General features: G+C 35.3%; 2 long non-coding RNA genes across 2 annotated transcripts; both read right to left on the reverse strand.

Annotated features, from left to right (window-relative positions):
* Positions 1-9,054: 9,054 nt before the first annotated feature.
* Positions 9,055-11,391, reverse strand: LOC309662798. Its single transcript, XR_014264973.1, has 2 exons — positions 9,551-11,391; positions 9,055-9,211 (listed from the first exon to the last, which is right to left on the reverse strand). It is a non-coding gene; the product is annotated as an uncharacterized lncRNA (long non-coding RNA).
* A 12,018-nt stretch (positions 11,392-23,409) lies between these two features.
* Positions 23,410-34,219, reverse strand: LOC309662795. Its single transcript, XR_014264971.1, has 2 exons — positions 24,845-34,219; positions 23,410-24,538 (listed from the first exon to the last, which is right to left on the reverse strand). It is a non-coding gene; the product is annotated as an uncharacterized lncRNA (long non-coding RNA).
* Between the last annotated feature and the right edge of the window lie 37,870 nt (positions 34,220-72,089).

Raw genomic sequence — 72,089 nt, forward strand, 5'->3', positions numbered from 1 at the left:
TTGCCCCCGCGGCATGTGGGATCTTAGTTCCCCAACCAGGACCCAATCAGGGATCGAACCCGCGTCCCCTGCATTTGCAGGCAGATTCTTTACCACTGGACCACCAGAAAAGTCCCAGTTTTCAAGAATTTAATGATGATGTGTCCTGGCAGGGATGCTGTGTGGTTTGTTCTGTTTGTTCTGTTTGTTCTGTTTGGGGTTCATCTGAAATCTTGGATCTATAAATTTGTGTGTTGTCAAATTTGGGAAAATTTCAACTATTACTTCTTCAAATAACCTTTCTGCCCCATTTTCATTCTGTTCTAATTCTGACATCCTGATGATCTAAATATTGGCTTTTTCTTAGTGTATTTTCACTTGGTTTTTCTGATTGTATGAATTCTATTGTTCTTTCCCCAAGCTTACTGTTTACATCTTCTGTTCTACCCAATCTACTACTGAGCCCATCCAGTGATTTTTTTTTTTTTGAATTGACATTATTTTGTTAGTTCCGTAATTTCCATTTGCTTCTCTTTTTTTTTTATAACTTCTGGGGTTTTGTTTACAGATATTTTACATTTTTTTCATTTGCTTATACATACTTTGTAATTAATTTTGAAACTCTTTTACTATGACTGCTTTCAGTTCCTTATCAGATAATTCCAACATCTAATTAATTTTAGTCTTGGCCTCAGTTGATTTTTCCTCATTAAAGTTTTGATTCTCTTGGTTCTTGGTCTTGTGGGTGATTTCCAATAGTATTCTGTACATTTTGGCTATTATGACCTAACACTTTTTTGAAGAAACTAGTTTCTATCTTTTTAAGGAGATTTCATTTTCCTCTGATTTTTCAAAGAATGAGGTAATCCCACAATTTTCATTTAATTGTGCTCACTGAGATACAAAGAGAATGGATATAAGAGCCCCCTTTGGTTCAGCAACACTTACAATTTCTTTAGATTTTATTTGAAATTTCTATTATCACAATGTAGAAGTTCAAAATAATAATGCTTTGATGTGTTTCACAGCATGAAAAATATTTTCAAAGTGCTTTTGTAGGGTGATACTGTCTTTTCACAAATTCTCTTTATAAGAATATCCATTGTGTTACTGTTTATCCTTGAACACTGTTTATTCCTACAATGAATTAACTAAAATATTTTAAAGCATCATTCTTCTAAGCTGAGTCTAAGGAGATGACGCTTTGGGGGATTGTTCTGGGGTCTCCGCTGCAGGTCAAATAATGCTTAAAGTTTTATAAAAATACTTTGGAAGATCTGATACCACAGTGTACGCTGGAGTGCTCCTAAATCTGTCTGTAGAAGTTACCAGTGAGATAATCTAAGGCTTGCCCTTTTCTCTTTTCTCTTGGGTGGTCTACACCAAAACTGATACACTTCAATTTGAATGAGGCATTTTGCAATTTACCAAGATTATTAATTCTTTCCTCTCATAAGCTATATTATTATAATCTTCTCTGTTGGGTCATGCGAAGGCTTGAAAATAAACATGAACACATTTCCCAGTCCACAGTTTTTTTCTTCTTCTCAGAAAAAATATAGGTAGTACAAAACAAAACAAAAATAACATTTTAAAACATATTCTATAGCATATTGTTATTTGTCATGGGAAGTACCCTTTCTTACATAATATAACTTTATGGCCTTCAGTTTTATCTTAAGTGGCAAAGAAAAAACTTATCAGATTTCATATGAATGATCTCTTTGCCAATCCTCCTTTAAGTGGCCTAAATTTAAAAAAAAAATTTCCCTTTATACTTAGAAAGAAAACAAACCATAACCCATTCTATCTACTCTTTTAATATTGACTATTATTCAATTTTATATTCTTTTGATATATGGATATATGTATACGGGTATATGTATGCATATATGTATATATAGAGAGACAGACACAGAGAGACACAGAGATAGACCACATGTCCTCATTACTAAAACAGAACTGAGAAGAAAGATAAATCACTACTAAAATTAAATTAGAATACACGAAAGAAAAGAAAATATCTTAGTAACCAATGTGTCGGAAATGGGAAGAAGAATGAACAAAAACTCACTCTGATTTGGTACTCCAGCTTTGAATCTAACTATTTTTGCAGTAGTGGGAAACATCACATTATTTCCCCAGATTTTAATTTTATCTTCTGTAATATATTGGCTTAAACATCCACAATGCCATATGTCTAAAATTCAGGTTTACGTTATTTTATTGGTGTCAATAATTTGCCCCCCCCATAAAACCTGCCTAACTCACAACTGAGAGAATCACCCATTTCTGAAATTGTTTAAATAGTTCTGGAAGGAGACTATTTCTTCATGGAGTGGTCTGACAGGCTACCCAGTGGTGGCTGCCATTTTCTTCCTAGACGGCTCTAACAAGATATTGTGAGACTTCCTGCTGGTGATGACATTTGCAGCAGAGACCAAAAATTCCGAAGTTGTCCAGATGCTTTTGATGGCCCCTGGAACATGGTATCTACAAATCTAGCTCCCACTTCTTTTCAGATCACCTTACCTTCTCCATGGTTTCAATGACTTAAAAAGATGAATATATCATTCATTGTCATTTTTACTACATTTCAGCAAATAGCCTATGAAAGAGTTCTGACTTATGTTCTCTCTTTAATCTTATAGAGATATAAGAGAAATCACTATTCTGTCCCATGAGTCTTGGGTTCAAAAAATGTATGTAGAAAATCAGCCAGAATCAATCTGAGCTATGGACCTATACTGTCTTCACAATGGTCCAGCACTCTTCCTTCCTCATCTGCTCTACCACACCCTGTCCCTGAATTATGCTCTTCTAAGAAGTGTGTATTGCTGAACTCTTCCTTTGGTTAGGAAGGTGGTCCTACAGGTGGCTTTGAAACCCCCCCCACAGATAAACCTGGCTGGACAATCTTTGTATTCTCCAGTATAATGAGTTTGCAGGATGGTTTCCAAGTTGGGACTGTCTCCTTAAGGCTCCCTACCTAATGTCCATACAGTAAAAAAGACAATATTTTTTTTTTTACTATTTATCAAGGTAGGATGTGAAGTAGAGGAGAAGGTGACTATGAGTAAAATATTAATAATCATTAGTTACACTATGACTAGCATTCATTAAGGGTATTTCATGAGGTGTTCATGTGCCAGACGCTCACTCTCACATTTAGCTTCTCTCTCTCTCCCTCTCTTTCTCTCTCTCTCTCTCGATCTATATATCTATTTCTCACAAATATAGATACAAATACCTGCCTCACAAATGCAAGATTCAAAACTGCATATATATATAATTTGTGAGACAGGTGTTATACCTCTCCCATACAGAAAACAGGAGCACCAAAGAAGGTAAAGACATCTTATCTTCTTTTCTCGACCACAGGATGTCTTATGGACATGCATATTAATGTAATAATACAAATCAATGAATATCATGGAAAATGTTTATGCCTTTTGTGTTCTGAATTCTTGCAAGAACAATGCTCTTAATCATAAAGAAGATCCTAGTTGATTAATGAGGCCATGATCCTGTCCTACCAAAAATTATCACTGTTATCACTACTCTAATCACCATCATTAAGTCTAGTATATTTTTTGACTGAAGTGGTTTATTTAACGGTTGAAACAAATCAAAAGAATATTTCATGATATATAAAAATTATATGAAATTCAAAATTCAATATCCAGAAATAAAGTTTCATTGGGTCACAGCCACACTTATTGATCTACATACAAACTGTCTGCGGCAGCTAACATGCAATAATGACAGAATTGATTAGTTGTGACAAAGATGATCTGGCCAACAAGCCAAAAATATTTACTGTCTCCCCCTTGACACTTGCCAATCCCTTGAGCTAAAATGCTGACTTTCAAAAACACCACCTAGTAGACCACAGAACTTGGTGAGGAATGCTGTATTCAAACCAGGTCACATATGGGTCAGTAAATGTGGAGTTAACTATCTTTATTTTTTGGTACAGATTTTTTTTTTTAAGTAGATGCTATCGCAAGTTAGAGAATGCCTCAGCAATCTTTAATAATAGGCACAATGTTTCTGTTCACAGAGAATTAATTAATGCATGTGTTTAGAAATCACTAAGCAAACTGTAATTAATGAACAAAGTGATAAAATATTTATAAGAAACAGACAGAAAACAATAAACAAAGTACATTACAAAGTGAATATATTACACTAAATAATTTCTAAAATCGTATCAAGATACATAGTTAATTTTACAATTTGCATGCTGACTTGTGCATTTTATGTAATTGAATCATTTCCTATTTGCAGAGGAAGAGATTGTTTTCATTTGCTGAGTCAAACCTTTATGTAGGACTTCCCTGGTGGTGCAGTGGTTAAGAATCCGCCTACCAATGCAGGGGACATGGGTTCGAGCCCTGGTCTGGGAAGATCCCACATGCCGTGGAGCAACTAAGCCCGTGTGCCACAACTACTGAGCCTGTGTTCTAGAGCCAGCATGCCACAACCACTGAGCCCATGTGCTGCAACTACTGAAGCCCGCACAACTAGAAACTGTGCTCAGCAACAAGAGAAGCCACTGCAATGAGAAGCCCGCGCACCACAACTAAGAGTAGCCCCCACTCACCACAACCAGAGAAAGCCCGCGCAGCAACAAAGACCCAACGCAGCCAAAAATAAATAAATAGATAATAAATAAATAATATAAATTTTAAAAAAATCAAAGCACTTTATTAAAAAAAAAAAAAGCAAGACAGAATTGATGCATAATGCGAGTTCAATGAAAATACACACAGAGAAGAAAGCCTGTAAGGGTTTGGAACAAAAGGTTATATTTGGGATTGCTGTTAGCATGATTTTGTATTTGAATGCATATACCTATATTATTTTTTTTCTTTACTATTATATTTTCTGACAAAAATATTTTGTAATCAGAAGTGTATATATATATATATATATATATACATATATATTTCTGTTTGTTCTCTGTTTTCATGCTGTCATCATGTCTTTATGCCTTTATTTTGCACCATTCTCTGGAATTCCCTACTTTGCCACTCAAACATGCACCTTCTGGAATTTACCACTCACTGGCAGAGAAAGGTTCCTGGTGGTATAGTATTCTGAATAAAACTTCCTAATTTCACTCTATCCCATTGGAAAACTTACCACTGTACTGCTAAGATCATTTGACAAAGAAGAAGGAGGGGGAGGAAGGTGAGTGGGGAGTTAAAAGAAGAATTATTCTAAGGTCTTAACAGGAAAAAACCCCTTCATATATTGTCCTCCTCAGGTGACATCTGCAGCATAACAGAGCTCACAAATATCTTTACCAAAAAGATATTGACGGATACTGGGAGGAGGAGGATTTTCAAAATTACTTTATGACACCACATAGAAAGCAACTTATTTTTGCAGTGTTTGTTCTAGAGCAGGGTACCATGTTAGGTATATTAACATCCAGGAATGTATGTCAGCTAGCTAGTTCTCTGTCAGTATTACCAACAATATGGTCTTTTAAAAACTATTCTCAAACTTTTAAAGAAGCAGCGCTACACAAAGAGAAAATGGAATCTATTGCCACTGGCACCTCCCACTCCCTCTCACAGACTTGCTTCTAATTACTTAGAGCAAGTTTTCTGCGACTTGTTTGTTTTTTGTTTATTGAAGTATAGTTGATTTACAATGCTGTGTCAGTTTCAGGTGTGCAGCAAAGTGATTCAGTTATATATATATAAAACATATATATGTATTCTTTTTCAGAATCTTTTCCCTTATCGGTTATCACAAAATATTGAGTAGAGCTCCCTGTGCTATACAGTAGGTCCTTGTTGGTTGCCTACGTTATATATAATAGCGTGTATATGTTAATCTCAAACTCCTAATTTATCCCTCCCCCTGCTTCTCCTTTTGTAACCATAAGTTTGTTTTCTATGTCTGTGGGTCTGTTTCATAAATAAGCTCATTTGTATCATGCACACCAAAGTTCAGAGCAGCACTATTTACAATAGCCAAGACATGGAAGCAACCTAACTGTCCACTGACAGAATAATGGATAAAAAACATGTGGTACATATATACAATGGGATATTACTCAGCCATAAAGAAGAATGAAATAATGCCATTTGAGGCAACATGGAGGGACCTAGAGATGATCATACTAAGTGAAGTAAACCAGACAAAGAAAGACAAATATCATATGATTTGTTTGGTTTTGACTGATGACCATATGCCCATGTACATCTTCTGTTTAAGCCCTGCCCAGGCTCTAGCAAGCATCTCTCCAAAGATGCCATATGCCCTGCCCTCGGTCAGATGGACTTTCTGATACACTCTCCCTTTCTGTTTTTCATGCCAGTCTCTCTCTCAGGTGGTGTTTTTGAATCCTTTAGCATGGACTAGTATTTATAATAGATTGTTTAGGGCAATATTCTCAAACTTTGCAAAATGCTGGCTGAAAGGGCCCCATTTGTCGACAGGTGCGGAAGTCACATTGGATTGGCTGGTGGGCTAGCTTATGTTTTCCCAAACACAAGATATCATTTTACATCTACTGATCTTTCTCAAATTGTGATGGAGTTATTTCCTGATAAACCCATCATAAGTTGAAAATATCTTAAGTCAAAAATGCATTTAATCCATCTAACCTACTGAATATCACAGTTTAGCCTAGCCTACCTTAAAAATGTTCAGAACACTTGCATTAGCCTACAGTTGGGCAATATCATATAACATGAAGTCTATTATATAATTGTGTTGAATATCTCATGTAATTTATTGACTACTGAAAGTGAAAATCAGAATGGTTGTTTGGGTACAGAGTGGCTGTAAGTGTATTGATTATTTACCCCTGTGATCAAGTGGCTGACTGGTACCTACAGCTCACAGCCACTGCCCAGCATCACTAGAGAGTATCACACTGCATTTCTAGCTTGGGAAAAAATCAAAATTCAAAATCAAAATTCAAAGTATGGTTTCTACTGAATGAATATGATTTTCACAACATTGAAAAGTTGAAAAATCATAAGTTGAACCACTGTAAGTCAGAGACTGTCTGTACTCTTCTTTTTGCTGGGATTCTTTCCTGCTTCCTTTCTATGTCTCAGTTAATAATAAATTTTACTGGTGTGCTAAGATTTAGGTGAGATATAACTTTATTTAGGGAGCTTCCCTTAATTTCTACCTCCCTGAGCTGTTTCCTGTCTCCTGCTACTGACTGAATCCCATGCTTTCTGTCATCAGACTCTCATGGAAGCATAATGATCTATCGATGTGTTTGAGAGAGTTGCAGGCATGAAGTTTTTATCATTTTAATAAGCGATACCTTTAATCTCTAAACACCAGGACCAAATTGTGCAGTACACTTGGATGAATGACAAAAGAATAAAGGAAGAAATAATGTTGAAATGATGGAATGAAGAAATGAGAATAATTTTTGCCTGTTCTCTTCTGCTTGTTCTGTTAAACCAGGGACTTAACAAGATCAGTCTGAGAGAGTTTTTCCATTTTGAAGTGTAGCTGATAGTAATTATAGAGAAAAGGCTTTTGTAGGAGGAAAAAATATATATTTTTAAAAAACCAACAATGCATTACATTTGTGATCCACATTAAAAATAGATTAAACATTTACCTAAAACTCTATCCTGAAGTGCTCAGACATTATCTTTACTCTATGTATGAAAGTGATTTATTAAGAGCTTACTGCCTTCCAGAAACTAATATATTCTTCCTCGTACTAGAAATACTCCACCAGCAAACAGCTTCCAGGGACAACAGAGAGAGTACCTGATGCTTATGCAAAAACTCTTATCTTACTACTCATCCTATACTAAAATGATTGGGAATGGTTTCTTATTTATGTTTTTCCATTAATGGTTTTACAATTTGAGTAATGCTAGATCAGTATGATCCTAGACATCAGATATTTGAAACACATGAATATCAGTCTAAATGTATAAATTTTCATCATAAAATTAGGTAGCATACAACCAAAACACAGCTCCTTGAAGTTGGTGTGTGAATTTTTTGATTACTCCCCCTTGAGTCTACGGTACCAAAGTTTCACTCTGAACCTCCAAAAGACATTAGTATTAGCATTATTCATTCAACTATTATATGCTAAAAAGCTATTTTCAAAATGCTGTTGGGAATGGAAAATAATACTCGTATATATTTTTATCATTAAGCATTTATTTATTATGTACAGTGAGCTTTAGAAATTATTGCTGACAATGCAAAAAGTCCTAGGAGCTGTAACAACAAAACATGTAAATTAGTGTTTTCTTGCCATCTGGGAGGATTTTCTCCTAAGTATAGATTCACTTTATTTAACTCTTGAAGCAACAGGGTTTAATGGAAATACATCCTTGCTGCATGCTAAGAGTCCTTGTTATTCTACGTCCTTGGTGATCCTAAGCAAGGCATTTATTCAATCTATGTCTTACTTTCTCAGCAGTCAAATGAGGACTGATAGATTTCTAAGGTGAATTATAGATTGTGGCTAAGGTTTTCTACAGCATTAGTACTGAATACATATATTTTATTGTGACAGACATTTTTGCTGGCTACTCAGTCGTTACACACACACACACAGACACACACATACTCACACAGACTTCTTCTTGTCTCTTTACAGAGTTCACTTTCTACTAAATGAGTTGAAAATATCAGACATTTATCAAAGCTACCTCCTCTCCATCTAGAAAATATTTGGGCTGGCCAAAAATTTCGTTCGGGATTTTCCCCCGCAAAAACCCAAACAAACTTTTTGGGCAAACCTAACAGTTGGGATCTAAAAAGTCTGCAGCTAGAAGTCTGAGAAGGCTTTCCCTTGCTAATAAAATGGAAGGCATGGAAAAAATGTCTTTCATCTTTGCTAGATCTGTTGTTCCTCTATGTGTCACTTGGAGATTCTGCTGCCACGCTGATACCCTGAGGGAGAAACAACCACCCATCCAAAAATGGCAAACTAAAAAACACAAATTCCTTCAGTTCATGATGGTATTCCTGGTTAGATAAGCCAAATATTGAACCACTCTAGATTATGTGTTTGAGACAAAATATCTTAACTTTACGAGGGGCTTTTAGGTGGATGTCTTCCTATAGCCAAAACCACCATAAATGGCATAGATATACCCCTTAATTAAGCAGATAGTCTTCTCTGTATTTGAAGGCATGACTTTGAATCTGTTCACCCCAGATCTTTTTATGGCCTGAAACTTCACACCAATGAGGTCTCCATCCAAATGTATACCTTCTTTTTTTTTTTTTTTTTTTTTTTTTTTTTTTTTTTTTAAATTTTATTTATTTATTTATTTATGGCTGTGTTGGGTCTTCGTTTCTGTGCGAGGGCTCTCTCCAGTTGCGGCAAGTGGGGGCCACTCTTCATCATGGTGCGCAGGCCTCTCACCATCGCGGCCTCTCTTGTTGCGGAGCACAGGCTCCAGAAGCGCAGGCTCAGTAATTGTGGCTCACGGGCCCAGTTGCTCCGCGGCATGTGGGATCTTCCCAGACCAGGGCTCGAACCCGTGTCCCCTGCATTGGCAGGCAGATTCTCAACCACTGCGCCACCAGGGAAGCCCCAAATGTATACCTTCTTAAATAGATGTTTACTATCTTACCTAAAATACTATTCTCCCATCACTCACTCTTCCCTTATCCCACTCTATTTTTCTTCTAAGCACTTATTAATTTCTACAGTTACTTATTCCTTTAATTTTTGATTACTTATTTATTGTCTTTCTCCTTCTAAAATGTAACTTTATGAGGGCAGGGTCGTCCTTTCCCATGACTGTTCTGTTTGTATGGCCTCTACAATAGGGTCTGACACAAAGTTGATATTTGCTAATTATTTATTGTATGGACCAACGGTAGTCTTAAATTAAAGAGGACCAATAAAATGAACTTGGGAACTAAAGGTTCTTATGATTGTTAATTAAAACTCTGACAAACCATAAACACATAAGAAAGCAAGGCAAACATGACCTACCTTTTATAAAAAAACAAACAAGAACAAAACAAAAAAAACACATAATTTGTAAAAGAGGAGTTATTTGGATATATACTATATGTCTACATTTGATATAGTTGTTTTCATGGAATGATCTTAAAACTTAATAAGGTAAGAAAGAAATAATGTCGTTCTGAATGTCAGGTTCCGTTGGAGAAATGAGCGTTTAAGCAAAGGAGTGGGAAACATGCTTTGGGGCTAAGACAGAAATCTGTACTAGCTACCGAGTTGCTGCACACACAAAATGCCTGCTTGAAGTTGGAGGAGGAGAGTGTTCAAACCCACTCTTAACGCCACACCTATTCTTCACTCTGCATCAATCTTCCTCCACCCTCTTCCTCCTACCCCACGGAGGAAAGGACAGCAATTCATTCACGGAACACTGGGGCATCCTCACTAACAGCTGGGGTGCCGTGCACCTCTGCCCAGGCTCTCCTTCTACACTTGTATCTGGGTGGCTACTTTCTTTCATCCAGGGCCTGCCTGCATAAATGCTCATCTACCAACCATTCTCATCTCAACTTCCTACCCAAATCTTGACAGGCCAGAGGAGGGCAAACCTCAAAATTTAAATTAAATAAGAAGAGATTAGAGGAGAGGTTGATGACACACTGAAGCAAAGAACTTAAATTTTAATCCCCAACCCAACTTTTAGCAAAATTTTGCGCTAAGGATTATTGAGAAACGTGACAACTTTTAATAATATGATTCTGTAATTTATATAGCTATTATTCATTCAGTCAAATACCCTCAAGAAGATAGATTTAGAGGATGAAGATGACAGGCAAGGTACAATTAGGAATTTGCAGATCTAGGATCATAATAAGCAAACTGTCAAATAAACCCCTAAGCAAGAACTGTTAAACTCCATGAGGATTCTGAATGCACAAATCTATTTGGGGTGAGTGGATGCAACAAAATTTTCCCAGAGAAGCAAAGGAAGGCAAATTCTGAAAATTCAGTTTATGGTTTCTCAAGAGATGGGGGAGTACATTATTTAGACAGATGAATACACTTCTATCAATTAAACACCAGACACCTCAACATGCTAAGCACGCAAGGAAAAAATGATTAAATAAAATAAGTAGAAACTGAAAAATCATGACTAGAGAACAATGGATAGGTAACACAAAATTTCACCAATCATCTTTCTGAGAAAGTCTGCTTAAAGAAAAAATGTCTAAATTCTGCATAATTATTTTTTCCAACATTATACCAACTGTTATGTAACACAAGTCCAATTAGATACCTCCAAATTCAGGTTTAAATATAAAATCTTTATGCCTATTATAAGATCAACCGATTGATTTATCTTTAGATTTATTTTGTAGGTTTAATATTTATCAATTTACACAAATGTTGTGAGGTTACATAAACTAACGTGTGTAATATATAGGGAACAGTGTAAGCAAATAGTATGCAATATTATGTTATTATTATTTATTACAATAATATCTATTAATGTTATCATTCCAAACATGGCTATTTTACTATTCAGTAAAATTATTCTTTGATTCATTTGTTGTTAAAGAAATGCATTTTGACATGAATTAGGGGGAAATCACACTGTAAATAAGAACACATTAGGAATTCAAAGATAATGAAAATAAAATATGTCAAACTGTGGGATGAAACTAAAACTGTTATTAAAGAAAATTTTATAACCCAAATAAATATATTATAAACAAAGTTTTAATGAGATATCTAAATACCTCTTCAAAGAAGTTAAAAAACTAAGAGCAAACTAAACTAAACAAAAGCAGAGGGAAGGAAATAATACAGATAAAAGCAGAAACTAATTAAATAAAGATAAATATAGAATAAAATGATCAACAATATCAAATACTGATTTGAAAAGCTTTATAAAATTGATAAATTATCAGGTGGTTTGTTGAGAAACAGAGAGAAAGGGAGGGAGGAAGGGAGAGAGAGAGAGGAAGACAGAGAGAGGAAGACAGAGAGAGACAGTGAGAAAGAAACCAAATTGCTGACATTAAGAATAAAAAAAATATCGATCTTACTCAAAATCCTGTAAGTATGTATAAATGGATGATAAATGGTCTTCATGAATAATTCTGTCAGTAAATTGGGCAATGTAGATAAAATAGATAAATTCTTAGAAAAGTAAAGCATATTAAAACTGACTCCAGAAGAAACAGAAAATTTGAATAGTTCCAAATCTCTTAAAGATATTGAATTTGTAATTAAAGTCTATAGTTAAAAAATAAATAAATGCAGATGTTTTCATTGGTAAAATTTTCAAGCATTTAGAATCAAATTAACACCTATAATACATTTTTTTCCAGAGAATGGAAAAAAGGAGAATAATTATTATTATTATCTTATTTTATAAAGTTACCTTGGCACAGATACCAAAATCTAATTGAAAAGTATAAAAAAGGAAAATAATGTGTTAATTAATTTTCTATATAGAGATGCAAAACTTTAAAATCTTTTCAAACCAAATACAGCAATACATAAAAAGGATAATCTATCATGACAAGTGAGGTTTATTCCAATGATACAGGAAAGGTTTAACTTTCTAAAGTCAATCAGTATAGTTAATTACATTAAGAGAATAAAGAAAAAAGCATACAATTAACTTATTAGATACAGGAAAATAATTTGAAAATTTTCTCACAAATTAATGATAACCATTTTAATAACCAAGAATATTCTTGAAACCAGTAAATTCTCTTAATCTGAAAAGGGGTATTTTACCTGTCTAGGTTAGATTAGAGCCACTACCAATAATATGGCTATCAGTGAGGTAATATAGCAATTTATGGATAAATAAATAAGGAAGAAGCTGGGGGAATTAGAATCTGAAGTTTTGTTGTCAATGATCAGAGTCTGTACCAATTACAACCTGAAGCAAAGGAGCAAGGGAAGAACTTGCTCGGTACAGCCTCAACTGGGGTGGGAAGACTTACGGACTAGCATTTCCAAATGGAGCTGCTTCAGGTGGTGTCTTCCCTTTGGCTAGACGTCCTCACAGTGTTTCAGCTTCAGAATAGTCATATATCTTGTTTCTTACACTGGAACTCAGGGGTCCAGGACTGAATGTTTTTCAGTGACCAGAAGAGGCTGCACTGCTTCTTCTGACCTAATCTGAGAAATCACATGTTGTCACTTCCACCACATGCTATTAGTTATAAGGAAATCACGATCCTTATGATATGGAAAGATATGGATCTCACGTCTGGGTGGGAGCAATCAATGTCAGGTTATACTGTGGGAAGGGAGATATTGTGATCACCTTTGAAAAATACAGTCTGTTAACAATTATCTATTTTCTCCAATACCTCATTCTGGAAGATTTTTTTAGTTGAATAATATAACTTTTGGATTAATTCTTGAAGATTTTTATTTACTTTCTTCATATTTTCCCTTTTATAGTCATTTTTATTATACTTCCTTAGATATTTTGTTCACCCTATAGTCCATTTCTGTATTTAAATATGTACTTGGATTTTTTTCTTTTTCTTAAGATCCTTTAATTTTTTGTGAGTGTTATATATTTTCTTGTTTTATGGATGCAATATCATAACATCTGTGAGCTTGATACATTTGTTTTTCAAAAATCATCTCAATTACATCACTTTCCATTTTCGTTTATCTTTGTTTCTCTTTATCTCTCACTGATGCCTGTTGATATTTTATTGGCTGTTGACATTAAAAACTGATACTTGTTGCAGATGTAGTGTTCTTGAATTAGGATTTATTGACAAGCAGGTCTCAGTTTTGTGCACTTGGTCTGGTTGCTGCCCTTTTATCTAGAAGGACTGTCAACATAGGAGGTCTTTTCTCCTGAATGTTAGCTTTTCCAGGGAAGAACTGCCTGAAACTCTTATCCAAGAAGGATGAAGGGAGAAGACACCAGGCAGAGACAATCTGGAAGCCAGAACGTGAACACTGTGTTCATACTAATCTATACGCAAACTCCAATTAACTCTCCTGGTTTATTTCACATCCCAATTCTGTTGTTTGCTGTAATTGGTGTCCTTGAAGCCACAGCACATCCAGGTCACTATTTCTAGAAAATATCTATTTGATGTTCTGCCTTGGACTTATGTGCTTGCCTTTGGGGGTTCTTTCAATGGGACAGTAAAAGAGGATGAAAAGTTCCTATAGATAAACTTCTAAACTACTTTCACTCAAGAATGTATTGTGAATTGTGCTTCAATTTTAACCTCTACCTTATTGATGCCAATATATTTTTGAATCCTTGGGGTTTTACCAGGCATATCAGTTTACTTCTCATCACTACCAATTACTTGGAATCCCTTTAAAACCTGCCCTCAAATGCATTCATCTCCTCTTAGAAACCTGAATGTTATGTCTGCTTTCCTTCACATTTTTATCATATATGTATGGATCTTGCATTTAAATTTATGTGAATGCATTTATGTAGATGAAAATGACTGCAGTTATTCATCTATATCTTATATAGTTTCTGTTCAAAGATGTTTGCAAGCCTGATAATTATTGATTTATTTCCTCTCAGTTCCAAAATTACCCCTTTTGCCTGCTCTGTACAAATGAATCTGGACCCTTTCTTCTATTTGTTCTTAGTCAGCTGGCACAGTGTTAAGCTTTGTCAGCATACATTCCTAGAAAGACACTGTGGGAAGAAAGGGTCTTGCTTCCTGGTTCCAGTGTACCTCTCTGGACAGGACCCAGCAGCACATGCAGATTCCCCAGAGCCTGGTTCTGCAGCAGCCATGGCTTCTCCAGTTCCCACCTCCTGCAGTTCCTGGAGGTCAACAGCAACAAGCCAACGGCTTTCCCTGGCACCTCTCCTGCAGGTGGTTTCCTAGTAGATTACCTCCGGTGAGTAACTTCCTTGAAAACACTTTTACCTGGCAATCTGGAGGGCAAATCTCCATCAAGTCCCAAAAGGCAGATTTCTGGGAAGTTCTGCAACATGGGAGCCCAGTGACTTTTCTGCCATTCAGGGGCCATGGCTATACTCTCCCCAACATGGGCTGCATCTCAGTCCTGACAGGTGTTTCCAACCTGGCTGTTCTACTCAGTCCAAGGGGTCATGGTTGTTCTTCATTAGAGTTCTTTCTACTTCCAATTAGACGATGCCTTATTACTCTGATGTCTTGTTATAATTAATTATTTATATTAAATTTTCTCTGTTCAAATTACTTTCTGATTCTCTCTCCTTATTTGACCCAGACTGATATTCTTGCTGTATGTATATAGCTATAGGGCATTCTTTTTTTTTTTTTTTACTACCTCTGGTATTGTTTTAAAAATTTGCATTTAATTTGTGTTTCCCTGATCACTAATAAATTTGCACAACTGTTGATATGTTTATTGGCAATTCACATTTCTATCTATAAAACCACTTATATGAAAAATTATTTAATCCTCACGGTAACCTTGAAAGGTAGATATAATTGTCCCCATTTATATATGAGGAAACTAAAACTCTGCTGAATGTAGTGGTTCCTCGAATTAACTAAGTTGCCTAAGGACACAAATGTGGTAGATCTAGAATTTAAACTGTTGTTTTCAATTCCAAAATCACTGTATTTCTACTACTATATGTTAAGTAATCATGGACACTGTGTAGAAAGTGAAAGTTTAGTACTATAATTTGAAAGGGCAGTGCTTCACCTATTTATAAACTATGGTTTATTAACAATACAGTAATATTTTCTTCTGGCCAGTGGGAGCAAGGACAAAAAGAAGATAATTTTTTTAATTGTAAATAGCCTAGGAAGGACAAAAGGAAAATATTAATCATTTAAAAACTAGCTTTCCTTTGAGTTTTTGAATTAAACTCATTCTGAAAGTCATCACTAACCAACGCCTAAATATAGTTTCCTATAATATTAGGTCATTACAGTTTTAGTCAACTTCAAAGGTAATGAAGAAAAATATATTTGAAAATCAGTCTGATGAAGAAAGAAAATATTTTAAATTCAAATTCAGATAAGACTTCATTAAATAGGCAAAGTAGAAGTACCAAAGCTGGACTTGTTCATTTCTTACTTTGCAAATGAAGTTTTGTTTTTTTGGGGTTTTTTTGTAATTAAATGACAGAGAGATCGATGTAATGAAGAAATTCAAAAACCAGCACCTCGAAATAGTTAAATACAATATAACTACATGTCAAATCCATGAGCTAGACTCTCAGGACTGCCAGTTTGAAATCTGCCAAGGTTATTCAAAGGGGCAAGAGGAATATACTCCCCTGCTTCATATTCTGCCACTCTGTCTTATACTTAAAGAGAATGCACAAGGGCAGCCCCAAGACCAATTTACACCTTTGTGAAGATTTCCTTTGCCGTCCACTCTTTCATCTAGTCTACTTTCTCTCCTTTGTATTCTCTGCTCTTGAGTTTCTGTTGTGTTCAATATTAACCTTTCAAACCTGGTGATGGGTAATAGCTGGTGTGGTTAATTCTCAGAAATTGAAAAATCATTAGAGGCATAGGGGAATACATTTTTTTTTTTAAAAAGTGCAGACACTAGAAAAAAAGAACTATTTAAACAGGTTTGCTTCTTGGTAGCTTTCAAACTACCCAACATAGGTTGCTGCTTATTTACATTTTACAGAATTTATAAAACTAAAGATGATTCATTAGTAGATCTCAATACATTATGAGATGCGGCTCTCTAAAACTGCTTCTGATAAGGTTTAAAACACAACACGAAGAAACTTAATTAGGGTGAGATGACCAATGCTTTGTTTTACAGAGTACATCTTACATTTATCAACACTCTTACCACCCCACACATAAAGCTCAGTCTTTTATTTTCCAGATAGTTGAGTTTTATATCCAGTACCCACTGTCCAGGTTTCTGAACAAATTTCTTGACTGTTACTTTGAAATATTTTTATTTACAAAAATAGAATCATAAGTAAATCTTGCTACTCCATATAAGTACAGGTCTGTAATATACAATCTTGTTTACCTAAGCCTCATTTGACTTGTTGATTTTAGAACATATGTTTCTCAAATAATCTTTCTATATGAGATTACAATTTCTTTTTTTTTTTCCTTATCTGTGGGATTTATGGAATTCCTGTGATTTGTGATTCCCTGCCTAGAATTTTCAAGACTCTCCTACATTTTTAGATAAGTGGGTGCTACTGCATGCAAAGATAGTTGGAACACCCCCAAATAAATTGGAAAGTGTTCATTAGAGCCACATGAAAGTATACCTTTGCTGCTGTTTGGAAATAGCTGATGTCTCTAGTTTACTGACTGTGCCATTACATTTGCTATTCCTTACCTCACGGTCAGACTGCCATACTGTTTTACTGCCAGCATTGGGGCTTATCTTTATGTTACTTATCATTAGTTGCCCAACTAATTTTCCAGATTCCAGCACTGCCAAATCCCCACCCTGTGGACTTGAGTGACAGATGACCAGCAACAGAAACCTAGACTCCTCCACTTAGATATTATTGACTCAGAGAGATGTTTCTGCCCCCATCTAAACTCTGAATTTACTATCCACAATTTCACCCTCACACTGCCAGCACTATCAAGGCTACAAGTCATCCTTCCTCACCAGGGTTTTGGGACCCTTGGCCCCCCCATTGCTGAGAGAGTAGGAGTATCTGGCACTGCACATATACACTCACGTATATTAACATTTCCTTCCTTAGATAGGACTTAGGTTAGCAGTATGTGACAAGCTGTCACTTTGGATCTAATGAGGTGAGAACCTACTTTGAGGAAAAGCTTCTAGTAGGAAAAGTGATTTAGTTTTTTCCCATGGGGGTATTTTTTTTCCCCTAAGGAACATACACAAATATTTAGTTTTAATAGTGTAAAGGTTTTGCAACAACTAAGAATCTCAATTTACCATTATCTACAAATTACTTGAGAAATTATAGTGTGCTAGACTGTAAGCTAATGATTTCAGTGTTAGAATCCCATTTTCACCACAGTATCCGTGGAGTCTAGGTGAGAGCTTGGTGCCTTGTTAGTGTTATTAGATAATATAATTAATGTTATATAAACCACATCTTGCCAAATGCATGTAAATGTAAATAGGATTTATAAAAGATGGCTTTATTCCTTAACAAGATGAAAACAGAAAATTAATATAATTAGCAACAAAAATATGAACTATGAAATAAGTGACACAGATATTTTAAAAGAAACAAACTTTCAGGGAGATCAAAGATTGATACGAATCAGACATCTAGGAAAGTCTTCACGGATCTTTGAGGAGAAAATGGATCAGTGACTAATTTTTGGAAATTGCCTTGAATATTATATCGTGTCAAACATTCCTTTTGCCTGTCAGATGACTCATTACCATCATATCAAACCAAGACTCAAAAGAAGGAAACTAAAAATAACCCTTATTTCTTTAAATAAGGCTACCTGTGAATATTATTCATAATTTTAATACGAATAATAACTAACATTGCAACTTGAACTCTGCATCAGCTCATGAATAATTTATTTGCACTAATTTGACCCTAATGAATTCCTTGACATGAAAATTAGTAATATGGCATCAAGTACAAGTATATATTTAATCTCATTGAATTTACAATCAAAATATTTAGAAAAAGTAAATATTCATCATCCCATAGGGTAAATTAAGCCATTGGGTCCAATCTATAATCTCAACACAAAACACAGGAAGTTAGAATACTCTCATGAAGAAAGAAAAAAATGTGTGACCAATGGTCATGACTTCTATTTCATCCATTCACTCATTTAATTTTACAAATCATTTTTTCATTCTCTTAACAGTATTTATTTTATAGGCATATGCTAAGAAAGCCCTGTATGTGAGCTCTGTTCTAAGAGGCAGGTATTTGACGTGGAGGAAGGTGCAATCCCTGCCTTTCCTCTACCCATGGTTGTAGTCACCATTTCCATATCCCTGGGATCAGAGAATGACACTAGTGGCATTTTCCAAAGATGTTGTTTACCTAGTATCCCCCACTCTGGCCAACAGAACTCTTCCTTCCCTAGTCAGGAGACGTGAACCCAGTTATCTGGTTATAACAAAACTTGGAGAAGTTATCTTACTCTACTTTAAAAGGTGATGTGATGTGCAAAGCTCCCCAGCAGGAGACACCTGTGCTGTAGAGTGAAGCAGAGAGAGAGCGTGAAGATGATGCACACCCTTCGAAATCTCTGGAAAGGATTGCAGTCAGTCTCAAAGAGATGGTTAACTGGATGGCTGCCCGTCAGGCCACAGCCCTGAGGATTAGCTAATAGGTCTCCTTCACCAGAAGACTGAGCTCCTGGGTCTGTGCTTCCTGCTATGCCCTGGGGGTAGCAGCTGTTTAAGAACCCTCTGTCCATTTGTTACAGCTCTGTGGGACCCACTGGCTGACGGAGCTAGCGGATAGAGGTGTCCCCCGGCAGCAGTCACAAAACTTGGGGTGCCAGATGGGGGTAGTGATGGGGAATTTTATGTGTCAACTTGACTGGGCCACAGGGTGCCCAGACCTTTGGTCAAACGTTATTCTGGGTGTGTCTGTGAGGGAGTGTACGGATGCGATTAACATTTAAATCAGTACACTTATAAAGCAGATGGCCCTCCCTGATGTAGGTGGGCCTCATCCAACCAACTGAAGATCTGAACAGAACAAAAAGGCTGAGGAAGAGGGAATACCTTCTGCCTGAGGGGTTGAGCAGGACCTTGGTCTTTTCTGGCTTTTGGACTCAGTCTGAAGCATTGACACTTCTTGGGTCTCAAATCTGCTGGTTTTTCCGACTGGAACTTACACCATGGGTTCACCGAGTTCTCAGGCCTTGGACTCAGACTGGAACTACACCAGTAGCTTTCCCTGGTCTCTAGTCTAGCAGGTGAAGATCTTGGGGCTTCTCAGCCTACACACACACATACGCACACACGTGAGCGCACACACGTTATCTTATTGGTTCTATTTCTCTGAAGAACCCTAATACAGATGATAAAACTGTATATTAAGAATGACCGAATCTGGGACTTCCCTGGTGGCACAGTGGTTAAGAATCCACCTGCCAATGCAGGGGACACGGGTTTGAGCCCTGGTCCAGGAAGATTCCACATGCCACGGAGAAACTAAGCCCATGCGCCACAACTACTGAGCCTGCGCTCTAGAGCCCATGAGACACAATTACTGAGCCCGTGTGCCACAACTACTGAAGCCCGCACGCCTAGAGCCCGTGCCCCACAACAAGAGAAGCCACTGCAATAAGAAGCCCACGCACCGCCAGGAAGAGTAGCCCCTGCTCGCCGCAGCTAGAGAAAGCCTGCGCACAGCAACGAAGACTCAGCACAGCCAAAAATAAATAAATTTTAAAAAAAGAAGAATGACTGAACCACACTGTAAATATAATTATATACATTTTAGATACTAGATAATATTAGCATATACTGAATTTAAACTTACCTTGAAGTAGTAAAAACCCTTAACCAGGGAAAATTGCTAATGTTATTCCATGAAGATTTATGTTCTAGTTTCTATTGTTCCTCTTTTGTTTGTCCAATAATATGTCTTTTATTAAAGAAGACAAAAGGTGGACTCTTTAATCCCAGAGTCTACATATAGTCAACCATGCTAGAGAGAGTTGGTCCAAAGAATTATTGGGTTGGGAGGAGAAACATGTATCCTTTGTATGTGAACTTAAGATTATTCTCTTCTTCTGCTTTCGTGTAGCATACCTCTCCCTGTTCCATCCTAAGTTCTATATTCTCCACACATCTGGATGTAGAGAGAATACTGTATAACTCTTAGTGAGTTGTGTTACTTTATAAATTGAACCTAAGATGGAGCTATATCTTTATTGAGCAGAAACACGGATGCCTTGAATCTTCCTTTGTAAGACTATTATATTTTTATTCTAGAAATAGTTCTTTGGTGGTGCTATTTAATTACTTCACACCAATATAATCTGGAATAAATTTATTGGAGACAAATGGAAAATAGGATTACGTAGCTAAGATAGGGTAAGTTGATGAAGGCTTTCAAGTTACAGTAGCTGCAGACACACAACGAACAGCACTGAATGACATTTCATGCTTTTAATTGGAACAGTGGCATTGTACAGGAAAAAAGTCTGATTGATAGAAATAAGCAGTAAAACACCAAGATTCCTGTGATGCTAGGATGAAAATTCAGCCAGAGATATTGCAGCTAAAATACAACTGATAAAGATCCAAGGAGATTATAATGAAAATACATCTGAAAAATAGGGAACAGCTTTCAAGATAAAGTAAATTCTTTTTTATTTTGAGATAACTAAATACATTCTGTTCTACTGTTTCAATATTCACAGACGGCACACATTTGGAGAAGGCATTCATGTGTAAAGAAATGCACAGAACAACACTTCCTAAAATATGTATTATGGGACGTTAAAGGCATATGAGAATAAAATGAAATAATATCCACAGAAACTACAAAATATTCTGTGGTCAAATATATTTTAGAAACTATGGTTAAAAATAAAAACAATTTCCTTAGTTAGATTTCTCAGGGCTCATAGTATATTAAAGCTCATTGTGTATCTCCAAGATAGGAATATTTTATACAGGATTCCTAAAACTTCTTTGAACATAAACTTCTTTCTTCATGGGACATCTTCTCCTGCTTGTGTTCTATATAAATTCAGTTTGGAAAATAATAGCTGAGAACCTCACCATTCCAACATACACTGCTTTTCTTACGTTTCTGTATTTGCAGTTTGGAACTGAACCAGCAACAGAAGATTTTCTGAATTGTGCACAAAACAAAACTTAACAACTTCACACCAATTATGCAGAATTCTCAGCAATTTTATGTTATCAAGTGATCATATATTTATATTGATCAATGTGGAAGGTAAAAGGGAGCACCAGAGTTTAATTGCAAACTATAAATCATAATAAAATAGCTTGCATAATCCTGGTTAAGAAATTTACCAATAATCATTTTAATTAGCTCACATTTATTGTGCTCATACCATGTGCCAGATGGACTAACATAATGAAAGATCATACAGCAGATATACCAATGTATTCTTTGTATATAAGTTGACCAATTGACCAATTTAGAGCATCTCAATTTATGGCTTCTCAATTTATCTTTTGTGACTGATATAAACAAAAATTATCCCCCTATGGGAATTGTTAAGAAAAGACACCTGAGTCAGTTTTGAATGGTAGACAGATATCACAGTTATATTCAACCACGGCAGCATCTCTAAAAGACATATGTTCTTTTCAGTTTCAATGCACCATCCTCAAGGACATGGCTAAGAATAGAACTTTGGAATCACATTGATCTGGCTTTTAATTTTGGCTCTGCCATCCTTCAATTGTGTGATCTTGGGGAAGTTACTATCCTTCTCTGAGTCTTTATTTAATAATCTGGTAAACGGAGTAATAACGCCTGTCATTCATGGCTGGGGTAGTGAAACCTCAGAGGTGAAGCCCCTACATCACGATTAGCATAGAGTGGATGATCAATGTAAATGATGCTTATGTAGAAGATGATGATAAATGATTGAAGATTCATCTGCCCTTATGCAGAATAGATTAGGGAGAAGGGGTATTGGGTGTAGAGAGTATGTGAGGAGGTGGTATTTCAATGATAACGAGTAGAAGAAGATAGAACTCATTTGAGATATATCATGAAACAAATTATGAACTTCTTTTAGTGATAAAAATTGTATAGGCAAAGGAGTTATGCACTCATTTCACCCCAAGGTTTTCACGTGAGGACGTGTGTATTGTCAGTACCCTTGGCAGTAATGGGAAGCTAGGGAGAGTGGAGAGTCGGATCAGGTGGTGTTGAGTGGGGTGAGAATTAACAATGTCTGTGTGCATGCTAAGGAGACAGATGCTGAACTGCTGGCTTGTCATGGCAATGTCCAGCCACACCCTAAAAGAGTGGTCAGCAGTACTTACAACATGCAAAGATCTCATTCCTTATAGCCAGCTTCTCTCTCTTCCTTTGCAATTTTCATATTATGACACAGCAGTACACAGAGCAATAGGCATATTATGTTTACACCCTAAAGCCATTTAGATAAGGTTGCATTAGAAAAGTAAAGTGTGTTCACTAATTCTGCGGGTAAATAGTCATTCAGTTTGAATAGAGTCTCGAAGCATTAGCCTTGCTCAACAAAGTGCACACATCTGTAATCCAAATGAACATAACTGAGAGAGAATTTTATGAGCTGTTAAATTCTACTCGTAAAAAAGAAAACCTTCACAATAACAGCAGCAGTGATTTGTCCAAAAAATTCAGGACTTAATATGCTCTGTGTAACCTCTTGAGTCCATAAAAAAAGTCATAAACATTGGCCTCTGATTCTGAAAATTTTTAGTTGGGGAAGCAGAATTGTGTTCAAAGGGAAATTCCAAGTGTAAAAGTAAGTCAAAAGAGGAGAAAACTAAGTTTATTTTATTTCAAGGTCTTGTTTGATTGCTTTAATTTTTTTTCTCTGTTCCTGGTTTTTTTTTTTTGTATGTTTGGGGGTATAGAGATTATATGAGGAAGAATCCAATTTTTTTTTTTCCAGATGAATCCAGACACAAATTGAAGAAGAACAGCAAAAATAATCTATATGTCCATATATTCATTTTTATAGTTGGGTCTTTAAAATTGAACTGATTGTGACATTCAAAAATATTTAATATAATTAAAATAATAATACTATGTGAAAGTATAAATATTATTCATTTATGCTTTTTTATATTCAGTGCACATAGGAAGAACTTGATAGACGCTCACTGAATTCAAAATACTGGCTCATCTGACTATCATATAATCTTGTAAATGACTAGGACATAGTTAGAACAATTACTAGTTAGGTTCTCATTTTCAGACAAGGAAACGGAGGAATAGTTGATTAATTACCTCGCTCAAAGTAACAGATGATAAAATACAAACCAAATATATTTTTGTAAAAGAAAAACCTATAGTGAATTCTAACTTCCTTCCTAATTGATTGCTTAGGAAACCTACATCAATCAATTGATCTGAAGACAGCAATGCCTTTGCTCAGAGCATTTGTTATTACTGTCTTTGTTGTTTTCATCAACTGTAACTGTTGCTTTCAGGTTTTTGTCCTCTACTACTTCTTACATGTCACAGTGGTGATTCCAAGGACACAGATGATGTGCAGTCCCATGTGCCTGTGATGGTCATGGTGGTTTATTCCCCATATCATAGACTAACCTTGAATGGTTAATCTAACACAACCTGGGTAATCCCATTCCCCTTACTGGTGCTTGGTTTCAGATGGCCAAGTGGTTCAGGATGACATAAGAAGATGGGCCCTCCTTCCGCTCTAGACATTGTTGTGTCTGCATCTTACACCTAGAAATGTGAAAGGCATCTGTACAACCATGAGTAAGGCTAGCCTAAGGGTAATAAGCATCACAGTCAATCCTTTTTATGCACTTCTTATCATGTGATATTGCTTTCCTAGCGTACTACCCAGTCTAAATACACTCTGTTCATAGATAGAGATGTTCAGTGATGCAGAGTGAGGCCCATTTAACCTTTGCTATCGTGCGATCTGTCTATATAGTCACAAACATTAAGGTAAAATGGGAAAACTCAGCAAATCATCTAGCATTTAGACATGTGTGAGCCTCCTTTTTTTTTTTTAATTTTATTTATTTATTTATTTATGGCTGTGTTGGGTCTTCGTTTCTGTGTGAGGGCTTTCTCTAGTTGCGGCAAGTGGGGGCCACTCTTCATCACGGTGCGCGGGCCTCTCACTGTCGCGGCCTCTCCCGTTGCGGAGCACAGGCTCCAGACGCGCAGGCTCAGCAATTGTGGCTCACGGGCTTAGTCGCTCCGCAGCATGTGGGATCGTCCCAGACCAGGGCTCGAACCCGTGTCCCCTGCATTGGCAGGCAGATTCTCAACCACTGCGCCACCAGGGAAGCCCGAGCCTCCTTTTTAATCTAGAAGTATAATACGGTCTAGATGCAGAATGCATCTGATGCAGATGCATTCCAGGTGCCTAGCAGGTAGGTTCTATTTCTTCTTGAATGACACTGCACACTCATTGAATTAAATGGAATTGAATCCTACCCCACATTTTGATACCTCAACTTACTCCTTTCTTGCACATTTGGAAAACAATTCATAGACGAGAATGAAAAAGAGTAGAAAAAATATTATCCAATGGCACCAAAAGATCCATTGACAATTTTGTAAAACTTTATAGAAACTAGTTTTACTATTGTTCAGATGTTATACCATTAGAGGCATTCCTCCTTGTTTAGGAGTTTGACACAATTTCTGTTTTGGCAGATGTGTCATTTGGTTTTTGTTCCAATTATGTCAGAGCTTGATTTAACTAAAATCCGTTGCAATGTGTGACTGGCAGTCAAATAGCAATTCCCTAGCAATGGGGCTATATATCTGAGCTGTTACAATCATTCATTGCCATTGCTCTCTTAAAATCTGTTTTTGTGGTTGTTCCCATGAGCTCATGCTTCATGAGCTGAAACACAGGCAGCAAAAGCATAAGACAAGCCTAGAAAGGAATAATCTAGAAGTTTATTTAAGTGTGAAATATCTGGCAGATAGTAACAATATAGGCAGAAGGTTTTTTTAAACAAGAAGACACAAACAAGGGCCCTAAAACCAAGAGGAAAAGGTGAATCCAAGGAGGAGAACTTGAGTTTGATAGTGAGAAGGGTATGGGTTCTGGATCTAAATAGATTTGCATGGAAAGCCTACCTCTCTCATTTTCTAGCCCCTGACCTTTGCCAATTTTATTTCACTATTGGAGGTCTCAGTTCCCTCACCTTTAAACTTGAGAAAATAACATCTATTTCAAAGGAAAAATGTGATGAAAAGGAGATTTCCTGACCAGCCTATATTTTCTCTTAAACAGAAGTCATTACTATTGTTATTGTTATTTGGGCAGTCTACAAAAGTAAGAAAAAGGAAACTCTTACATCCAGAAATCTCAGAAAAGATAAACAATTGCCATCAAGTCAGGAGTGTTTTGACCTTTGAACCTAAGGAAATCATTTGCTCTGAGCTTATGAATGTCCCTTGCAATATATAGGTGTAGAAAGTAAATAGTAAGGTATACTACTTATTTTTATTCTCCCGAGTGAGAAAGGATATCCATAGCTTATTTCTTTTTTTTTTTTTAATTAGTGATAGTGAACACAGTTATTAGGAATATAAATGAGGTCAAAATGAGTGTGCTTCCTGGTCTTGCTAATTCTCTTCATAATTCACACCCATCAAATGTGTCCCTTTCTAGTCCAAAGGTAGAGATATAAGGAGATATAAAACACAAAACCTGCTCAGAGTGTATATCAGAGGACACTAGAAACAGTAACTAGAATGTGTGTGTAATCCAGCGAGACAACATTAAACAAGGCAATGGTCAAAGAGAAATATTAGCCAGGCATTACATCTGGAAATAGGTAAATCTGGAGTCAGATTTAGAGGTGGAGGGAAGGACAGGAGAAACTAACATTTCTTGAGGGACGGCTCTAAGCCAGGTACCATGCCAGGCACATTATAGATGCCCCTCACTTAATCTATTTAATCTTTCAATAATCCTGGGAGGTGTAATTTTCATCTCCATTGTACATTGCTACAGATAGACAGAGGTTGGTAAGTGGCAGAGTTGGAGTTAGCACTCTGGTTGATCAAAATTCATGAGTTGTACCTTACCCACATAACTAGTAGTGCTCTCCATGGGGGGAACATTTGGGGGTTAGGTGGGGACAATTTCTGAAACAAAGGGTAAAATTAACATATTTTGTGAGACGTTTAATTAATACACTGCCTAAGAGTTGATCTGAATTGACCTGGCTGGAACGATCCTCTGAGTTCAGTAGTGAGAAATGAGTTTGGAGTGGTGAAAAGATAATGTATAGAAAGCCACACTAAACAGAGAATTATCTGTCTAAAGTATATATCTGTGAGCATGTCTTTGTAATAACTGTTCCTAATTTTATCGGGAAAGTATCAAATTCAAAGGAAATCAAAGCACAAAATTTTGATAACTGTAACAAGACTCTATCTTTTTATTGAGCTTGTTCTAATAATCTCCAGAACAAGAGAAAATTCAATCTGATGCCATTCCATTGTCTATCATTACCTGTGTGTTTCAGAAAAGATCATTGACTACTAGTTCAAGGTTTCTTATCCATTACTGTAACGTGTGGTTTCTATTCCCTTACTAGAATGGCAAGTTATTGGTATGTAAAAACATTTTTGTCAGTGAGTTAAAAGTTGCTTGCAATAGTTGCTATAATAGAATGTAATCATTTTCAGGTACTAGGAACTGAGGAAGAAAGAATGGAAGTTTAGTAATTTACATAACTCCTGCCTTTTATCACTTTATCTACTTTGAGATGCCCTGAGAAAAGACAGCATGGCTGGGAAATGGGAACTCTGTAAAAAGTACCTTAAAAAGACCTAGTTTTTCCAACTTCCTTAATTTGAAAATAAAATTTAAATTTTAGAAAGTCATCAGGTAACAGCATGTATTTATTTTTCATCTCTATAGCTACTGGAATTTAAGAATAATAAAACATGAGAGTGAGACTCATCACATATCACAAAAATCATACCAGCTTACAAGAAAGTTGCCTCACTTACGGTCCTCTCAAAAGTTTTAAAAACTTTTGAGTGTTTTCAAAGGTAGATGGAGCACGGCCTGCAGGCTAAATTCAACCAGCAAATGCACTTTGTTTGGTCTGCACCATTTAATTTTAATTGAATTTAATTTGTGTAAACTTAAGGTTTACATAAAACTCTGGATAGATGTCCACATCTCTTTTCTAAAGACGTTGGGAGAAAACAGTTCATCAAACTCCTTTTAACTTAAAGAGATTTTGTTTTTAAGTTGATTGCTTAAAATGAAACTAATCTAGCTGATGCTGACTTAGTGCCAAAGGAGAGAAACACAAGAAGCTAAAACCTTTGGAAGGGAAGTGTTCAGTTGTTGAGTGTGGGGTTAATATATGTTATCGATGTCTGTAGCCTAGTAAAACAACAGGCACATTTTTCAGACTGGTAAACTAGAGTCCCTGCCCAGCAGATGTGTATGGTCTTAGAGAGAGTGGTAGAGAAAACTGTTGTCAACTTCAATCTGTAGCTCCTAAGTCCACATGGCCTTAAACTTCCTAGAATCTGAGCACCTTCTGGGAAGCTGAGAACTATTTAGCAGCTTTGCATATATGATCATTTTTTTTTTTGTTTTCTTTTTCTTGGCCGTGCCACGTGGCATGTGGGATCTTAGTTCCCTGACCAGGGATTGAACCTGTGCCCCCTGCAGTGGAAGCTCAGAGTCCTAACCACTGGACAACGAGGGAAGTCCCAGATATATGATCATTTGGATCTTGAGTATTTGTGGTAAGCATATTAATGGCCCCAAAGAGGTCAACATCCTAATCCTGGAAATCTGTAAATATGTTAGTCTACATGGCAAAGAGTACTCAAGGTTGAAGATATAGGTAAGGTGCTAATCTTTACTTACTAAACTGATATTAAATTAGGGAGAGTATCCTGAATTATCCAGGTGGGTCCAATGAAATCACAATGGTCTTTAAAAACTGAAGTGGGAGGCAGAAGAGAGAGAATCAGACATGTGGCAGCATGAGGAAGTCTCAGCAGGAAGCTGCTAGTGAAGATGGAGAAGGGGCCAAAAGCCAAGGAATGTGGGTGGCCTCTAGAAACTGAAAAAGCAAACCAACCAAAAAAAGGAAACAGATTTCCCCCTAAAGCCTCTGAAGAGGAACATAGCCTTGAGCAACTTAATTTTAGCCTAGGGAGGCCAGTGTCAGACCTATGACTTAAAAAAAAGAAAAAAACCCCCAAAAACTGTAAGATAATAAACTTGTTCTAAGCCATGAAATTTGTGGTAATTTGCTACAGCATCAATAGAACTCTAATACAGCTTTTCTAACTGAAGTAGAGTGATGCTATAATAAATGCCAAAGATGTAGGAGTGGCTTTGGAATTTGGCACTGGGAAGAGGCTGGAAAAATTTTGAGGAACATGATAGAAAAAGCTTCAATTGACCTGAACAAATGTTTGTAAAAACATGAATGTTAAAGGCTCTGCTGATAAGGTCTCAAGAAAAAAAAATTGAGAAGACTGGTAGATAGAGTATATATTGCCTTAGAGAATACCTAAATTGTGATGAATAGATTATTTGTAAAAATATGTACCTTTAAGGCATTGCTCATGAGAGCTCAAAGGGAAATGAAGAACAATTTTGTTAGAAATTGGAGAAAAGCTGATTCCTGTTACACGGTAGGAGAAAGCTATACAGAATTGTAAAAGGTATAATTGCACATTCAGCTGAGATTTCCCAGTAAAATCTTGCTGCCTGGTTTCTTCTTGCTGCTTGTAGTAAAATGTGAGAGGAAAGAGATAGATACAAATAAGAACTGTTAAGCAAAATGAAATCAGAAACTGGTGATTTGGGATATTCTCAGTCTTGCAGATCACAAAAGACATTACATTAGGAGATTCATGGTTAGGAAATCTGCTCTAAAGAAAAAGCCAAAGATGTGGCTAGACAACCCTTTGCTGATACCTCAAAAAGATCAAAAAGTCAGAGTATTTATTCATGTGAAAGGCTCTTTGAGAAAATTAAGCATATGACTCATAGATCCTCTCAGCCATTTAAGCAGAAGCCAAAAATATCTAGATGAGATTAAGCAGAGGAACTTTTTGTCTAATGGAGTGAATCCAAGAGAAATACATAGAAGGCTCACATATTTTTGGAGAACTGTGTAATAGCCGAAAAAGTGCCAGCTTGGAGATTATCCTGCATTTTATAGGTAGGCTCAAAGTAATCAGGAGATTACTTAAAGTGGAAGAGGGAGGCAGAAGAGAATAAATGGGAACATGAGAAAAAAAAATGACCTTTAGTTGCTGGCTTTAATAAAAGATAGAGGAAGAAGAAATGAACCAAGGAATGTAGGTGGCCTCTAGAAACTGAAAAAGGCAAGGAAATTGATTCTCTCCCAGAACCTTCAGTAGGGAACACAAATTTGTTAACACTTTTATATTAACCCAATGATACCCAAAAGACTCTAACCTCCAGGTACCATTTATATGATTATAGAAGATGAGGGACCATTTCCCAACTGACTGTAGTAACATTATTATTCTGATACATAAAGCAGACAAAGACAGTATAAAAAAGAAAACTATAGACAAATCTATCTCATGAAGTTAGACAAAAAGTCATTAACAAAATATCAGAAAACCCAATCCAACTATGTATAAAAATATTTATACAACACAACCAAGGGAGATTTATTTCAAGCATGCAAGACTGGTTCAATATTTTAAAAGTCAATGCATGTAGTCCACCATATAAACAGGTGAAGAAGGAAATGTCATATCATCATATCAATGAAGATGGAAGATCGATGCCAATTTTTTTAAAATCCAAACTCATTCCTGTTTAAAAACGAACAAGCAAACAAAAAAGCTCTCACCAATCTAGATATAGGAGGGAACTCCTTCAAATTAAGAACATATTCTCCCCAAAATAACAAAAACAAACAAACAAAACTCCACACTCAGCATCGTACTTAAGGGTGGAAAACTGAATTCTTTCTCTATAAGATGGGAGAAAAGGAGAGAATGTCCACTTTCACCGGTGTTACTGACCACAGTACCAGAAGTTCTACTGAGTTCAACAAGGCAAGAAAAAGAAATAAAAAACATACAGCTTGGAAATGAAAGACTACAACTGACTATATACATAGAAAATTCCAGGTACTCTACATACACACACACACAACCTCATAAAACTGATAAAGTTCACTGGATACATGCACAACATGTAAGAATCAATCACATTTCTACATACTAACAATAAACATGTAGAAACTAAAATTAAAAACACAAAACCACTCACAGTGGAAATAAAAAGGAAATAACAAAAGGAAATAAAAAGTTAGATATATGCCTATATAAACATGTACAGAATCTGTGTTGAAAAATATAAACGTGGATAAAAGAAATCAATGAAAACACAGAGGCACATAACTTGTTAGTAGATTCAAAGACTCAGTACAGTAAAAGTGCCAATATTCCCCAAGTTGATCCATAGGATTAAGACAATTCTTACCAAAACTACAGTATGGATTTTTTTTTTTAGTCATAGCAAACATATTCTAAAGTTTATATTGAAAGGTGAATAAAGAAGAATAAAGTGGGAAGAATCACTCTACTCAATATTAAGACCTATTTTATTCCAATAAAAATCAAGATAATGTGGTATTAATATAAGGATAGACACATACCAGTAGAACATAATAGAGGACACAGAAGTAGAGTCACACAAATATTCTCAACTGAATTTTGAGAAAAGAACAAAATAAATTCAATTGTGGAAGGGTAATTTTTTTCCACAAATGGTGCTGGAGCATAATTAGAAATCCATAGGCAAAAACATGAACTTCGACCCAAACCTCACACCTTATAAATGATTAAGTCAGAGCGGATTATCAATTTAAACATAAAATGTAAAACTATAATTTTATTTAAAATGTTTAAAAGTTAAGAAAATAGGAGAAAATCACTGGGATGTATGGCTAAGCAAAACTTGACACCAAAAGCATAATCCATAAAAGCATATTGAAAAATTACACCTCATCAAAATTAAAAACCTTTGCTCTGCAAAAGCCCACGTGAAGACACTGAAAAGAAAAACTATAGATTGGGAAAATGTGTTTGCAAACCATGTATCCCAAAAAGGTTGAGTACCTAGAGTATATAAAAACTCTCATAACTCAATAGTAAACAAACAAAACAGAAATCCAATTAGAAAATGGCAAATGGCATAAACAAACATTTCATTTAAGAGGATATACACAAGGCAAATAAGCATTTGAAAAGATGGTCAACATCATTAGCCATTAGGTAAATGAAAATTAAAAGTTCAGTGAAATATTAGTACATACCTATCAGAATTGCTAAAACAAAAAAACAGTGACAATATTTCAGTGTCTGTTCTAACAGGTAAAGACCTTGGAAGTCATCACTTTTATCCTCACAACAAGAAGAGAGATGAAGAAACTGAATCGATAACTTTTCTTAGATTTATCACAGAAAACTGCCACTCCAGAGTAGGAAGGATGCGTGGATACAGGGTCACAGCTTACCAGCAGCAGAAGCTTCTGAACTGCTGGGGGCTGAATGTGGACTAGCTTGAGAGTCAAAACTCTTGAAGTCATAGTTTTAGAGAACCCTCCACATTTTCATGAGTTTTACCACCAGGAATTATAACAGGTCCTCATGCTGAAGATGGGAGAAAAATTCCCTTGTGATTTGAGTAGCAGGAGGAAAAAGTAACGATTTTGAAATACATCTGGGGGCAAGTAACCATTTTGAAAAATTCCCAAAGCATTTTGTTCCTCATAACACAGACATGTTCCCAACAGAAACTACCAGAGGCTTAACTGAACTGGGTTGGGGGGAGACAATTAGTTAATTCCAGTTCACCCTAGCCGTCCCGTCTCAAGTAAGAGGACAAAAAAAAAAGCTAAGACATTTTTCTGAAGCTCACAGCCCAGGGGCTGTGGCCTCTTAAAAGGATGAAGATTTAATGAAAATAGTATAGAATGCTTCCTCTCCTCAATATCTAACCACCATATCAACATGCCTCCAGTATAATAACAGCAGATTAAAACTGAGAAGTCTTCAAGAGACAGACTGTTAGGTAAGAAGGAGTTGGTAGGGAAACATTAAGATAAAAACAAGTCCTCTAGAGGAAACGGAAGCCTCTGGCATCTGCAGTTAACAGCCACCATTAAGCACAGCCCCACTTCTAGCCAGCTTAAAAACAACTCACACAAACAGCCTACTTACCTCAGTTCCTATCACCTCATACAACTTGTCTGGTTTTCAGTAAAAAATTGCAAGGCATTTTAAAAGGCAAGAAAAAGCACAGTGTAAAGAGTCAAACAATCATTAGGGCTTATCTTAGATATAGTGGAGATTTTGGAAATAACAGACCTGGAATTTAAAATAACTATGATTAATATGTTAAGGATTTCTAATTAAAATGAAAAGTGGACAATATACAAGAACAGAAGGATGATATGAACAGAGAAATTAAAAACTCTGAGAAACTAGCAAAATCAAAATCAAAATCACTTTAACAGAAATGAAGAGTAACTGATGGATGGGTTCATCTGTACACAAACACAGTCAAAAAAGAACAAGTGAGTTTGAAAATACGTCAGCCAAAAATTCATAAGCTAAAATGCAAATAGAAAAATGAACTAAAAAAACCACCCAATACCCAAGAGTTTAGGGATAACTATGAAAGATTTAACATATGATGATTCTGATGATAATATCAGAAAAGAAGAAACAGAAGAAATATAATGACAATGACTAAAAATTTCCAACATCGATTCTGAAAATTAAAAATAGACACCAAATCCAGAGCTAAGAAGCTCAGAGAATACTAACTAGGATAAGTACTAAAGAATCTATACCTAGGCATATCAATTTTTTAACTGCAAAAATCACAAAGAAACAAAATACAGAAATAAGCCAGAGGGCACCTTACCTTAACAGGAGCAGGGATAAAAGTTACAACTGACTTTTCCATAGAAACTTCATGCAAGCAAGAAGAGTGGAGTGAAATATGTAAAGTATGGAAAGAAAGAAAGAAAAAAAAAAAAAAACCCAGAATTGTACAGCCAGCAGAATTCTATACTAGCAAAATTATCCTTCAATTGTAAATAAGAAATAAGCCATTCTTAGACAAATAAAGATTGAGGGAATTTGCCTGTCTTGTAAGACAAATGGCAAATTTTTTTTTTCAGATAAAAGGAAAATGATATAGATAAGAAATGTGATCTTATAGATAAGATCTATGGATCTACCAAAGAGAGGTAGAGAAGGAAAAAATGAAGGTAAACTAAATTATTTTATATCCTTAACTGATCTAATAGAAAACTGTTTTTCAAAATAATAATAGCAACAATGTATTGGGTTAAAATAGCTTATAGATAAGTATACAAGGAATGGAAGCCAAGTTAGAAGGGATGGAGAGAGGAATTGAGAGTATCCTCTTATAAGGCATGTGCACTACACATGAAGTGGTACAGTGTTATTTAAAGGTACAGTTGTGCTTTTTGAAAGTGGAGTAAAGACAGCTGTAAATGTATCCTGCTACCCTTAGAGAAGGTACTAAAAATTTCTAAAAGAAATACAACTGATATACTGAGAAGAGAGAAAATGAAATAGTAATTTAAAATCAGATAGGACAGAAAAATGGGAAGTTTTTTTTAAAGTAACATAGAAAAAAAGCAAAACATAGAAAATACTTACAAATATGGTATCTACTAATCCAATTATATCAATAATCACGTTAAATGTGAATGGTCTAAAAACACCAATTAAAAGTCAGAGTCTATCACAATGAACTTCTTTTTTTTTAATTTATTTTATTTTATTTTTTTAACAACTTTACTGGAGTATAAATGCTTTACAATGGTGTGTTAGTTTCTTCTTTATAACAAAGTGAATCAGCTATACATATACATATATCAGCATATCTCCTCCCTCTTGCATCTCCCTCCCACACTCCCTATCCCACCCTTCTAAGTGGTCACAAAGCACGGAGCTGATCTCCCTGTGCAATGCAGCTGCTTCCTACTAGCTAGCTATTTTACAATTAGTTGTATATATAAGTCCATGCCAATCTCTCACTTAGTCCCAGCTTACCCTTCCCCCTCCCCGGGTCCTCAAGTCCATTCTCTACGTCTGAATCTTTATTCCTGTCCTGTCCCTAGGTGCTTCATAAACATTTCTTTTTTTTTTTTTTTGGATTCCATATATATGTGTTAGCATACAGTATTTGTTTTTCTCTTTCTAACTTACTTCACTCAGTATGACAGTCTCTAGGTCCATCCACCTCCCTACAAATAACTCAGTTTTGTTTCTTTTTATGGCTGAGTAATATTCCATTGTATATATGTGCCACATCTTCCTTCTCCATTCATCTGTTGATGGACACTTAGGTTGCTTCCATGTCCTGGCTATTGTAAATAGAGCTGCAATGAACATTGTGGTACATGACACTTTTTGAATTATTGTTTTCTGAGGTACATGCCCAATAGTGGGATTGCTGGGTCGTATGGTAGTTCTATTTTTAGTTTTTGAAGGAACCTCCCTACTGTTCTCCATAGTGGCTGTATCAATTTACATTCTCACCAACAGTGGAAGAGGGATCCCTTTTCTCCACATCCTCTCCAGCATTTATTGTTTGTAGAGTTTCTGATGATGGCCATTCTGAATGGTGTGAGGTGATACCACACTGTAGTTTTGATTTGCATTTCTCTAATGATTAGTGATGTTGAGCATTCTTTCATGTGTTTGTTGGCAATCTGTATATCTTCTTTGAAGAAATGTCTATTTAGGTCTTCTGCCAATTTTTGGATTGGGATTTTTTTTTTTTTTGATATTGACCTGCATGAGCTACTTGTAAATTTTGGAGATTAATCCTTTGTCAGTTGCTTCATTTGCAAATATTTTCTGCCATTCTGAGGGTTATCTTTCATCTTGTTTATGGTTTCCTTTGCTGTGCAAAAGTTTTTAAGTTTCACTGGTCCCATTTGTTTATTTTTGTTTTTATTTCCATTTCTCTAGGAGGTGGGTCAAAAAGGATCTTTCTGTGATTTATGTCATAGAGTGTTCTGCCTAGGTTTTCCTCTAAGAGTTTTATAGTGTCTGGCCTTACATTTAGGTCTTTAATCCATTTTGAGGGTTTTTTGGTGTATGGTGTTAGGGAGTATTCTAATTTCATTCTTTTACATGTAGCTGTCCAGTTTTCACAGCACAACCTATTGAAGAGGCTGTCTATTCTCCATTGTATATTCTTGCCTCCTTTATCAAAAATAAGGTGAGCATATGTGCATGGGTTTATCTCTGGGCTTTCTATCCTGTTCCATTGATCTATATTTCTGTTTTTGTGGCAGTACCATACTATCTTCATTACTGTAGGTTTGTAGTATAGTCTGAAGTCAGGGAACTTGATTCCTCCAGCTCCATATTTCCTTCCCAGCAATGATTTGGCTATTCGGGGTCTTTTGTGTTTCCATACAAATTGTGAAATTTTTTGTTCTAGTTCTGTGAAAAATGCCATTGGTAGTTTGATAGGGATTGCATTGAATCTGTAGATTGCTTTGGGTAGTATAGTCATTTTCACAATGTTGATTTTTCCAATTCAAGAACATGGTATATCTCTCCATCTATTTGTATCATCTTTAATTTCTTACATCAGTGTCTTATAGTTTTCTGCATACAGGTCATTTGTCTCCTTAGGCAGCTTTATTCCTAGGTATTTTATTCTTTTTGTTGCAGTGGTAAATGGGAGTGTTTCCTTAATTTCTCTTTCAGATTTTTCATCATTAGTGTATAGGAATGCAAGAGATTTCTGTGCATTAATTTTGTATCCTGCTAATTTACCAAATTCATTGATTTGCTCTAGTAGTTTTTTGTTAGCATCCTTAGGATTCTCTATGTATAGTATCATGTCATCTGCAAACAGTGACAGCTTTACTTCTTCTTTTCGGATTTGTATTCCTTTTATTTCTTTTTCTTCTCTGATTGCTGTGGGTAAAACTTCCAAAACTATGTTGAATAATAATGGTGAGAGTGTGCAACCTTGTCTTGTTCCTGATCTTAGTGTAAATGGTTTCAGTTTTTCACCATTGAGAATGATGTAGGCTCTGGGTTGGTCATATATGGGCTTTATTATGTTGAGGTTATTTCCCTTTATGCCTACTTTCTAGAGAGTTTTTATCATAAATCGGTGTTGAATTTTGTTGAAATATTTTTCTGCATCTATTGAGATGATCATATGGTTTTTATCCTTCAATTTGTTAATATGGTGCATTACATTGATTGATTTGCGTATATTGAAGAATCCTTGCATTCCGGAGATAAACCCCACTTGATCATGGTGTATGATCCTTTTGATATGCTGTTGGACTCTGTTTACTAGTATTTTGTTGAGGATTTTTGCATCTATGTTCATCAGTGATATTGGCCTGTAGTTTTCTTTGTGACATCTTTATCTGGTTTTGGTATCAGGATGATGGTGGTCTCATAGAATGGGTTTGGGAGTGTTCCTCCCTCTGCTATATTTTGGAAGAGTTTGAGAAGGATAGGTGTTAGCTCTTCTCTCAATGTTTGATAGAATTCGCCTGTGAAGCCATCTGGTCCTGGGCTTTTGTTTGTTGGAAGATTTTTCATCACAGTTTCAATTTCAGTGCTTGTGATTTGTCTGTATATTTTCTATTTCTTCCTGGTTCAGTCTCGGAAGATTGTGCTTTTCTAAGAATTTGTCCATTTCTTTCAGGTTGTCCATTTTATTGGCATAGAGTAGCTTGTAGTAATCTCTCATTATCCTTTGTGTTTCTGCAGTGTAAGTTGTTACTTCTTCTTTTTCATTTCTAATTCTATTGATTTGAGTCTTCTCCCTTTTTTCTTGATGAGTCTGGCTAATGGTTTATCAATTTTGTTTATCTTCTCAAAGAACCAGCTTTTAGTTTTATTGATCTTTACTATCGTTTCCTTCATTTCTTTTTCATTTATTTCTGATCTGATTTTTATGATTTCCTTCCTTCTGCTAATTTGGGGTTTTTTTTGTTCTTTCTCTAATTGCTTTAGGTGTAAGGTTAGGTTGTTTATTTGAGATGTTTCTTGTTTCTTGAGGTAGGATTGTATTGCTATAAACTTCCCTCTTAGAACTGCTTTTGCTGCATCCTATAGGTTTTGGGTTGGTGTGTTTTCATTGTCATTTGTTTCTAGGTATTTTTTTGATTTCCTCAGTGAACTCTTGGTTATTAAGTAGTATATTGTTTAGCCTCCATGTGTTTGTATTTTTTACAGATTTTTTTCCTGTAATTGATATCCAGTCTCATAGCGTTGTTGTAGAAAAAGATACTTGATACGATTTCAATTTTCTTAAATTTACCAAGGCTTGATTTGTGGCCCACGATATGATCTATCCTGGAGAACTTTCCATGAGCACTTAAGAAGAAAGTGTATTCTGTTGTTTTTGGATGTAATTTCCTATAAATATCAATTAAGTCCATCTTGTTTAATGTATCATTTAAAGCTCTTGTTTCCTTATTTATTTTCATTTTGGATGATCTGTCTGTGGTGAAAATGGGGTTTAAAGTCCCCTAATATGATTGTGTTACTGTCAATTTCCCCTTTTATGGCTGTTAGCATTTGCCTTATGTATGGAGGTGCTCCTATGTTGGATGCATAAATATTTTCAATTGTTATATCTTCCACTTGGATTGATCCCTTGATCATTATGTAGTGTCCTTGTTTGTCTGTTGTAATAGTCTTTATTTTAAAGTCTATTTTGTCTAATATGAGAGTTGCTTCCATCCCCTCACTTTCAGTCTGTATGTGTCCCTAGGTCCGAAGGGGGTCTCTTGTGGACAGCATATATATGGGTTTTGTTTTTGTACCCATTCAGCCAGTCTGTGTTTTTTGGTTGGAGCATTTAATCCATTTACATTTAAGGTAATTATCGATATGTGTGTTCCTTTTACCATTTTCTTTATAGTTTTGGGTTTGTTACTGTAGGTCTTTTCCTTCTCTTGTGTTTCCTGCCTAGAGAAGTTCCTTTAGCATTTGTTGTAAAGCTGGTTTGGTGGTGCTGAATTCTCTTAGCTTTTGCTTGTCTGTAAAAGTTTTAATTTCTCCGTCAGATCTGAATGAGATCCTTGCTGGGTAGAGTAATCTTGGTTGTACGTTTTTCCTTTTCATCACTTTAAATATGTCCTGCCACTCACTTCTGGCTTGCAGAGTTTCTGCTGAACAATCAGCTGTTAACCTTATGGGATTCCCTTGTATGTTATTTGTTGTTTTTCCCTTGCTGCTTTTAATATTTTTTCTTTGTATTTAATTTTTGATAGTTTGATTAATATGTGTCTTGGTGTGTTTCTCCTTGGGTTTATCCTGTATGGGACTCTCTGTGCTTCCTGGACTTGATTGACTATTTCCTTCCCCATATTAGGGAAGTTTTCACCTATAATCTCTTCAAATATTTTCTCAGTCCCTTTCTTTTTCTCTTCGTTTTCTGGGACCCTTATAATTCAAACTTTGGTGCCTTTAATGTTGTCCAGAGGTCTCTGAAACTGTCCTCAATTCTTTTCATTCTTTTTTCTTCATTCTGCTCTGCACTAGTTATTTCCACTATTTTATCTTCCAGGTCACTTATCCATTCTTCTGCCTCAGTTATTCTGCTATTGATTCTTTCTAGAGAATTGTAAATTTCATTTACTGTGTTGTTCATCATTGTTTGTGTGTTCATTAGTTCTTCTAGATCCTTGTTAAACGTTTCTTGTATTTTCTCCATTCAACTTCCAAGATTTTGGATCATCTTTACTATCATTACTCTGAATTCTTTTTCTGGTAAACTGCCTATTTCCTCTTCATTTGTTTGGTCTGGTGGTTTTTTACCTTGCTCCTTCATCTGCTGTGTGTTTCTCTGTCTTCTCATTTTGCTTAACTTACTGTGTTTGGGGTCTCCTTTTTGCAGGCTGCAGGTTCATAGTTCCTGTTGTTTTTGGTGTCTGCCCCCAGTGGCTAATGTTGGTTCAGTGGGTTGTGTAGGCTTACTGGTGGAGGGGACTACTGCCTGTGTTCTGGTGGATGAGGCTGGATCTTGTCTTTCTGGTGGGCAGGACCGCATCCAGTGGTGTGTTTCAGGGTGTCTGTGACCTTATTATGATTTTAGGCAGCCCCTCTACTAACGTGTGGGGTTGTGTTCCTGTCTCGCTAGTTGTTTGGCATAGGGTGTCCAGCCTGAGGCACTCCATGTGTTCTCCCTGGGAAGTTGTCCCTGGATCATGGGACCCTGGCAGTGGCAGGCTGCACAGGCTCCCTGGAGGGGAGGTGTGAATAGTGACCTGTGCTTGCACGCAAGATTCTTGGTGGCTGCAGCAGCAGCCTTAGTGTTTCATGCCTGTCTCTGTGGTCTGCGCTGATAGCCGCGGCTCCATCTCTGGAGCTCATTTAGACAATGCTCTGAATCCCCTCTCCTCGTGCACCCCAAAACAATGGTCTCTTGCCTCTTAGGCAGTTCCAGACTTTTTCCTGGACTCCCTCCCGTCTAGCTGTGGCGCACTAGCCCCCTTCAGGCTTTGTTCACGCAGCCAACCCCAGTCCTCTCCCTGGGATCTGACCGAAGCCGGAGCCTCAGCTCCCAGCCCCCACCTGTCCCGGCGGGTGAGGAGACAAGCCTCTTGGGCTGGTGAATGCTTTTGGCACTGATTCTCTATGCAGGAATCTCTCCCCTTTGCCCTCCGCACCCCTGTTGCTGCACTCTCCTCCGTGGCTCCAAAGCTTCCCCCCCCGCCATCCCCCCATCTCCACCAGTGAAGGGGCTTCCTAGTGTGTGGAAACTTTTCCTCCTTCACAGCTCCCTCCCAGAGGTGCAGGTCCCATCCCTATTCTTTTGTCTCCGTGTTTTCTTTTTTCTTTTGCCCTACCCAGGTATGTGGGGAGTTTCTTGCATTTTGGGAAGTCTGAGGTCTTCTGCCAGTGTTCAGTAGGTGTTCTGTAGAAGTTGTTCTACATGTAGATGTATTTCTGATGTATTTGTGGGGACAAAGGTGATCTCCGTGTCTTACTCTTCTGCCATCTTGAAGGTCTCTCTATCACAATGAACTTTAAAAAAATAAAATAAATAAAATCAAAACAAAGGAAAAAAAGCAACACACTACTCAACTATATGCCATATGCAAAAAAAAAAAACCACTCTAAATATAAAGACACAGACAGATTAAAGTAGAGGAATAAAGAAATATATAGCAACATAACACTAAGCAAAAGAAAGCTGGAGTAGCTATACTAATTTCAGACAGCTGAACTCAAGAGCAAAGAAAATGATTAAAGATAAAGTGAGGCATGAAATAATTCTAAAGGAGTCATTTCTCCAGGAAGACATAATAATCCTTAATATGTAAGCACCAAACAACAGAGCATACAAATGTGAGCAAAACCTGATGGGACTGCAAGGAGAAATAGATAAATTCACTTTTATAATTGGAAATTTTATCACATCTCTGTGAGTAACTGACATATTTAGCAAGCAGAAAATAAGCATATAGTTGTACTGAACAGCACCATAAATCAACTAGATCTAATGGACATTTATACAATACTTTATCCAACAACAGCAGGATATGCATTCATCTTAAACTCACACAAAATGGTCAGAAAAATAGACCACATTCTTGGGTTTAAACAACATTTTAACACATTTAAAAGAATTAAAATTATATAAAGTATGCTTTCAGACCACAGTGGAACTAAACTACAAATCAATAACAGAAAGACATATGGAAATCTCAAAATACTTAGAGATTAAACACTTCTAAATAAATAACACATGGGTCCAAGAAAAAGTCTCAAATGAAATTTTAAAATATTTTAACTAATGACAATGAAAATACAACTCAGCAAAACGTGAGATGCAGTGAAAAAACTGCTTAGGGAGAAATTTGTAGTATTGAATGTTTCACTTAGAAAATAAAAAAGATATGAACTCATTCACCTGAACTTCCACTTTAGAAAACTGAACACTGAATAACAACATAAACATAAAGCAAGCAGGGGGAAAATAAATAATAAAAATTGAATCAGAAATTAATCAAATTGAGGGGAGGAGATCAAATGACAGAGTGGGAGGACATGGAACTCACCTCCCCCCATGAACATATCAAAAATACATCTACATGAGGAATAATTCTCACTGAAAACTAACTGGAAACTGGCAGAGAGACTCCTGTACAACCAAGGCTGTAAGAATGATCCACACAGAGTCGGGTAGGAAGAGACGTGACAGGTCAGGACCTGTGCCCCATGGAGGGAAAAAGAGGGAAAAAGAGATTATGTGGATGAAGATCCTAATTGGGGAGTGAGTGTTTCAAGCAACATATTGGGCATCCCAGTCCTGGGGTTCAACACAGGGAAGGTGACCCCTTGGCTATAAAACATGATGAAGAAAATTGAAGATGATACAAAGAAATGGAAAGATGCCCCATGCTCTTGGATTGGAAGAATTAATGGCCATACCCAAAACAATCTACAGATTTAATGCAATCCCTATCAAAATCCCCATGACACTTTTCACAGAACTATAACAAATAATGCTAAAATTTATATGGAACCATAAAAGACCCCAAATTGCTAAAGCAATGTTGAGAAAAACAAAGTTGGAAATATTATGCTCCCTGACTTCAGAGTATAATACAAAGCTACAGTAGTATAGCTTTGTAACAGTATGGTACCGACACACACAAAAAAAGACACATAGATCAATAGAACAAATAGAGAGCCCAGAAATAAATCCATGCACTTATGGTCAATTAATCTACAACAAAGAAGACAAAAATATGAAATGGAGAAAGACAGTCTCTTCAAAAAGTGGTGCTGGGAAAACTGGGAGCTACATGTAAAAAAAAAAATGAAATTAGAACATTTTCTCACACCATACACAAAAATAAACTCAAAATGGATTAAAGACCTAAATGTAAGACTGGAAACCATAAAACTCCTAGAAAAGGACACAGGCAGAATATCCTTTGACATAAATTGTAGCAATATTTTTTGGATATGTTTCCTAAGGCAAAAGAAATAAAAGCAAAAATAAACAAATGGGACCTAATTAAACTTAAAAGCTTTTGCATAGCAAAGAAAACCATTGACAAAGTGAAAAGACAACCTACAGAATGGGAGAATATTTGTAAATGATATGACCAATAAGGGGTTAATATTCAAAATTTATAAGTAGCTTATAGAACTCAATAGCAAAAAAGAAACAAACAAAACACAAAGAACTCAATTTAAAAAATGGGCAGAATACTTGACTAGACATTTTTCCAAAGAAGACATACAGAATGTCAACAGGCATAAGAAAAGATACTCAGCAAAGAAATGTAAATTGAAAACACAATGAGATGTCACCTCACACCTGTCAGAATGGCTATCATCAAAAAGATCACAAATAAGGAACGTTGTCAAGGATGTGGAGAAAAGGGAACCTTTTGTACACTATTGGTGGAAATGTAAATTGGTGCAGCCACTATGGAAAAAATACAATGAAATTTCCTCAGAAAAGTACAAACAGAACTACCATATGATCCAGCAATTTCACTCGTGGATATATACTGGATAAAACAAGGACACTAATTCAAAGAGATACATGCACCCCAATGTTCACAGCAGCATGATTTACAATAGCCAAGACACGGAAGCAACCTAAGTGTCCATCACCAGATGAATGAATAAAGAAGATGTGGTATAAATATACAATGGACTATTATTCGGCCATAAAAAGAATGAAATTTGATCATTTGCAACAACATGGATGGATCTAGAGAGTATTATGCTTAGTGAAATAAGTCAGACACATATCACTTTTATGTGGAATCTAAAAACAATAAAACAAATGTATATATATATTCATACATTATATATATATGTCCATATATACACATTTATATATATATATATATATATACATATATATATATATATAAACAAAACAGAAACAGTCTCACAGATATAGAGAACAAACTAATGATTATTTCTTACAACTACATGTGAGTCTGTAATGATTTCAAAATTAAAAATTCAATTTAAAAAAAAGAGAGAAATGCAGTCCTTACATGATGCACTCTCTCAATGTCAGGGTGACATTAAGTGAAAATTTCTTGGCTGATTATACGCTACAGTAAAGTAGCATCATTCTTGGTGTGTCATATGGACCAGTAAACCTGGTAGTGATACTCAGCACCCAGAGGAGATGAGGACAGCCAACTTCCCCTGGTCACTTGGAATAGAACAATGTAGAGATTCATTTATGTGTGTTAAGTCCCCAAGGCAAATTTTTCACTGGTTCTCTGTTAGCTATAATCACATTGCCTATAGGATATATTCAAACTAGCCCATCACCAGTGCTCAGTCTTTGAAACCCAAAGTGTCTGTTTATAATGCTTTTGCCAAAGTTCCAGAGCAGAACTCAGGAATACAATGATAATGATATTAATAGTAAGAATAATAGTTAATATTTACTGAATGCTTATCACATGCCCAACATGATTCTCATTGCTTCACAGGAACTATATAATTTAATTACCCACTAAGTCCAGGAGCTGACTAAAATTTGAATCACATTTTTCAGCTGACTTAACTGATTTACAAAGAAAGCTAAGTGATTTTCCCCATGATGAAACAGTTTGTAAGTAGTGAAAGCAGAGTTTGAACTAAGCTAATATGATGTGGAGACTGTTATCACAACATTCTGCTCTATTGCCTTTACAGAGCAAACCTGCGTAACTCATAAAAGGATCCCTGGAGAAACATATTCAGAGGAAAAAAACTAACATTAACATTGGAGCAGGTATACGGAGAAGAAATAATAAGCATTAAAAACCTGGAAACTGTATATAGATCTAATACTTAGTTATGTAGGGATTCTGGTAAAAGAAATCAATGCAGACCACCTGAAGATTCAGAGTCTACCCCTTCACAGGCATGGGATCCTGCATTAGAAGCCTGGTGTCAAAGTTGTTGATACTAGACTCTCTGGCACTGGTACAGCTAGGATTGAAACCTGGCTCTGCCTAAGGTCATAATACTTGGTCTTACTTTGCCTTGGTTCCTCTATCTCATAAAAGAGGGGTAAAAGTAGAATATTTGTCATTGGGTTATTAGGGAATAAAATGGGATAATAAATGAAAAACCTTTAAACAGTTCTCAGAAAGATGAGCTATTTTAGCATGTAAAATATGCAGTGCAAATTAAATTTTAAAATGTTAAAAAAAGTTTCTGGAAGAAAATGCAAGTGGCCCAAAGATCCTAGGCAATTCAATACCTTTGGTAATGTAATTATCAATACTATGTTCTTTTTAATGAAAAGACACAAAATCACATATTCCCAGCTTTGTAGGTCTATGCAGCCCCATAGTGGTCTCGGGCTAAGATGATTGGAAATAATGAAGAAAAAATATACATGTACAAAAAGGTTTCTTCACACATGGAGTAGCTAAAATAAAAATATTTGAAATGTAGAGACTTTATACTACTGTATAATCCTAAGGGTTTATACAAAAAAATGTGTGTTTATACTAATAATATATTTTGTTACTAATGTGTTTTGTTGTTATTTATCTTCCCTAGAAACCTCTGTTTCCTTCTGTATTAGCCTTTCCATTTGTTTATCTCTTTTTCTCTCATGTTGCATGCTTCATCAAATGTCTGATGATTCTCAGTTTTCTATTGATATTCAAGACTCCGATGACTGAAACGCTGACTGGGAGTTCTATATTCTTGTCAGCTGATAGGACTCTTTTTTAGGATGACCCCAAAGGAACCAGACAGTAAGCTTCCCCCTGCCCCATTCAGGATGGGAGGAAATAGCTGATGCTGCCAGCCACTTGTTGTCTCAGTTCATTCCAGCTATTATAAAGTTTTAATAAATAAACCTTTGCTGTATTTGCCAAGGGGCTAACATCTGGGTAGTAGGCATTGTGGCTGGAGGTGGCTAAAGGGCAAGATGAGGTCTATGGTTTCATATAAAAGCACTAAATCAATCTCTATATTTTATTGGCCATATCTTCCATACATTTCATCCCTCTTTCTAGGCTTCCCAGAGTCCAGAGTCTCCTGGGAGTTCTACAGAGCAGTGAGGTTTATGAAGGCTGTCTCTTCCTCTCTTTGGTGTCCTTGTCAAGCTTCTTACTTTTTTCTTTTTTTTTTTTTTTTGGTCTTTCATACATTTACTGGTTTTCCTTTTTGTAGGGGGAAATTCCTGTTTCCATTTGAGTTTTTTATGTTATGTTTGTTTTAACAGTTTTATTGTGGTATAATTGATATACAGAGAACTGTATATACTCAACATGTACCATTTGATGAGTTTGGACATATGCAAATACCCATGATACCACAACCACAATCATGGAAATAGGTATATCCAACACCGCCCAAAGTTTCCTTGTTTCACTTTTATGTTTGTGTTTCATGGTAAGAACATTTAATATAAGATCTACCCTATTTATACATTTTGAATTGCACAATGCTATCTTGTCATCTATAGGCGCTATGTTACACCGGAGATCTCTGGAATTTATTCATCTTGAACAACTGAAACTTTATACCCACTGAAAAACAACTCCCCATTTCCCCCACCCCTCAGACACTGACAACCACTATTGTAGTCTCAGTGTTAGACAAGTGAATGGATAATGAAAATGTAGTTTATACAGACCATGGAATATCGAGCCTTAAAAAAGAAGAAATAACTGCCATTTGTCACTACACAGATGAACCTGGAGGACATGATGCTAAGTGAAATAAGCCAATCCCAGGAGGGAAAAAAGAAAAAAAAAAACCGTATGACTACACATATATGAAGTATCTCAAATAATCAGACTCATAAAAGCAAAAAATACAATAGTGTTTGTTTTTAATCAAATACTCTATTTCACTATAAGAAATCAATGGTGTGAGGAGAAAAGGATGTAAGCGTCTGCTATTTTTTTTGCCATCTTGAAAGAAAAGGCCACTGGTGATTTTGGTTAGCAGTATGTATACTGTAAGTTTGGGATTGCTTTTTAAATATTTTGATCACATTTTAAAGACTGTAAGGGAGATAACTATATGTTGTTTCAGGTATGTCCTTTCTGGGACATCATCTCTTTTTTTCCCCTAGTTTACTGAGATAAAATTGACATTATGTCATTGTGTAGGTTTAAGGTATACAACCTAGTGATTGGATATATGTATTTTTGTGAAATGATTCCCACAAAAATGTTAGTTAATACATCCATCATGTCACATAGGTACAATTTTGTGTGTGGTGAGAACTTTTAAGGTCTACTCTCTTAGCCACTTTCAAATACACAATACAGTGTTGTTAACTGCACTCACCGTGCTGTGCATTACATCCCCAGAACTGTTGATCTTACAACTGGAAGCTTGTACCCTTTGACCAGCCACACACTTTTCTCCCACAGCCCATCCCCCCGCCTCTGGTAACCAGCAATCTGCTCTCTGTTTCTATGAATGTGACATTTTTAGAATGCACACTTGTCACACAGTCCTTGTCTTTCTCTGTCTGACTTATTTCACTTAGCATAATGCCCTCAAGTTTCATTCATGCAACTTCGAACGACAGTATTTCCTTCTTTTTATGGCTGAACTGTATTCACAATTTCACAAGGTGTGAGTTAAGAACTGGGCTTTATTGAGAAAGGGGGAAACTCAGAAAGCCAGGTTGGCAAAACAGAAGGTCACATGATCCTCATGCTTTATTAAAATAAATTTGGCTACCCTCCTCTGGATTAGGACACTAGCTATAATCTGTTATCTGAGACTAAATATCTTATAGTTCATGGAATTTTGAAGTATTCCCTCGATACTGAATAAAGCTAGTCTTGGGTGAAGTCCTTTACTCTGAAAAAGGGGAACCTAATTTCTGCTGCTTTGTTGTCCATAAAACCCAGAGTGAGGACTTGAGTCTCTTCTGCTTATTGCACCACCTATGAAGTGGATAACATGAGATATCCATTTGTAAAGCCAATATGTTTGCTTATTTCTATTACTGCATCATGATGTTCTTTTCTCGGAGCAAGGACTTGAGCATGATTTTTGTCCAGTAAGTTCGTTTTTAAATTTGTGTCAGGCTTCCCTGGTGGCACAGTGGTTAAGAATCCACCTGCCAAGGTTCGGGCCCTGGTCGGGGAATATCCCACATGTCGCGGAGCAACTAAGCCCGTGCACCACAACTACTGAGCCTGCCCTCTAGATCCCACGAGCCACAACTACTGAGCCTGCGTACCACAACTCCTGAAGCCCTCGTGCCACAACTCCTGAAGCCCGCACACCTAGAGCCCATGCTCCACAACAAGAGAAGCCCCCATAAGGAGAGGCCCGCGCACCGCAACTAGAGAAAGCCCATGCACAGCACTGAAGACCCAATGCAGCCAAAAATAAATAAACAAATAAATAAGAACAGTGTCTGACAAATTATAAATACCACATGAAAAATAAATAAATAAATTTGTGTAAACTCCTGGAAATTGGAAACCTAACTTAAAAAATAAAAACACAATGTTTCATCTAGAGAAAACCACTTTATGCTATTTTCACACCTTTGCAAAGTTAGGCCTTCAGAGTAGCCTTGTACCAATCAAATTTTAAAGTTACAAAGATACAGTAAAATTTCAAAGACATGTACACACATACATACACTTACCTTTTGATGGATTTATTTACATAAGTATAGATATAATATTTTACAGAACTTTTCTTTGCAGGCGATGACTCTATGTTAAATCCTACATTCTGTTAATCTAATCATTACTCTAACTGAAAAATAATTGGATTCTTCTACTAGGAAAAGCTGTAGGTAATAGAGATTGGTTTCTCCCTACCTTCATCATCGTACATGCCTCTCATCTTTCAACCATCCATTCCAGAGGAACTACTCATTCACTGCTCTCTGAATATACATTGACCATTCTGCCTTTATTCTATGCCATTCCCTTACCTACAACCCCTCTCTCACCTTGAGACTTGACTAAGCTTCACCTTCTCTTTTCATTATAGCTCATATTCCATGTCATCCATAGACCCTTCCCTGGGTTTACAGGCATCACTCCTCCTTTGAATACCATTGATTCAGTCATATTTCATTCATGAAGTATTGTGTTTCTTTAATCATACTATAATGCAATTGCTGTACCTGACTCACAACTGGATTACAGTATGATTTAAAAACACAGTACTTCATGAATGTTAATAAAACTGCAATGCAGGATTTGTTAAACAAGAAACAAAAATTTTGTATATATATGTATGTATACATACATATACATATAAAATACACGTAAGTATATGTTTGAATATTGTGTGTATGTATATATGTGTGTGTGTATATATATTTTAATTTTTTACATTAATGTCAAGTTTAATCTGCCACATATACAAGTTGAATTTGTGGAGCATGTTTGCCTGGGTGCTACACCCTAAACACAGGTTTTTCTGAAGTGATACATGCATATGTGCACACACAGATACACACATATGCACAATATACATATAAATATGCATATATACAGGCACACCAATATATAACTACCTACATACACATATTTGCATGTATACAGATATATATGTATGTACTTACAACATGGCCTTTAAAATCTATCACGTACGCTTTTATTGTCCATTATGAGTAGATTATATATATGTAATATACACACACATATATACACACCAGTACACACAAATGTGTGTATGTATACGTACATATTAACATACGTGTGCATATATGTATATGTGTATACACTGAATGTGTGTATAAATATACTATGCATAATGGACAATAAAAGCATACTTGATACCTCTTCAAGGCCATGTTGTAAATGTTGCTTCTCCATGGAGCATAAGTGTCCATATAGAAATCCTTGTTACCAGGGAAAGAGCATGAGAAAGAGGTTCTATCTAGGTTACCATCTGGTCATGGTATCTCTAGGTCGACTTGGCTGAGAATTCCTGGGACCCTAAGCAAGACTTGCTATATTTAATGGTGAATTCACTTGATCAAAATATATCACGTAAAGCCCCTTAGAGAGAGACAAAAATGCAGAGTTAGATGAGAGGGGGAATTTTATTGACTTCTGCAACAGGAGACAGCTAAAGCCATAACTAACCAAATTACCATAGATTAACTTAATGCCATCTTTGGAGGCCTTCTTTATTGACTCTTAATCTGATGGCTCTTAAGAGCGAATGTTAGGAGTGTGATGAAATGCAGTTTGTAGGCCCTTTTTCTCAGGTTTGATATAAGAGCAATCTCCCAAAATGTGAGCGGTGGATAACTTAACATTGACTCTAACCCATAATTCTTCTACAATAAGTGATCCTGATTGACCCCTTTCAACTCAAGTATATTTCATAAATATAAGATCTAATTCAGAACTCAAATGCAATGCAGGAGGTAGAAGATATTTGGGAATGGATTATGAAGTTGTGGTCCAAAAGGTTTAAAGCAGCATAACAGAACATACAGGTCAGAATGTGAATTGATGTTAATTGACAGATGGGATCAATATCTTCAAGTCATAAGATTTCACGTCTACCAGACCTCTTATTTGTACATGGGGAGCATAAATGTTCATTTTTATTATCAGTTTTTGCTCTTAATTTCTTGGTAGCTTGAAATATGAAAGGACTGGCATATTTTTAGGGGAAAATTGTTTCTCAACATCATTTATTACCACAAGCTTCTTTCATAAGGCATTTTTATGTACTTGATTAATTTGTTAATGTGAGTTGAATTCGTTTATGATTTTGTGTTGACATTTCCTAAATTGGCCCCACTGGCCAAGTAATAAGATTTGGCAAGAGATCAAAGCTGTTTGCTTTACTCCTTCTGACTTAATGTGCCACTTAAAAGTGGCAAAAGGATCACAATGACCTTCACATAAGATGGGGTACTAGGCATACTTAGCTTATAGTTACTTTGTCAATAATTGGTGCTTAATAGTATTACTCTAAGAAATTTGGGATTCACCAATTTGAATAAAATCATGGGAAATAAACTAAAAAGCCACCCTTTTATTTTGCATAGTCTAGTTTGTGTTTGTTAGTCTTCCTACTCCTCCTCCCAGTCTTCCTTTTCTCTCATTGTTCTCTTCTTTTTTTACTCCCATTCATCATCTGTTTTACTTTGTGCTTTGTACTAATTTGAGCAAAATGGGAAACTAGGAAACTCCAAGTTCTTGTACCCTCGCAGAAACATCAAAAAACCACCAAAAGCTGTCTGAAACAACTTTGTGGAAACTCTTGAAAACAACAGAGGATTACGACAACCAAGCAAAAGCCCAGTGAAGTAAAAAAAAAAAAAATCTTTAAAATGATAGAAAACAGTTGTGAAATTTTTATTTACTTCTGCCTCATCACTTGCTGGCAGAGTAGCAGTCTTGGTTTTGAGCAGTAGCAACCTGGTTCCTAGCTTCCTCCTTGAACCAGGAGGGAAAATAATTGATCTTATTTGCAAAATACTGTGTATATATGTTCTAATACTGTGTATGTCCGGGTGGCTTCTTGCAGGACTGAATGACTTGTCTCTCTTTTGCATAACTTGAAACACAAGCAGGAAAAGCACTGCACTCTTGTTATAAAAGCTCCAAGGGAAATGCAAATCTACAGATACCTGGGAAAGAAAGGATAGGCAGAGATATACAACATACTATATGAGGCCTGAAGGAGAAGCTGGGGTGAGACTCCTTGGGAAATTAGGACATTCAAAAGAAACAATGTGTGGTGGGGGGATGCCTGTAAAGCCACATGCATGCCCAAATAAGACATACGCTGAGAAACGTGTTGAGAACACCGAAAAACTTTCACCTCACACTGCTCCATAAGCTCAGAGCAAGCTTATCTAATCAGTAAAGGATTTCCCCAGCACACAGCCAATCTGCAAAGACTGGGAGAGGTGAATGATTTCAATATTTGTTGGTTTGTCTCTCTGCTTCAGCTCCTAGAATTCAAGGAAATCTCTGTCAAATCATTAGTTGGACATGAGCTAAAGGACCATAAACTTCTGTGAACACATCCAGTAAGAAACAGTCTTTTTAAAGATAGTTTGGAAAAGTCTTAGCTAAATAGCTTCAACAATAAATAAAAAACAGCAACACTGGAGAAGGGGAGAATCTAATTTCCAGATATATCACATTAAAATAATCAAATGGCCAGTTTTCAAAAAAAAACAAATCATAAGGAGTACAAATAAACAGGAATGCATGGCTGATTCAAAGGAAAGGTTTAAATTGACAGAAACTGTCCTTACTAGACAAAGACTTAAAAAAGAAACAGTTGTAAATATTCTCAAAGAACTAAAGGGAAACACAGAGAAAGAACTAAAGGAAATCAACTAAACTATATATGAATACAACAAGAAAAAAATGCACAAAATATTTACATATTAATGTTAATAAGTATACAATATGTACATGTAATTTGTGACATTAGTAACATAAAGGGGAAGGGAAGAGCTATAAAGGAGAACAGTCAGTGCAACTGAAGTTAAAGTGATGTCAATTTAAGATACTGTTATAACTTTACAACATTGTAGGTAATCCCAATGATGATCACACCCACAAATCAGCAGAATAAACACCAAAGTAAACGAGAAGGGAATCAAAACATGTCAGTACCAAAAATCAACTAAACACAAAAGAAGGCAATGATGTAGGAGATGAGGAATAATAAAGATATAAAACATACAGAAAACAAACAGCAAAATGGCAGGAGTCCTTCCTTATAAGTTATGACTTTATATAAGATAAATGAATTAAAATATCCAATTAAAAAGCATTCATTGCAAGAAAGTTTAAAAAAGAAAATAGAACCCAACTGTATGCTGCTGCCTATCTACAACAAAACTCACCCACTTTAAATCTATGGATATACACAGGTTGAAGTTGAAAGGATGGAAACAGATGTTCCATAAAAATAGTAACCAAAGAGAGTTGGGGTGACAATACAAATATCAGACAAAATAGACTTTAAGTTAAAAACAAACACAAGAGATGAAAAAGAACATTTTATATTGTTAAAAAGTTGATTCATCAAGAAGATCTAACAATTATGGACCTATGTGCACTAACATCAGAGACCGAAAATATGTGAAGCAAACACTGACAGAATTTGAGAGAGAAAAAACAATTTTACAACTAATGCTTGGAAACTTCAACACTTTTAATAAAGGATAGAATAATGAGAAAGAAAATCAACAGGGAAATACAGGACTTGAGCAACACCATAAGCCAATTAAACCTAACTGACATACAGAAAAATCCACCCAAGAACACAGAATACACATTTTTCTCAAGTGCACATGGAATATTCTCTAGGATAGAAAATATATTAGGCTATAAAACCTGACTTAATACATTTAAAAAAATGAAATCATACAAAGTATATTTTCTGATCACAATGGCATGAAGCTGGAAATCAATGAAAGAAGAAAAAATTTTAAATTTACAAACATGTGGAAATTAAACAACATATTCTTAAGCAACCAATGTGTCTAAGGAGACACCACAAGGAAAATTAGAAAATGTACCTTAAGAAAAAAAGAAAAAGAGAAACACAACCTACCAAACTTATGGAAGGCAGTGAAACCAAAACTAAGGGGGAGATGTACAGCTGTAAATGCTTACATTAAAAAAGACATTTCTCAAATTAATAACCTAACTTTAAACCTTAAAGAAGGAAATAATAAAGATTAGAGCAGAGATAAATAAAACAGGTAATACAAAATCATTAGAGAAACCAGGGTGCCAGAGCTGGTTCTTTGAGAAGATCAATAGAATTACCAAACATTTGGCTAGATTGACAGAGGAAAAAAAGAAAGAAGACTGAAATTACTAAAATCAGAAGTAAAAATAGGGACTATACTACCAAAATGTAAAGGAGTATAATAATAGTTATTAAAGAGAATGTTTGTACACCAACAAATTGGATTCCCTAGATAAAATGAAAAAATTCCTAGAAAAACACAATATTCAAAAACTGAATCTTGAAGAAATAGAAAACTGGAATAGACTTATAACTAGTAATAAGACTTAACCAATATTCAAAAATCTCCCAAATAAGAAAACCTCAGAAGCATATGGCTTCACTGGTAAATTCTACCAAACATTTAAAGAAGAATTAATACCACTCTTCATCATATTCTTACAAAAAATTGAAAAGGAAGGAAAACTTCCTAACTTGTTCCATAATACCAGCATTAGACTAATGCCAAGCCAAAGACATGCCAAAAAAGAAGAAAATTACTAACCAAGATTCCTTACAAAAATTCTCAGCTAAATACTAGCAAACCAAATTTATCATGTTAAAAGGAGAATACAACATGACCAAGTTGGATTTATTCCTTAAATGTAAGGATGGGTCAACATGTGAAACCAATAAATGTAAAACACCACATTAATAGAATAAAAGAAAAAAAGTCATAATCATCTCAACTGATGAATTAAAAAAAACCTTTGCACAAAAATTCAACACTCTTTCTTGATAAAAATACTGAATAAATTAGGGATAACGTAAACTTTCCTATCATAATAAAGGCTCTATATGGAAAATCCATATACTCAATGTTAAAAAAAATCATATTCAATGTTAAAAAAATTGAAATATTTTCCCATAAGATCAAAAAGCAAGGATGCCAGCTTTCACCATTTCTATTCAACATGGTACTGGAAATTCTAGAGAGAAAAATTAGGCAAGAAAAAGAAATAAAAGGTATATAAATTAGAAAGGAAGAAATAAAATTATCTCTGTTCACAGATTATATATATATATATATACACACACACATATATATATATGTATATTTATATATATATATGCCCTAAATATCCCACACACAAAAGAATGATTTGATATAACAAACTAATTCAGCAAAATTTCAGGATATAAAATCAACACATAAACTTTAGTAGCACATTAACATTAAAAAACCTGAAAAGAAAATTTAAGGAAAACTTCCACTTACAATAGCATCAGAAAGAAGAAACTACTTAGGAATTAATTTAATCAAGGAGGTGACAGACCTCTACACTGAAAACTATAAAACATTGCTGAAAGAAATTAAAGAAGACAAATAAATGGAAAGTCATCCCATGTTCGTGGATTCGTAGACTTGATACTGTTAAGATGACAGTATTATCCAAAGAAATCAATAGGTTTAATGCAAAATCCAATGGTACTTTTTCAGAAAAATCCACTCTAAAATTCATATGGAATCTCAAGGGACCCCAAGTAGCCAAATCAATCTTGAAAAAAGAGAACAAATGTGGAAGACTCACACTTCCTGACTTCAAACCTTACTATCAAGCTATAATATTCAATTAAAAAAAGACATAACTTTAAGAGCTAAAATGTTAAAAACTCTTAGAAGAAATTATAGGAGAATATGTTACTGACACTGACTTTGGATGAGATTTATTGAATATGACCCTAGAAGCACAAACAACAAAAGAAAAATTGACAATTTGGATTTCATTAAAATTAAAAATGTTTGCACATCACAGGACACTATCAGGTAAATAAAAAGACAATTCATGGAATGGTAGCAAATATTTTAAAATCATATATCTGATAAAAGATTTTTAAAGAACTCTTACCACTCAACAAAACAGCAGCAAAACAAAACAATTTTTAAAAATGAACAAAGAACTTGAATAAACAGTTTTCCCAAAAACAAAAACAAATGGCCAATAAGCACATAAAAAAGTGTTCAACCTCATGAGTCATTAAGAAAATGTAAGTCAAAACCACAATGAGATATTACTTCACACCTATTAGAATGGTTCTTATTTACCAAGACAAAACAAAGCAAAACAAAAAGAAAATAACAAATATTGATGAGGATGTGGAAGAATTTGAAGCCTAAAGCACTGCTGTCAAGAATGGAAAATGCATGCAACTGCTGTGGAAAACAGTTTGGCAGTTTCTCAAAAAGTTAAACATGGAATCACCGTATGAACCATTATTTCCACGTATGAGTATATACACCAAAGAATTGAAAGCAGGACTGAAATAGATAACTGTACATCAATGTTCACGTCAACATTATTCATAATAGCCAAATGTTGGAAACAAACCAAAAGTCCATCAAAAGACTGAATAACCAAAGTATGGTATATACACATAGTGGAATGTTATTTACCCTTAAAAAGGAAAGAAACTCCAATACATCCTACAACCTGATGAACCTTGAAAACATTATGCTAACTGAAATAAGCCTGACACAAAAAGACAAATCTTGTATGATTCCACTTATATGAAGTACCTACAATAGGCAAATACATAGAAAAAGTAAGTATGATAGAGTCTGAGATTTGACGTAGGAAAATGGTTAAGTTATTGTTTAATAACATTTTCAAAGAAATCCAAGAAAGGGTGGAATCCGAAAGAAGCAAGCCTACTGTAGATAATTTAGTCTCCAAGCCTTACAGAGAACTTATTTCTTAATATCACCCTACTTTCCACTTGGGCATTACTAAAATATGGGCTGCTATCAGAACAGCAACATGTTCAAACTGAGTCAAGTGAAATCCAACAGACATGCATTACCTTTCTACAGCAGCAAACTTACCCTGGGTTGTTAAATGTCCCAAAGAGTGTATGATTCTAATCAATTAATTATCTAGTTCTCTTCTTGTAAGGAGGAGGACATAAACAGGTAGAGAAAGAACCTAGAGGTGTGTACTTGTGTACCAATTCCTCATTCCTTGATAATTAACTAGAAGCCCCATCTGGAATGATGATGGAGAAGGAAACTGATCTGTCTTAACAATAAAGACATAGAATAACTTGTATGGGTAAAAGGCAAGGAGACGAAATGATAATGTATAAATAGTCTTAAAGATTTTTTTCCAAGAATAATTTGAGCAAAGTATGGGAATCATACAGTTCTTGTCATAACATGATACTATCAATATCAACAGCATACACAATAAATTTAGAGAGTCTATTAGGGTTTTATCCTGAGGATTATGTTATAAATAAGAAAGGAGAAAATAAAAAGCACTGGTTATATAATCTAGAATTTTTTGGTTACAAGTTGAAGGAGTACAACGTGAATTAGCTTGCTGTTCAAGCAGCTTTATTGTTTCATAAAATTCAAGGAGGGTTTGAACAATCAAACCTTGAAAAGGGAAAGAATGTACCTTGGCCCTAGGAATAAGTTGGCTCAGGCATTAATTTTTCCCAGACCTGGTTGCACAGCCTTCTTTTTGCATGTTGTGTCTACTTTCTTACTTTATAGACCTACCTCACCAATGAGCAAGGTTTCATTGCTCCCAAAATTCAGATCTTTATCCCCGTGGTCTGCATCATTAGAGAGCCATTGATTGTCTCTGTTCCTTCTAAAAAGACTTAGAGAAGGACTCTGGTGGGCATAAATTGGGCTATTTGTCAAGCTTTGAATCAACAGTTTCAGGGTGTCTTCTAAGAAAATGAGCATCAGAGTGGAGTCCAGAATTGTTACTAGAAGAACAGGGAATGTAATTCCCAGAAGAAGTGAGGTATCAGAGTCAGATAATTTATTTTCTTCACAGAAATACCTGCTCTAAACAGTTCTATTTTTTGTGAAAATTACACAGGGAAGAAGGGCTTAAAAGGAGGAAACCTCCCCAAAACCTAAGAAATATAATAAAAAATAAAAATAATTATTTATGTAATACATAATAACTTATGAAGGAAAGGATAATAAAAATTAGAGGATTTCAGACTCTGAGGCACATGGGAAACTTTCTGCTCCCCAAACATACAATGTTCTTCTACCCTACTCTTCAAAGTTTACGGGACTGGTTAATACTTATATGTCCATTAGTCATTCATCGTAACTGCACTGCAATTATGTCTTTGTCTGCTCTCCACTAGACTATGGGCTGCTCACCTATATCTGCATTGTTTACAGCTATATTCTAAATACCTCCCTCAGTGCCTGGTAGAGTGCAATGCCCAATGCAATGCATGTTATTGCCTAATACTCTAATTAATCAACTGGCACAGTTATTTATAATATATAAATATATATAATTTACACTTACATATATATTCATCAATTTTGCCTTAACATTTAGTATAGTGCAAGGAATATAGTAGATACTTATTGATTTTATGTCTTTTTGACATACAAAGAAAGAAGAGAAAAATTATGTATAGACTAGCATATTTGTGTAACTTTTTATATTAAGCCATGAAAATCAAGTACATTTATTAGAAACACTGAGCCAAAGAGCTGATATATCACGTTTACTCTTTGAAGGGATTATGGTGTTGGACAATGCACATTCTCGGCAAGCTTTGCCTGTCCCAACTATGTGAACTTTACACAAGAGTGTGGACAGGGAAGATTTTTGGTTCCCTCTTGTGTCCAGAGCTACAGGGTCTGATCATCATGGAGGCATTGCAGGACTAACCAGTGTGAAGGTTACATAAGGAGAACTCTGAAATACAAGGCTGCTTATGTGATATTCTGGCTCAACTTTAGTGTTCTTGTAAGAGTTTTCAGTCCTCTGTCCCTATTTTAACCTACAGCCTGTGTCTATTTGAGTCATCAGGTCAATTGAGTGAAGTTATGTAGTGGAAAGTTTTCAGATGAGGGTTTCTCTCACATTTAAAAAGTCGTATTGCTGTGACTTCCCCTGCTTAGCCTTGGGAAAAGAAAAAATTCATATATCAATATCTAAGTGCTGCAAAAAGCACACCATGCACTTCTCCTTTAACTGGTTCATAAAACTGAATTTCTATCTACAGCACAGAAGTTAATATGAACTCATTCTGTAAGGGCTCCTGTGTTTTTAGTGTTCCATGTGGCTAAATTTCACATAAAAATTCTCATGTGATTGAGACTTAGGCAATTTCCATGGCACAACCAAATACAAGAAAAACTTCAAGAAAAATGAGAAAATGCATGTTAGGTCACATCAAGGGGTCAACTTAATCAAACTCTTTTTAATAGCATAATTGTATGTGCTAAAATTTTTGAGGTCTAAGAAGCAAAAATGTCCAGACCTCAGATAGCTCACCAAATAATTAGGTAGATAACACCAATATATAAAAGGAGTGTAAGGAATGCGAATAGTAATATGGCATAACTAACTCTAACTTTGACAATTTCATCAAGGTAAACTATATGATTCAATTTTGGCTATATCTTCAGTAAACAGTATATATCTATATCTAAACAAACATAGCTCCCAAAAGCAGCTCTTTTGCCTGTTTCCTGTTTGCCCATTTCTGTTCCCCTCTAACCTGAAAAGAACTTAATTATAGGAATGAGATCACTAGGCAATTTAACCTAACTTCTGACCTAAGCTCTCCTGAATGCACGCCATGCCTTATCTAACCTGTTGATTCTTTTCCTAGATAAAAAGAAGAATGAAGAATTAAGTAGTTAAAGAATGCCAGCTCTCTATCCCCAACAGCCCCCTTGGCAATCCTGCAGGCAGATCACAAGGGCAAGATAACATCTGAAAGACAGAGTCAGCCAGTCTGCACGCAATGGGGAAGGATGCAGAACCCAACCTCCTGCCTCGATGATTCACTGAGATTCTTCCCCCTTTTTATCCTTTAAAAACTCTCATGGCTGAGCGGAATCTTGGGAGCTGGTCTCGAGGCATGAGTCCACCTTCTCCCCAGACTACCAGCTTTTCTGCTTAGAGCACCCTTCCTTTCTACTGATACTTGCCTCTTAAATTATTGGCTTTTGAGCAGCAAGCAGCTGAACCTGAGTTTGGTAACACTCTCTCTCATTTATTCAACAGCTATTTATAGCCACTGCTTGTTCCATATCAGTAATCTTCACTAGGGAAGATTTTTTTTTGCATCTTTATATGCATGATTAAGCCGTGAAAATGAAGTACATTTATTAGAAACACTGAGCCGAAGAGCTGGTATATCACGTTTACTCTTTGAAGGGATTATGGTGTTGTACAATGCACATTCAGTATGTTCAGGGTGTTACTACTGCATCAATAACACTAAAGTTGAGGCAGAATATCACATAAGATCATGGCTTACCCTAGGTCATCCAATTGCTATGTAACAAATCCAGCCTAGAAACAGAGTTATTTGTAGTTCAGAGAAACAGTGAGACTTGAGAGTTTGGAACCAAATTTGGTTCGGGCAAGAATATGGTGTGACTTATGTTAAAAGGTAAACCGAGGCATATTAAAAATTTTAGAGCAAATTAAATTTTGCTTTTTGAGCAAAAATCGATTTGAATCTGGCAGCATCAAAACAGAACTGGTAGGAGTGTGCCACCAACTTGGGGAGAGACTTTTATAAAGAAAAAGCAAAGCAAGAAAATTATTGATTGGATATAGCTTAAAGTATAGTGGGCTGTTTATTCGTTGTGTATAGGCTTCAGTACTGTGACCATGAGGCATTTACAGGCTTAGATTTTGGTTTGCTTACATGGGCTGTCAAGGCATAACAGCCACCTCCATCTAATGATCTCCTTGTTCTGTTAATTTAACACTTTTATTAAATCTTACCACTTTGCCTCTCCAGAGTAAGACTGACTTACATTGCTGGAAGGCTACTGATGTTCCTTTGCATTATCAGGGTGTTACTATTGCATCAATCTGTAGAACCCAAGTTCTCTACACCAGGACCATTTTGTCTCTCAACAAAAGGCTGGTAAGAGTGGTAAGAGAGTGTTTTCCTTTATCTTATGTTCAGTGTTCAGGAAGTGACATGAAATATTCCATTCCAATTCTTTGGAAAGTCACAATATTAGTATTCATTTCTTCACTCAGTGTCAGCTATGGAAAGACCAAAAGCAGGGAAATAACTACTGATGGGTAACAGAATGGGCTACTCCAAAATATGTCTCTATGTCATAAGGAGTATTTTAAGCTGATTATTTTTGAGAAACTACAGACAGAAGAGAAACTGTAAAAACAGTAGGAGGTACCCTTTTGTAAGGGAAATGTACACTTATAAGGGAAATCTCGATTTATAAGGGTGTCTCCCTCTTAGTACCAGGAAGAAAAGATGACTCTAAATCACAGGACGAACTTACCAATGGAGCAGGCAAAGACTTAAGTCTGAATAACAAGTTTACCCCTAGTTCATTGTGCTTTTTTCTGGTAACCGTTCATAACTGTCTTTCCCGTCCCCCAACATCTTTCTTTTGTTTTTAGCTGAAGCTGGTATTTAAGGTGGTGACCTGGGAGATTTGGGAGAATTCTCAGTTTTCCTGGGTATCTGCCATCTGTACATGGGTTAGAGATGATAATAAACTTCTGTTTGTTTTTCTCTTATTATTCTGTCTTTCATTACAAGGGGGTCTCAGTCAAGAACTCAGAAGGGTAGAGGGAAAATTATTTTTCCTCCTACACTATATATTTAAAAGCCAAGAAAATATCTGGTCTCCTGAGAAGTTTGTTATGGATTTTCTTTTGGAACTTGTGTGTCATATAACTCACAGCTTTCATCTTTGCTTTAACCTCCTACATATCAGTTAAATTTCTGATTCAGTTTGAAAAACTGTAAATTTCTTCACAGCCTGGATATCATTGTGTTAGAGTTCTATTCACAATTTTAAAAAAGGATTCATATTCTATCATTATGTCCCTGATCTTTTCTTTTAACTGATATTTTTTTGTTTCACATTGGCTTACCCAAATCCTCTGATAAAAATGTACAGGGGCTTCCCTGGTGGCGCAGTGGTTGAGAATCTGCCTGCCAATGCAGGGGACATGGGTTCGAGCCCTGGTCTGGGAAGATCCCACATGCTGCGGAGCAACTGGGTCCGTGAGCCACAACTACTGAGCCTGCGCGTCTGGAGCCTGTGCTCTGCAACAAGAGAGGCCGCGATAGTGAGAGGCCCGCGCACTGTGATGAAGAGTGGCCCCCACTCGCCGCAACTGGAGAAAGCCCTCGCACAGAAACGAAGACCCAACACAGCCAAAAATAAATAAATAAATTAATTTATTTATTAAAAAAAAAAAAACTGAATGAGAGTTGAAAGTCAATTTATAAAAAAAAAATGTACAGAATTCATAAATAAGTGATAGAAGGTCAATTATTGGAAATTTTAATAATTATTGGATATGTAAAAGTAAACATACAATAAGAATCTGAACCTTTACAGGGACTTTGACTTTCTTATCAAAATATAATTTAGAGAGATTAGGAAACCAGATTTTTGAAAGAGATAGTTTCTTGAAGGAAAAGGTCAGTACTGCTTAGTTACTACTATTTTGAAGATGAATATGATCTTAGAACCTGGCTCAATGACCCAATTATATTTTTCTTCTCTTGTTATCCCCCTGAGGTGTTTCTATGCTTGTTGGATTGCATATCTATAAAACTGTGCTTGGCAAAATTTTTTAAAAATACATATATAATAAATTGAACACAATCAGTTCTGACCTCATTCCTGTTTTGAAATGAATGCAATACAGCACCATCATTGTAAAAAGTGACAGGAAAGACAGAGGCTTATTAAAAATATATTATCTTTACAGCTTTACATGCATTAAATATGTCAACCCTTTTCCAATTCTTTTACTTTCTCAGCCTGAAACAGAAGGGGATTCAATAGGGGAACATCCCTTGTGCCAGGGTTCGGCTGAGTTATTGCATTTCCTAATCCAAAAAGCAGATTTCATTATTTTATGCGAAGATAAATCTTGTTAAACGTCTATGTTACTTTTTCTTCTGAAAAGGGAGAGCATACGCTTTTCTAATATCACTTGGCAATCATTAAAAACATAACTTTCTTTTTTTTTTTAATATTCCCTGCAAGCTCTTGCTAAGTTTGTTCGGAAGCAAAGTGCAGACTTCACAATGATAAAGTGAGCATGACAACACCAAGCCAAAGTGGCATGGGGGCTGCATGTACAGGGAGATGAAAAGCCACCTAAGAGACTCTGGGTTAATCATTCTACTTCGGCTGATTTTAAGAAGGTTGCTCTCCATTAATTATCCAAAATTTCCCACTGGGGAGAACATGTTCCTGGCTACTTTATCCTTTAGACACATTATTCTCAGTCTATACCAAGCCTCTTTTTTCCCTAACCATATTGCCCATATTTATGTTTAACTGGTTAAGAGCTTTGCACTACTCTCTCACAAGTCCTTTGGATTTTAACCAGAAAACAATGATAAAGATACTAGTACAGTGACTTTCAAGAATGCTCTATGGGTTGTGGAAATTTTTTAAGGGGTGGCAGATCCTTAAAATCTTGCCACATGAAAAACTAGTATTGATTCTGTCAGTTCTTACCAGAAATCTGGGAACATGAAGGGAAGTATTGGCTGCCAATGGAGGTATAATCATGCACTTTTTAAATGTGGTATTTTCTAGGATTTCGAGAAATATTTCTAGGAATAAATTGTTACTTATCTGATCTGCAGTGAACATTTTGTAGCAATCTATATGTCCAATTGGTTTAAGTATTCTACAAAACAAATACCAGGTAGGTATTCAAAGGGATATTGTAGAGAAATGTTTAATAACATTGGGAACATGTGTAAGATCTATTATTAAATGCGTACAGTGCAAATATACATAAAATTATTTTCCAAGTTTATAAAACTAGCAAAGTCAAAGGTTCATGTAGAGAGGAAAAAACACTCAAATCCTTTACTCTCTCTTCCCTACCAAAAAATACAATTTATTTTTCTCTTTAAATCATGTTTCTTAAAAAAAAAAAAAAAACTCTACTTTTCTGAATTCTCACTTAATTTTGAAGCATATTCTAATTTAGGCACAATATTTTTTTATGACTCCCTTATTCCTTTCCCAATTAAAATTTGAGATGCATGGATCTCATCTGAGTACCTCATGTTCATGGCATTGATTCTGACCAATAAAAGAAAAATACATTACCAGGGGTAGTGACCATCAATCTCTACCAAAGAACCTTACATCAATAGGCCACATGCTGATTTATGAATATCAGTTAAGCCTCTGCTGATGTAACAACAAATTGCAAAGGAGTAATTTTGTTTCAGAATTTGTGGCCAAGTGATAACCAGAATGAAGGGCCACTGATATAAGGAGAAAAAAATCATTGTAGAGAAAAAAGATTTTTTTTCACAGTAGTACATTCTGGCAAGTATCTGAGACATAAGAAAATCATCCACATATACATTTTTGGACAAAATTTATCTTGGGAAGGCAGAATTTGACTCAAGATGAAAGACCAATACTGCAGAGAATACTGCCTTCTAACATTATATTCAGGAAGCTGTGGTGATGCTACATTTCAGCCATCACCAATGCTTTAGTTTTGTTCACACGGCTAGCCTTTTGTAAAAATAAGTCAGCGAAGGCAAAGGGACTTCCCTTTGGTTGGCACTTAAATGTAGCTTCCATCATAAAGTTCCTTCAGGCCAGGAATCTTCATTTGTTTTGTTGACTACCAAATATATGTCATGTCTTTTCACTGTGGTATTTTATCTGAAGAATATCCAATAGGAAGGCACTATTATTTTCATTTTATAGATGCAAAAGCTGATACTCAATGGGATTCTTTGATTACCTATGAAGAGGTATAGCTTAAATATAGAATCTATAGCTGCCAGCTTAATATGAGATGCATTTTCATTGTATCATAGTGTCTTAAGGTTAGAGGAAACAATTTCTAAGATTGTGAGGCACTGTCAACATTTTCAAAGGACTCCTACAATTTCAGACTTTTCAGTTCAATACACTACTTATTTTAAATTAATAGACAGTATAATTGACTTATTTAACTCTTTTTTCATCAGAGCACAGATCCTTCCTTCTTTTCCCATCAGCTCCACTTAATTACATTTTTAACATCTCAACCTCCAATTCCACCATCCAAGTTTATCTGTAGTACAGACTGACTAAATCTATGTTGCTTTCACTCTCTTGTGAAATTCTAAAGGATTCCTTACTTACACATTTATGTGTAATTAATATCTTTTGAGATGTGCTTTCTTCATTTCAGTTCATTCTCATGTGGTTTCTTTGTCTTTCTAAACTCTAATGCTTTTCATTTGTCATAAATATATTAGTAACATCCACCATTTATTCAATGCTTATTAGCAATGTGCTTCCAAAAATGTATTAAATGCTTTAAAGTATGGTCTCATGTAATAACCACAAAATTGCCAAGAGGCTGGTAGTATTACTCCCTTTTAAAATTTTAGTACACAGAAGCTCAGTGAGATTAAGTAAAAAGCTTCAAAGCTAGTATACTGTGGTGGAGAAAAATATGTCTTGGATTTAATCTGAAGAAAAATCACAAAACTCAAAATTTTTAAATGTTTTGGAATAATCTTAGAAGCTGGAGAAACCTTCACAAATCCCAAAGAACCTTCCTACCTACTTCTCTTCTGATACATATCTTGGACCTGGTATGTCCCCCTCTTAGTTCACCTGCAGTTTAGCCTAAATTAATTCCAGAGAACACACCCAGAAGAAAGCAGAGAATGGTACAGAGACAGGGAACACTGCATTCTTGAAATGAGAATAGTTCATGAGGGGAGGAAACAGACTGGTGGTAGAAATTCAGTTTCTCCCCTCATTTTATAAAGTAGCATAGAGTTACTAATCTGAGGTCAACACAAGAACTGGCACATTCCAGAAGGCCTTTCTTTTCTAAATAATCTACTTTCACAACCAGAAAGCTCCAGGTGTTACAAAGTTGCCTAGGAGTTCACTTTTCCCTTTACGTATAAATATGTAGCATTAAGGAGGCATGCCTGTAATAATCTCATTTCATGTTACACCGGCCTGGTATTTCTGATTTAACCACAATTTCTGCAGAGTGAGAATTCAAGGAATAAGTGCATCATCTTCTATGTCTGTGTTTATAACTTCTTCCCCAATAATCCCTACTTTATATTTAACGTGCTGTGCCGGTGAGGTGTGTGTCCATGCCCCCATAGCAAGATGGTTCATTCAATCAACAAACATTTAGTGGGTAACTACCAAAAGTCAGGTGGCGTAGCAGGGTCTGTACTTTACAGAATACACGGTTTGGTGGAAAGATAATAAGGAAACAATTATAATAGAATTTACCATTACCATATACCATCTTTTTTTTTTTTTTTTAATATGCTAACACATATACCATCTTTGAACAGGGGCCATAGGGTCTATAAGTGAAAGCAGCTTTAACTCACCGGGAGCAGCTTTTGGCAAAAGAAACGGTATCATGACTGGGTGGTGGGGGCAGGGTGGGGGGGAGAGTCTTCCAAACAGATAGAATACAAAGAGTCAAGAATTTTAAAATTCCAGAGATGCTCTCTGGAAAATAATGATTCATTGGGATGAGGAAGCAATTGTCCAGGAATTATGAGGCATTACTGTCTTCAGAAATATACCAGATGATTTTCATGCTCTAGTGTTTTGGCAACCAGTCTTTGAAAATGTTCTAAAATTATTTGTTGTGTACATCAGTCTTCTCCTATCTATTCCATTTCCTGTTCTTTAATCTTTTCTTTTCCTATTTTTTATATCTAATTATGTTATATGATTCTGAAAGAGGGATCTTATCACCCCCCAGACAACTATGGTTATAAAATTTTTCATTAAGGAAGCACCAAATGTGACTCAAGGCTCAGGGGTTTCTTACATAGCAGAAGATGAAGTTAATTAGCAATATATATAGATGAAAATTGAGTTGTCACTGTTGCAATGAAATCAACTACAGCTAAGCTGGGAAGATATGGTTACAAGAGAAAGTTTTTAAAAAAAAAAATGGAGCAGACATTTGAATTATTCTTACCCTTGGGCAATAAGAGAAATTATAGTTGGATTCCCAAGCATCGAGTTTTGTTCACTCATTTAATGACTAATGCGCAAAACCACACATAAAAATGCTAAGTGGTCAATTCTGTCAAAAGAACAATATTATATGGGGATATATGTATATGCATAGCTGATTCACTTTGTTATAAAGCAGAAACTAACACACCATTGTAAAGGAATTATACTCCAATAAAGATGTTAATAAAAAGAACAATATTAATATTAATAATAGCAATTATAAAATTTAATCATAATGATTATAACTAACATGTATTGGGAGTTTACTATGACCAAAGCATTGTGCTAAGTATTTACCATCATTACCTTACTCAATTCTCTCCAGAATTTAATAAGTTATTACTGTTATTTTTCCAATTCCATAGAGATTGTGAAGATAAGATTTGAGAAGTTTAAAAAGAAAGTTGCACAGATACTCAAAGATAGTAAATAGTTCCAGTGATTAAGAATATTTTAATTCATTTTCATAATGTTTATTCTGCTTTGACCAGATATATTTTTAATTATTAGAAGATTATACTAAAACAAATGTACTAACAAAGAGAGAGTACAATGTTTTTCTTCTGAATGTACTTGTATACTGTTTCCCTGTGTGTATCATGGAGTGAGAGTGACATTAATGTATTTTACAAACTTAAAATAGTTCTTTCAATTGGAAAAGTAGGCTTGCTCCAGTAGAGCTGAAAGTCATGAATTCTAGAGTAGGTGCTATAAATTAGAAGTTTAGTTCACTACAGTTCATCAATGTTGGAGACCTGCACAATGAGGAACAAGAATCAATGACTCTGCAGCTTGCACTGAAATTAGTTGATTAATGGCAGACTACATCAACTGATTTTTGTTTTTTTTTTACTCCTTGCGTGATCCTGTTAATTAGGAAAATTCCCTCTGCTCATTAGAAATCTGAAATAAATTCATCTGCCTCCTGAATATGTTGACCTAGCACAGAAATTTCTTTTGAGAAACATGCACATTTTAGAATTGACTCTTCTTAATGAAATTGCAAGTGGTCTCCAGCAAGTCAACTTCTTTCTCTAAGTTTTCAATCACTAACATAAGAAACACCCTTGATTAAATGAGAAAGAAACCCACTTGAATTTTTTTCTGTAAAATTTATACAACTTACTGCCTTTTTCTATAATTGATTTCTTGTGTCCATTCAGGCCAACAAGTTCCCCATATTAACACAATGTCAGAAGGATAAGAACAGATTGAGATATCTACATTTTTTATTCTAAAATAAGACAGGGACTTCCCTGGTGGTCCAGTGGTTGAGACTTAATGCGGGTTCAATCCCTGGTCAGGGAGCTAAGATCCCACATGCCTCATGGCCGAAAAACCAAAACATAGAACAGAAGCAATATTGTAACAGATTCAATAAAGACTTTAAAAATGGTCCACATCAAAAAAAAACTTTAAAAACTACAAAAAATAAAATAAGACACTCTATCTTCTAAACATTACAGATTTATGTTGTATAGTTAAAATATATATCATTTATACATACAGCACGTCCTAGCACTTTCACATATATAGAGAGACATAAATATGTAGCATGCATTTGAAATAGTACATGTATTATTGCATAATAAAATTCAAACTATAAATTTGTAGAATTGTACAATTGAAACTGCCTACAAGCTTCTATTAAGATCATGCTTTTAGAATGGAAAAATTGCTATTTCCTATTTTATTTAGAAACTTGGAGCTCAGACAATTTTTATTTGAAATAAATTATTTATTGCTATTAATTTAAGAAAGTTCTATAAGTATGTATAGAAGTCAGAAACCAGACTCAGTGCTTGAGTTGATATGTAAACAAGATTGGCAGTTTTTGGTCTCATGGAATTAAGAATTAAGCAGGTAAAACAAAAAAATAACAAAAATAACAGCACGTAGAAACTCCTGCAAATGGGGAAGGAACATGGCAAGTGTAAGAAAATGAGAAAAATCTGAACATTTTTTTACACTGGATCTTGGTGTATAAATAGAGGCATAACAAAATTGAGACTACAGAGAGATAAGGGCACAAACTCTGTGGGACATTGTAAACCTTATTTTATCCTAACCTTTGCCCTAGGACTAATGGGGAGCTAATGAAACCATTTATCAAGGGTCATGAAACAAGTTGATTCGTGTTTTAATCGATGTGTAAGCAGAAAGTAGGAAACATAATGACATAGTCACCAATTCCATATATTTAGCATGATTTCAAATTTCAAACTTGGTTTAAAAACTTGAAACTCTAGGTTTAATAACTTCACCTGTATCCAACATACTACACTATAAAAATTACTATATGTTTGGATTCACAGAGACCTTGAATAGAATCACAGTGTGGACACCAGCTGGATAACCTAGATTAGTGACATCTTTAATACGTAGCTTCCACACATATAAAAAGAAATGGGATAATGCTTACTTTATAGATTCTTACTAGAATTAAATAAGGTAACATATATAACTAATGGAATAAGAAGAAATAGCTGTTCCACAACCTCTGGCCCCACCTCCTTTCACTGGGATGTTGTCTAGTAGTAAAAGAGAATACAGTATTTCCACAAAATTGGCTTAAAATTATAATTAGATTTAGCACCTCTTATTTTTTCCTAAAAGAGAAAAATTCATATTTAATCTAAATTATATATATGACTACCAAAAAATAATGTCCTGAGGGGCCTTTATGTCTTGTTAAACAATTCACCCTGGTGCCTAGGACAGTGCTTCACACACAATAATTCTCTAAATCTTCACTGAAAGCCTTCCTGGAAATTCAGATATCTTATTTAATAATCACATCTCCCCCCCAATTTTATATTAAATACTAATAATTTATAAATATGCATATGTTATTGAAATAATATAGATATTAAAACATAAAACATGCACATATGTACAAATGTACATATATATAGCCCCTATAGTAGCTTCATGTTTTGGGGTGAATAGTTTAACCAAACAATAGTCATGTGACCACCCTATCTTCCAAGACCAATTTAAAAAATATTAATCCCATAAGATTATGAACAGATTGTTCATAGCCAAATGGCAACGTTCATTCCAGTGGCTTCTAGACATTCTAAAAATTAGATAATAATGGATTAAAGTAAGTATCTGGCAACTTTACATTTATTAGTTCTAATAGCTTTTAGTTTTATAAATTTTAGGGTTTTCTATATATAGTATTGATATCATGCCATCTAGAAGCAGTGACAGGTTTACTTCTTCCCTTCCAATTTGGATGGCTTTTATTTATTCATTTTGTCTAATTCCTGTGGCTAGGACTCCCAATACTATGTTAAATAGAAGTGGTGAGAATGGTCATCCTTGTCTTGTTCTTAATTTTAGAGAAAAATCTTTCAGCTTTTTACCACTGATTACGATGTTAGCTATGGATCTGGCATAAATAGCCTTTATTATGTTGAGATATGTTCCCTCTATACCAACTTTGATAAGAGTTTTAACATGTAAGAAGTTAAATTTTGTCAAATGCTTTTTTTTCATCTATTAAGGTGATCTTGTTATTTTTATCCTCAGTTTTGTTAATGTGGCATATCACATTGATTGATTTGCAGATATTGTACCATACTTGCATCTCTGGAATAAATCAAACTTGATGATAGGGTATGATCCATTTAATATATTGTTAAATTTGAAGATGATACAAAGAAATGGAAAGATATCCCATGTTCATGGGTTGGAAAAAAATAATATTGTTAAAATATCCATATTATACAAAGGAATCTACAAATTTAGTGCAATTCCTATCAAAATGCCAATGGCATTTTTTTTAACTAGAAAAAAAAAATCCTAAAATTTTTACGGAACTAGAAAAGATCGCAAACAGCAAAAGCAATCTTGAGAAAAAAGAACAAAGCTGGAGGTATTACACTGACTTCAGACTATACTACAAAGCTACAGTAATAAAAACAGTATGTTACTGGCATAAAAACACATAGATAAATGAAACAGAATAGTGAGCCCAGAAATAAGCCCACACATATGGTTAAGTAATCTACAACAAAGAAGGCAAAAACGTAAAATGGGGAAAAGATGGTCTCTTCAAAATTAGTGCTGAGGAAATCAGACAGCTACATGTAAAATAATGAAATTAGAACATTTTCTCACACCATAGGAAAAAAAAAAAAAAACACCTCAAAGTTGTTTAAAGACCTAAACGTCATACTGGAAATCATAAAACTCCTAGAAGAAAATATAGGCAGACTATGCTTTGACATAAGTGTGTATATATAAATATATATATAAACATATGTTTCCCCAATTCTAATCTCATCCCTCCCCAGATAAACCCACATCTTGAATTTGGTATTTATTATTTCATGTACATTATTATATTCATACCATATGTATTCATAAACAATATATAGTATTGTTTATGCTTTCAAAATTAATATAAATGGCATCATAATATGCAGATACCTCTGTATTTTTCTTTTTTCTCATCACTGTTTTTGAGATTTATCTATGATGATACATGTAGCTATAATTTATTCATTTAAAATAGTATATAATGTCTCACTGTCTGAATTCATCCTTCTGTTGATGGACATTTAGGTGGTTTTTCACTATTTCCTTATTATAAAAAATACCACAGTGGATTTTAAAAATTTATCTCCATAGACTCCAGAAACTGGATCCTTGCTACATCACCTTGGAACTTGTTACAAATGCAACCCAGACTCCACTCCAGACCTACTGAATTAGAACCTACCTTTATATATATATATTTTGGATTTGACTCAGGCAAAGGAAACAAAAGCAAAAATACACAAATGATACCTAATTAAATGTAAAAGCTTTTGCATGGCAAAGGAACCATGGATAAAATGAAAACAAAACCTACTGAATGGGAGGAAAAAATGTGCAAATTATACTACCAATAAGGTGTTAATATCCAAAATATATAAACAGTTCAAATAACTCAATATAAAAAGAAAACAGTTAAATAATGGGCCGAAGAATTGAAGACATACAGAATGCCAACAAGCACATGAAAAGATTCTCAACATCACTAATCATCAGGGAAATGCAAATCATAATCACAATGAGATATCACCTCACACTTGTCAAAATGTCTATCATCAAAAAGACCACAAAAAATTAATGTTCACAAGAATATGGAGAAAAGGGAAACCTTACACACTGTTAGTGGGATTGTAAATTTGTGCAGCCACTATGGAAAACTGTATGGCGTTTCCTCAAAAAACTAAAAATAGAACTACCATGTGATCCAGCAATTCTACTGCTGGGTATATATATGAAGAAAATGAAAATACTAATTAGAAAAAATATATGCACCCCAATTTTCATAGAAACATTATTTATAATAGTCAAGATATGGAAGCAACATAAATATCCATCAACAGGTGCAGGTGAATGGATAAAGAAGATTTTATATATATATTATATATATATATATATAAAATAGAATACTTCTCAGCCATAAAAAATAATTAATAAAATTTTGCCACTGACAACAACATAGATGGACCTGGAGGGTATTATGCTTAGTGAAATAAGTCAGACAGAGACTGACAACTATTGTATGTTTTCACTTATATGTGGAATCTAAAAAATAAAATGAATGAATATAACAAACCAGAAACTGACTCACAGATATAGAGAACAAACTCGTGGTTGCCAGTGGATAGAGGGATGGAGGGAGGGGCAAGATAGTGGTAAAGAATTAAAAGGTAAAATCTACTATGTATAAAATAAATAAGATATATATTGTACAGCAAAGAGAATATAGTCAATATTTTACAAAAACTTTA

This window comes from Balaenoptera physalus (assembly GCF_965194825.1).
Source record: "Balaenoptera physalus genome assembly, chromosome: 6".
In the NCBI taxonomy this organism is placed as follows: domain Eukaryota; kingdom Metazoa; phylum Chordata; class Mammalia; order Artiodactyla; family Balaenopteridae; genus Balaenoptera; species Balaenoptera physalus.